A 59,495-nucleotide genomic window follows, 5' to 3' on the forward strand; every position below is an offset into this window, starting at 1 on the left:
AAACAGAAAGGAAATATCTTTCATGTAGAAACACCAAGTGTAGGCCGGGCGCGGTGGCTCAAGCCTGTAATCCTAGCACTTTGGGAGGACGAGACGGGCGGATCACGAGGTCAGGAGATCGAGACCATCCTGGCTAACACGGTGAAACCCCGTCTCTACTAAAAACTACAAAAAACTAGCCGGGCGAGGTGGCGGCGCCTGTAGTCCCAGCTACCTGGGAGGCTGAGGCAGGAGAATGGCGTGAACCCGGGAGGCGGAGCTTGCAGTGAGCTGAGATCCGGCCACAGCACTCCAGCCTGGGTGACAGAGCGAGACTCCGTCTCAAAAAAAAAAAGAAACACCAAGTGTAACGCCTCTCACTTAGCAGCACTTGAACAATCTGGGATGTTTTCTAACAAACGCAATATACAGTCCTCTTTTTGTCCTGGCCACTAGGGGGAGAGTGGAATGTCAAAGAATTGAAATCTCTTCCACAGATTCACAATAGTTGATAACTGGTTTTAGTTCTTTCCCTATACCAGAATATAAAAGTTCTTTTGTATTTTTTACTTGTGAGAGATAATTTCAGATAAATTTATTAAGCATCCATAAACATTTTTCTCTAGTTTCTTTTTAGAAATAAATGGATTATGCTGAGGGAAAGAAGGAGACAAGAAATCTATACTGTATGATTCCATTTATATGAAATGTCCAGAAAAGACAAATCTATGAAGACAAAAAAAGATTAGTAATTGTCTAGGGTAGGGGTTCAAGAGAACAGGGGTTCACAGTAAATGTGTATGAGGGATCTTATTGAGTGACGAAGATACTCTAAACTGACATAATGATGGCTGCACATGTAAAATAGAATAAATGTACTAAAAATTACTGAATTGTACACTTGAAACAGTGCATTATAAAATACGTAAAATAAGCCTCAACAAAGTTGTTAAAAAACAAGAAACGTGGCCGGGCGTGGTGGCTCAAGCCTGTAATCCCAGCACTTTGGGAGACCGAGACGGGTGGCTCACGAGGTCAGGAGATCGAGACTATCCTGGCTAACCCAGTGAAACCCCCCCCCCCCCCGTCTCTACTAAAAAATACAAAAAACTAGCCGGACAAGGTGGCGGGGGCCTGTAGTCCCAGCTACTCGGGAGGCTGAGGCAGGAGAATGGCGTAAACCTGGGAGGCGTAGCTTGCAGTGAGCCGAGATCACACCACAGCACTCCAGCCTGGGTGACAGAGCAAGACTCCGTCTCAAAAACAAACAAACAAACAAACAAACAAACAAAAAACTAGCTGGGCGAGGTGGCGGGCGCCTGTAGTCCCAGCTACTCAGGAGGCTGAGGCAGGAGAATGGCGTAAACCTGGGAGGCGGAGCTTGCAGTAAACTGAGATCCGGCCACTGCACTCCAGCCTGGGCGACAGAGTGAGACTCTGTCTCAAAAAAACAAACAAACAAAAAACAAGAAACGTAATTATTTTTTGAGTCAAACAAAAACCTATTTATTCAAAAAGTTTGAAAATATGTTTAATAGGGCCGGGCAAGGTGGCTCACACCTGTAATCCTAGCACTTTGGGAGGACAAGGCAGGTGGATCACGAGGTCAGGGGTTGGAGACCAGCCTGACCAACATGGTGAAAACCCATCTCTACTAAAAACACAAAAATTAGCTGGGCATGGTGGTGGGCGCCTGTAATCCCAGCTACCCAGGAGGCTGAGGCAGGAGAATTGCTTGAACCCGGGAGGCGGAGGTTGCAGTGAGCCGAGATCGTGCCACGGCACTCCAGTCTGGGCGACAGAGCGAGACTCCATCTCAAAAAAAAAAAAAAAAAAAAGGAAAAGAAAAAGAAAATATGTTTAATAGATACATAAAACTGTCTAGAGGGATAACAGTGTTTCACTCAGAAATGCTGTTGTGGGGGAAATTGGGAAACTTTTTATACTATGTACCTTTCCATATGATTATTTTGGTGATAATGAAAAATTAAAAATGTAATAAAAAACTAATTTTTCATAGATAGGAAGTTAAGATGTGTAAAATGCAATGAGATTTATAAGTATTACCTTTGGATGGTAGAATATGGCTTATATTTTTTGTCTTTCTAGGTTTCTTTCTTTTCCAATTTTATGGGGTTTTTTTACTTTTAAAATTTTTAAATTGACACATAATATTTAACATACTTATGGGATACATAGTGATGTTGTGACACATATATGTGATCAGATCAGTGTATTTAGCATATCCATCATCTCAAACACTTATCATTTCTCTGTGTTGGAACATTCAATACCCTCCAGCTAGCTACTTGAAACTATAATATATAACTGTTAACTATAGTCATCCTACAGTGCTACAGCAAAATACGGAAGGCTTCACAAATTTGCATGTCATTCATGATAATTTTCTCTGTATCATTCCGATTTTAGTGTTTGTGCTGCTGAAGTGAGTACCTTTGCCAATTTAAAAATGATTATATATTACTTTTCCAACAAAAACTGAATGGGTTTAATTTAAAATAAAAGGCCAGGAAACATCTGAAAAGGTTTTGGTTTTGTTTTTTGATCGAAACATTCTCGCTCTGTCGCCCAAGCTGGAGTGCAGTGGCGCAATCATGGCTCACTCCAGCCTCGACTTTCCAGGCTCAAGCAATCCTCCCAGCTTAGCCTCCCCAGTAGCTGGGATTACAGGTGCCCACCAAAAAGCTTAGTTAATTTTTGTATTTTTTGTAAAGACGGGTTTTTATCATGTTGCCCAGGCTGGTCTCGAACTCTTAGGCTTAAATGATCTGCCTACCTTGACCTCCCAAAGTATTGGGATTATAGGCATCAGCTATCACACCCGGCCTTGAATCTTTTTTTGTTTTGTTTTTTGAGACAGAGTCTTGCCTTGTATCATTTTTATTTATTTTTTATTCTTGAGATGGAGTCTTTGTTGCCAGGCTGGAAAGAAGTGGCATGATCTCGGCTCACTACAACCTCCGACTCCCTGGTTCAAGTGATTCTCCTGCCTCAGCCTCCTGAGTAGCTGGGATTACAGGCACATGCCACCAAGCCCAGCTAATTTTTTTGTATTTTTACAAAATACAAAAACAGGATGAAGCAGGGTTTTGCCATGTTGGCCAGGACGGTCTAGACCTCCTGACCTCGTGATCTGCCCACCTCGGCCTCCCAAAGTGCTAGGATTACAGGCGTGAGCCACCGCGCCCAGCATTGTATCATTTTTAAAAAGTCAACTGTAGCACAATATTTATGGTATTTCATAGATAACAGAATTTTTTTGTTTTTGTTTTTGAGGGAGAGTCTCGATCTGTCACCCAGGCTGGAGTGCAGTGGTACAATCTCGGCTCACTGCAACCTCCACCTCCCGGGTTCAAGCGATTCTTGTGCCTCAGCCTCCAGAGTAGCTGGGATTACAGGCATGCACCACCACACATGGCTAATTTTTGTATTTTTAGTAGAAACTGGGTTTCACCATGTTGCCCAGGCTGGTCTCGAATTCTTGAGCTCAAAGGGATCACCCTGCCTGGGCCTCACAGGTGTGAGCCACCTCCCCAGCCAACAACAGGACCTTTTTTTTTTTAGCTGAAGAAAGATCCGTGACTTAGACACTTAAACAAAAAGAAGTAACATCTACTGGCCTTTATTTTATTTTATTTTTATTTTTATTTTTTTTCTTTTTTTGAGACGGAGTCTTGCTCTGTCACCCAGGCTGGAGTGCAGTGGCTGTGATCTCGGCTCACTGCAAGCTCCGCCTGCTGGGTTCATGCCATTCTCCTGTCTCAGCCTCCCAAGTAGCTGGGACTACAGGCGCCCGCCACCACGCCCGGCTAATTTTTTGCATTTTCTTTTTTTAGTAGAGACGGGGTTTCACCATGTTAGCCAGGATGGTCTCGGTCTCCTGACCTCGTGATCCGCCCACCTCGGCCTCCCAAAGTGCTGGGATTACAGGCATGAGCCACTGCGCCCGGCCTACTGGCCTTTAATCTTGAATGCTGTCTAGTGAAGTTGGATGGTATTTCTTTCTTTCTTTTTCTGAGACAGGATCTCACGTTGTTGCCCAAGCTGGAGTGCAGTGGTCTGATCACAGCTCACTGTAGCCTCAACCTCCTGAGCTCAAGCGATCCTCCCACCTCAGCTTCTGGAGTAACTGGGACTACAGGTGCGTGCCAAAACACCCAGTTAAGTTTTTGCATTTCTTGTAGAGATGGGGTTCCGCTATATTGCTCAGGCTGGTCTGGGACTCCTGGGCTCAAGTGATTCACCCACCTGGGCCTTTCCTAGTGCTGGGATTGCAGGTGTGAGCCACTGCACCCGGCCAGGTATTTCTTTTCTCATTTTCATTTGCATCTACAAATTTATATAGGATGGGAGGGAAAAAATTCATGAGATTACAAATTGGGATCTTTCTTTTAAGATTCAAGTTCATTAGCACATATCTGATGACAAATGTGACCATAGAGAGCCTGGTAGGAACAAGACAGTTAAAATGATAATGGGAGTGGAGTAGGGGTGAAATATCCAACAGGAAATTTACTATAAGGGAGGAGCTATCTCAATGGATGACCCAGACCTTTCTGCAGGACCTGAATCATTGAAGGCAGATGTTACCTTGAGGTGCAATGTGTAGTTGAACTAGAAATTTCTTCCTACTTAGATACTGTACAGTGTCTTAAAGGAAATGTCTGTATTTGATGAGTTTGAAGTGCTTACTGAGAAAACCACTTCTAAGAGTGACACTGGAGCAAGTACCTGGAAGAAACGCTGAGCCCCGGCTGCACTGGCAGAGACCTGTTTGAGTTGCCTTTGGAACAAAGAGCAGGGCACCAGTATTAAGGAAGGAGAGTGTCCAGGTTCTTGGCCTCTTGAACAAAGAAGTGGGCAAAATGCACAAAACAAGGAAGAAATGAAGGATTTATTGGAAATGAAAGTACACTACACAGTGTGGGATGGCCCCATTACAGAATTTTTGGGAGTTGAAATACCCTCTACTTGGGGAACACACTATGTAAATAGAGATGATGAAGTAAAGTTACAAAGTCATTTACTTGGCTTACGCCCTATGGAGAGGATAGTTCCTGTAATAGCTGAAGTGAGAATGGGCCTTATGTTCCCTGCCTCCAGGCTCTGTTTTCCTGCCTCATCTCCCCACCAAGAGACGTGATCCTCATAAATCTTTTTGGGAAGCAGAGGGACAGGTGGTCTTTTTTCTGTACATGCTTCATGCTGACTCAGGGCATAGTCCTTACCTATTGGGGATCACAGAACTCTCGCCCTGTTCTGTCTAGTGAAGGCAGGGTAGCTTTTTGATGACCAGGGGGTGTCTTCACCTGGAACTAGCTGGAACCTTTGTTGCATGATCATCTGGAGCTTGATGGTCTCTAGGCAAGAGGGAATGAATTTGGTTAAAAGATTTAATGGGAACCTCAAAGGGTAGATACCCATGCTGTCAAGAATGTTTGTCATAGAGATTTGCAGAAGAAAAAGCAAAACCTGATCTGTTCTAGGATTCATGTGTTTCCTTAAAGTCTTAGCACAACCGACTTTCTTTTGGTTTGGTTTGGTTTGGTCTGTTGGGGCCTAGTGCATGAGCTTAGTCGAAAACGATGGGCTCCCAGAATTTTGTTTACAAAAATTCCCCCTTCTTACCTAAGTGAAGAACGCGACCAAAAGTTAAGGCCTTAGTGCCACTCTCAGTTACCATCATTTTGTATATCCGGTTGCAGCACGTCATTTGTAGGTTACAGTGTCCTCATGGTTGCACATTTCTTTCAGCTCCAATTATTCCAGTTGAAGAGAGACCATATGACATTTTAGAGACAGCTTCATGCAAGCATTTAAAACCTTTGAGAGAAAACAGCACACCAGGGAGACTATGATTATGACTATTGGGAGGATAACAGCAAGAGTTTGGAGTATGCTCCTGACCCAAGGTCCCCCAAAAACCAAACCTCCTAAAATCAAATAGATCAAAGAATGAGCTAAAGAGTTTACTTATTTAACTAGACAGTCTCTTTGTTAATCCCCTACCACTGAATTTTTATAATCTTTATGTGATGTATTTCTCCATAGGCCAAAAGTGCCAGCAGCTGCAGATATTTCCTTGTTCAGCCAATTCTGTCATAACTTTCACAAAAGAATTTAAAGTTTGTTGTGTAACTGTAGCCTTTACAGTAGAGTTTGCTACAGAGCCTATCATGAGGGATACATTTCTTTTCTTTTCTTTTCTTTTCAAGACAGAGTCTCACTCAGGCTGGAGTGCAATGGCACAATAGTCTCGGCTCACTGCAACCTCTGCCTCGCCGGTTCAAGTGATTCTCCTGCCTCAGCCTCCTGAGTAGCTGGGATTACAGGCACCCACCATCACGCTCAGCTAATTTTTGTATTTTTAGTAGAGACGGGGTTTCACCATATTGGCCAGACTGGTCTTTAACTCCGGACCTCAGGTGATCTGCCCGCCTTGGCCTCGCAAAGTGCTGGGATTACAGGCATGAGCCACCCCACCTGGCCTGAGGGATATATTTCTAATCGTTGCTTCTTTTACTTTAAACCACGGAAAAAGAACCTAACAAATGATGCCCTTTTAGAAGAGTGAAGGCCTCCTGGCAGTGTTTTCTTTAACCTATGATGTGGGTTAAGAGGAATGAACAAATGTTTTGTTTTTGACTGATTATGAGGCAACGTATGTACCATAAAATTTCTTACCTACATTGGGCCTTCATCTTTTATCAGTCAAAGTACAAGGGTATCCATGTATAAGGCTGGCTGCAAACTCCTTCACAATAAAAGTATACCACATTAATGCACATAACAGACCCTTTTCCCACTTCTATTGTTCATAGGAGCATAAGAAAAAATATTCAGGCCGGGCGCGGTGGCTCAAGCCTGTAATCCCAGCACTTTGGGAGGCCGAGACGGGCGGATCACGAGGTCAGGAGATCGAGACCATCCTGGCTAACATGGTGAAACCCCGTCTCTACTAAAAATACAAAAAACTAGCCGGGCGAGGTGGCGGCGCCTGTAGTCCCAGCTACTCGGGAGGCTGAGGCAGGAGAATGGCGTGAACCTGGGAGACGGAGCTTGCAGTGAGCTGAGATCTGGCCACTGCACTCCAGCCTGGGTGACAGAGCGAGACTCCGTCTCAAAAAAAAAAAAAAAAAAAAAAAAAAAAGAAAGAAAGAAAGAAAGAAAGAAAGAAAAAATATTCAAAGATAAGAGTTTCATGACAGTAGAAGTCTTAACCTGTGAATTAGGGAAAAACTGTTCATATCAAGGATGCCATCTGCTTCTTGGGAGACATTTCCCTGGTCGGCTTTACCTCAAGGGTTCCAATGGATGCACAGTTCCAACAGTGTGGAGGGACCCGGGACCCTTCTCAGTTGTGAAATCATAAACCCAAAGCCCAAGTTTCTGAAGTTTTGTTGTAGTGTGGATGACAAGGACAGTCTTTCTCTGATGTTTTCAGAAGATCCAAACCACAAAAAAAGCTTTTTTTTTCACTTGGTGAAAATACACTGTAGCATAATAGTCTACTGTTATAACATCAGCCCTCTTGCATGGGAAAGCTTTTATACAACCAGAAAACATACATTGAAAATAACAATTGAATGAAATCCCTTTATAAAATGTTTAAATGGTCCACCAGGTGAACAAATGTATGTGAAACTTTGTCTTCCCGGGAATATAGAACCAAGCTTTGGTTATAATGTTTTAAACAATTTCAGTATCAGCTGTTTTTTTTTTTGTTGTTTGTTTTTTTCTTTTATGAGATGGGCACTGTGTCGCCCAGGCTGGAGTGCAATGACACAATCTTGCCTCATTTCAACCTCCACCTCCTGGGTTCAAGCAATTCTCCTGCCTCACCCTCCCAAGTAGCTGGGACTACAGGCATGTGCCACCATGCCTGGCTTTTATTGTATTTTTAGTAGAGACGGGGTTTCACCATGTTGGTCAGGCTGGTCTTGAACTCCTGACCTCATGATCCACCTGCCTCGGCCTCCCAAAGTGCTGGGATTATAGGCATGAGCCACTGTGCCCGGCCTATCAGCTGGTTTAATATGAAAATCTGACAGTATTTTCTTGGTATTTAATTAATTTTTGTTCTACTCAGATTAGTAGCTTTATACAAGGAAATCTGGTTATTTCTGTGGTTTACAATAATAATTTAATAACTGTAATTATAATTGATAGCACATACTACTTTAGAAATCCCATACAATTTTGGAACATATATTAGTACTATTCACAAAAATATAACCTAAAGAAGACTGAACATCATTTTGGCAATCCCATGTACCTAACGTGTCAGAAAATCCTGTTTACCTCTTTTCTGAATGTTTTCAGGGCTCTCTTTTGTTTTTTTTTGAGACAGAGTCTCGCTCTGTCACCCAGGCTGGAGTGCAGTGGCGCAATCTTAGCTCACTGCAAGCTCTGCCTCCCAGGTTCACGCCATTCTCCTGCCTCAGTCTCCCGAGTAGCTGGGACTACAGGCGCCCGCCACCATGCCCGGCTAATTTTTTTTGTATTTTTAGTAGAGACGGGGTTTCACCGTGTTAGCCACAATCTCCTGACCTCGTGATCCACCCTCCTCGGCCCCCCAAAGTGCTGGGATTACAGGCGTGAGCCACCATGCCCGGCCTCAGGGCTCTCTTATCCATCCAAAACGTCAAGGATTAGGAAAGACAACTTTGAAACCAAAGTTTGATTTTAGAATTCCAGATTACCATAAATTATTTATTTTGCCAAAATGACTCAGAAATTTTAAACTAGTAAAAACCTTTTATAACCTTTTACAAAAAAATAAAAATAAAAAACACATTCGACTGTTCTTACACACCTTGCATGTAAAACTGTTTCTAGTAGTCTTAATTGCATGTTACAGTGGCAACTCGTAGCAATTTTAACTTTAATGTAAAACCTGATAAGTTCTGTCCTGATAAGGTTTGACTATTTCCAGCATAGCTAGGAGTGTGGCCAACTCCACACATCCCCAGGCCTTACCTAGCTGGAAAGCAGGCAAATTAAACAATTTTCAAAAGCCAAAGAAGCACTTTATGACCTTAAAGCATTTAGCAAACCTAATATTTGAACAGAGACCACATGTTTACATTTTGAAGATATTGTATTTTACCAATCTTTAAAACCATCTTTATTTCCCAAAGATTGCTAAAGTCATGTGAACTAAAAGGCATTACACTTTCTAGTTTTCTGACAAAATATTTGATTTAAGCTCTTATTATTAAACCAATTAATTTAAAACTTTACACAGGAGATAAACAGTGACTTTCACTTTATATTTAACCAGTTTGCACAGAGAGAAAGAGACCAGAGACTGGTAAGAAATTCTTACCTTTTTGCCGGCATGCCAGGTTTCTGGGTTCTCCGCCCTGAGCAGCCCTCGTGACCCTGCTTCACCATATGCAAAGAGACATATTGCTATGAATTAAGAATATTCATAGATAGTTTACAAATTTTGGAGAAACTAGGAAGAAAGAGAAATATGATTCAAATTCTATTTGCGAGAGTATACTCAACAACTTAAAGTATCAGGAAGCCTAAAATCCAAGAAGTTCGTTTAAGGATAGAAAGCTGGTGTGCTCCATTAATTCCTGCAGGCTGGACAAAGGTAGCTTGGGAATTCCAGATAAATGCAATTAATGATGACTTGCTAGAAATGCATGGGAAACAAAATAACTATTCACAGAACCAAATGAAAGCCTTCCACTGTAAACTAAAAAGTATCATGGTTTTGTATATATTGATACACAATCAGTCAGAGGCAAATAAACAGCAAACAAATGAAAACTGGAAATAAGGCTGGGTGTGGTGGCTCATGCCTGTAATCCCAGCACTTTGGGAGGCTGAGACGGGTGGATCACGAGGTCGGGAGTTTGAGACCAGCCTGGCCAACATGGTGAAACCCCATCTCTACTAAAAATACAAAAAATTAGGTGGGCACAGTGGCATGCAACTGTAATCCTAGCTACTCAGGAGGCTGAGGCAGGAGAATCACTTGAACCTGGGAGGCGGAGGTTGCAGTGAGCCGAGATCAAGCCACCGCACTCCAGCCTGGGTGACAGAGTGAAACTCGGTCTCAAAAAAAAAAACTAGAAGTAAAAACAAACAGGCTGGGCGCCCTGGCTCATGCCTGTAATCCTAGCACTTTGGGAGGCTGAGGCAGGCAGATCATGAGGTCAGGAGTTTGAGATGAGCCTGGGCAACATAGTGAAACCCCGTCTCTACTAAAAATACAAAAAAATTTAACTGGGCATGGTGGCGGGCACCTGTAATCCCAGCTACTTGGGAGGCTGAGGCAGGAGAATTGCTTGAATCTGGGAAGCAGAGGTTGCAATGAGCCAAGATCGCGCCACTGTACTCCAGCCCAGGCGACAGTGCAAGACTCTGTCTGGAAAAAAAAAAAAAAAAAAAGAGTTAAAATCAAACAGGAAACCAACCCTAAATTCTCCTACTCAATTTACCTTAGAGGTTACAGTTACCCTAGGGCCCAAAAAAACCCACATAATCAATATTTTGTTCCTGATACACAATTCAATCTCCCTACGTTCACCAATATCATTATACATTGTGTGCAATCAAGAAATCCACTTTAGGCACATGACCAATATGTACTCTAGGCACTATCCACACAAAACAGTAAACATAGTGTGAAGCAGTGCAAGCATGTGTGTGAAATTTGGCTTTACACTAAATCCAGCTTCATGCTTAACTATATTAAAAAAAGAATTGCCGGCTGGGCATGGTGGCTCACGCCTGTAATCCCAGCACTTTGAGAGGCAGAGACGGGCGATTCACCTTAGGTCAGGAGTTCGAGACCAGCCTGGCTAACATGGTGAAACCCTGTTTCTACTAAAAACACAAAAAATTAGCTGGGTGTGGTAGTGAGCACCTGTAATCCTAGCTCCTCAGGAGGCAGAGGCTGAGCCAGGGGAATCGCTTGAACCTGGGAGGCAGAGGTTGCAGTGAGCTGAGATCGCCCCATTGCACTCCAGCTTGGGCAACAAGAGCAGAACTCTGTCTCAAACAAAAGAAGAAAAAAAAAGAATTGCCAAACTGCCAATGCCAATGCATTTTTTTACAATACTTCTTATTTTACTTTAATCAAGACTAAGAGCTTTAACCATAAAAATGTTAATTAGCCAAATATCTCTAATTCTTTATCAAGTTTTAAAGAATATTTTATTATTTGAACATTTTTCACATCTTTCTCCCCTACTTAATGGCTCCTTACTATATTGTTTCATAAATAACCTTTGCAAATCTGTAATTTGAACTAACTTTTACATAACTTCTGAACCAGACAAAAGACAAATTATTCTTTTTACCAGTAATAACCGATTCTGGCACATTTTGTATACAGAATTACGTGTTAATTGTAATTTTTATCCTTAGTAACCTAAAACTTTAGTGAAACCCTAAAAAGCAAGAAATCCTGAACTATCAGATATGGACATTTATAGATAAGAACAATTCCACAATTTCAGAAACATATTCCTATATTACAACCCTTTCTTAATTGGAAATGACTCAGATATTAAATGAGCATTGTTAGAAATACCAAATTTGTTAGAAATAGATAATCAGTGCCACAAAGAAAAGTCAGCATGGAGACAAACGATCTCTCAGCAAGGCAATCTTTACTTTCTGCAGAAAGGGTGAGAACACACATGAACAAAGGAAAAGCAGACACATTTATCCCGTACACATTTGGGTCAACCTTACTGCTGTGCCCTGCATCCATTGGCTGGAGCGGGACCTCACACTCTTAAACTGATACCCGATTTGCTAATAGCTAAAACTTTTCTAAATAGGTAAGTGCAGGGAAGAACAAAGAAGTTGCTTATGAAAGGTTTAAGGAAGCAATAACATTTCCAAATAAGGAAGGGGCATAGGCAGTGAGCTGGAACGTGACTGTGAGCATGTCCAACAGTCACATAGGATAGGGCTTAACAAAGAGCTATTAGCACAAAGCAAGGAGGCTTGAAAAAAGTCTTTAAAAGAAATTATTATTTCTAACACTTACGACTTATTATTTAACAAGAAGGGGAACTTTGAAGAGGAATCTTTTTACTTTCTACAAGCATTAAAAATAACTTTAAGATTTTAATTTATGGGCTGGGTGCAGTGGCTCACTCCTGTAATCCCAGCATCATGGGAGGCCGAGGCGGGCCGATCACGAGGTCAGGAGATCATGACCATCCTGGCCAACATGGTGAAATCCTGTCTCTACTAAAAATACAAAAATTAACCGGGCATGGGGGTGTGTGCCTGTAATCCCAGTTACTCGGGAGGCTGAGACAGAATCACTTGAACCAGGGAGTTGGAGTTTGCGGTGAGCGGAGATCATGACACTGCACTCCAGCCTGGCGACAGAGTGAGACTCCATCTCAAAAAAAAAAGATTTTAATTTACACAAAAAGTCTACCTGAAATATTTATCCCATTCACTGTACGTTATTTTTTACTTTTAACAGGGGATACATGAGACGTCAATCAACGTACGTAAAATGAACCTTGGTTTGGAGGTGAGGAGGGAGCTTGGGGGTTTTCAGATCACAGGTAGGTGGGAGGCAAACAGTTGCATTCTTTTGATTTCCTGATTAGCCATTCCCAAGGAAGCAATCAGATATGCATTTATCTCAGTGAGACTTTGAATAGAATGGGAAGCAGGCTCGCCCCAAGCAGCTCCCAGCTTGAATTAACACTGACATTTAAAAATATCTAGCAAAGACAAACCAACGTAAAATTCAGACAAAATGTATGCTGACAATTCCGAAGGCATTTCTATCTTTATTCCACCAATAATTTTAAAGCTAGCTTGTTTATTAAAGTTATACTTTAAATAATGTGAACTTGAGAATTGCTTAGACCTATTTACTTAATTTATAAGTGCTTTTTTACTTATAAGCTAATTTTGGTAGAGACAACATATAACAGTAAGTGTACATACAAATAAACACATCTAGACATGCATACACACACATAAATGAAGATCCTGTAGCTTGGAACCTTAGCTATGAGATAGCAATACAAGCTTGCCCCAGTAGATACTCCAGTGAAGGCTGTGAACCAAAATTTCCGTTAAAGAAGTTTCCATGGCAGTTTGATTTTTAAAGACCAAATCTCCCCAGACTCCAAAGAGTACTGGGGCCAAACCATACCAAAGGAGGGTGTCACACATTAACCAGGCTCCCTGCTTAGAACAACAGCACAAAAGCCTAGATACATGCAATGCCATTCCACTTTCCCTTTAGACAGTAAACTCCAAATTCCAAACAATGTTGGGGCCAGACAGCATTGCAATTGTGACAGAAAATTCTAAGGAGGGGGGCCGGGACCGGTGGCTCACGCCTGTAATCCCAGCACTTTGGGAGGCTGAGGTGGGTGGATCACAAGGTCAGCAGTTCAAGACCAGCCTGACCAACATGGTGAAACCCCGTGTCTACTAAAAATACAAAAGAATTAGCTGGGCGTGGTGGCGGGCGCCTGTAATCCCAGCGACTTGGGAGGCTGAGGCAGGAGACTCGCTTGAAACCAGAAGGCGGAGGTTGCAGTGAGCCGAGATTGCGCCACTGCACTCTAGCCTGGGCATTAAGAGCAAAACTCCGTCTCAAAAGAAAAGAAAAGAAAATTCTAAGGAGGATTTAGTACTAGACCTCAGAGCCTCTGCCAAGAGCGTCCCCTTTGGACAGGTTGAGGTCCACAGGACCCAGGGAGCATCCTCCGGTTGGGTCCAATCTTAGAGTGTTAGATGTCTTAGACCTTACGTGGGCACCAGTACCACGTGCAGGTTTTCCCCTCCAAGGCCTACCTCCTCGCATGAGCCTTATAAGAATAGCCATGAACTCTAATGAGATTAGGATGCCAGGTGGGCTTTCTGTACTTAGCCTGTTGAGTACTTAAGGGAAGAACTTAGCATAAGAAAAGAAAGTTTGGCCGGGCGCGGTGGCTCAAGCCTGTAATCCCAGCACTTTGGGAGGCCGAGACGGGCGGATCACGAGGTCAGGAGATCGAGACCATCCCGGCTAGTATGGTGAAACCCCGTCTCTACTAAAAATACAAAAAACTAGCCGGGCGAGGTGGCGGGCGCCTTTAGTCCCAGCTACTGGGGAGGCTGAGGCAGGAGAATGGCGTAAACCCAGGAGGCGGAGCTTGCAGTGAGCTGAGATCCGGCCACAGCACTCCAGCCTGGGTGACAGAGCGAGACTCCATCTCAATAAAAAAAAAAAAAAGAAAAGAAAAGAAAAGACAGTTTAAGTCTCCTGAAACACGTGGGAGTTTGCTCTGAGCTGCAGGGATGGGCACGGCCTGAATCCCCTTCCCCCTTCTGGGCAGGACAATTATAAATAGCCGTTGAAAGACTGAAAAGAAAGGAAAAAAGAAAGAAAGAAAGAAAAAGACCCAGATTCCTTAAGCGAGCTGTGAAAAGACCCTGTTCCATTAAGCCAATCATGCGATGGGCAGTTAGGCGCCTCAACATGGAAACCCCTCAGTTTCACTGACCGCCGGAAACCTGCAGCTGGCTCCATGCTTAGGCGTGGCCCACCAAGCGCTGCCTAGTTGGAAAGGAAAAGAGAGAGAGCGCCCCTGTATGGAGCGGAAAGGAAAGGGAGTAAAATGAATCCCAAACTTTCGCCTTACCTCTTTCTTCCTCCTGCCTGATTCGCCAAAATGTTAATGGTGGAGGGTGTCCCAGTTCTTGGCTTCTTGAACAAAGAATTGGACAAAACCCACAAAGAAAGGAAGGAATGAAGGGTTTTATTGAAAATGAAAGTACACTCCATGGTGTGGGAGCGGGCCTGAGCATAGGTTCTCAAAGCCTGTTGCAGAATTTTTGAGAGTTGAAATACCCTCTACTTGGGGTACGCGCTATGTAAATGGAGAGGATGAAGTACAGTTACAAAGTCATTTACTTGGCCTACACCCTAAGGAGAGGATATTTCCTGTCATAGGTGAAGTGAGAATGGGCTTTACGTTCCTTGCCTCTAGACCCTATTTTCCTGCCTTACCAGGGCCAATGGAAATGTACCCTAGAATAGAAGAAGACTGTTGAAAACTAAGATTTTAGTCTCTTTTGGTGTCTGCTTAGAATAGTGCCTGACATGTAGAAGGCACTCAATAAATACTTGTGGAATGATGAATGAGTGAGAGGATGAAGGTATGAGTGGGAATCCAGCCAAGCCTTTGACCTGTGATTTTCTCTGGGTTTCAGCACCCCAGCAGCTCTCCTGGTAGGGAGGCAGAGACCCTGGGGGCCACAGGGCAGGGCAGGCAAGATCTTCAAGTCAGTGCTCAATAAGACTAGAATGAGTTACCCATAAAAGGAAAACTTTTCACTAACTCATCTAGAAAGTCAAGAGTGAGGGTGTTCTGTCACCCCACTGAACACCAGGAGTGACTTCACTGATCCTTCTGCTCCATGTGTGCCAATCTAGAGCCGTGACTCCTGTCCAAGAGAGCGACCTTTCCACATACAAATAGAGAGTGTTCTAGACAGACCATATGCTGAGTTTCAGAAACAGAAATAATCACTTTGTGTGGTCTAGAAACACAGCTGTAATCCTGCTTAGAGTTGCTTTTTTTCTTTGTTTGCTTGTTTTGTTTTTTTGGGGGACAGGTGTCAGGAAATAGCCTTTATAATAATGACATTAAAAATTTTCTTCTCTTAGGGCCAGGCTTGGTGGCTCATGCCTGTAATCTCAGCACTTTGGGAGGCCAAGGTGGGTGGATCACAAAGTCAGGCGTTCAAGACTGGCCTGGCCAACATAGTGAAACCCCATCTCTACTAAAAGTAACAAAAATTAGCCAGGCATGGTGGCGTGTGCCTGTAGTCCCAGCTACTCGGGAGGCTGAGGCAGGAGAATCACTTGAACCCGGGAGGCGAAGGTTGCAATGAGCCGAGATCGCACCACTGCATTCCAGCCTGGTGACAGAGAGAGATTCCATCTCAAAAAAAAAAAAAAAAAAAGGGAACTTTCCATGATCGAAAAGTAGTACAATGCAATCCAGATGGGCTAACTGAGACTAAGAGTAGTCAATAAAATACTTGATTAATGGCATAAGAGTTGCCTCCAGGTACTGGTGTTCTGATTATATAATATCTACATTAAAAGAAAAAAATCTAGTTCATGTGAAAGCGTGGACATGCTTTAGGCATTAGGCGACAGTAACTGTAATAGGACCAGTAAGACAATGGCCCAGTCCAAACATGTCCATACGCTGTGATTCATTACGGTTATGTTCGAAAGGGCTAGAGCTCTAGGTAGCACTGAAACTTAACCAGCAGAAACTCTCCAGTAACCAGAAACTCTAATTTTTTATTTGTTTTTTTAGATATGGGTCTCACTCTCACCCAGGCTAGAGTGCAGTGACTCACTGCAGCCTCAAATTCCAGGCAGTCCTCCAGGCTCCGGGCAATCCTCCTGCCTTAGCTTCTCAAACTGCTGGGATTTCAGGTCTGAGCCACTGCCCTCAGCCATGCAACTCCGATTAAAATAGTAGGCCAGGCACAGAGGCTCATGCTTTTAATCCTAACACCTTGGGAGGTGAAGGCAGGAGGATTATTTGGGCCCAGGAGTTCAAGACCAGCCTGGGAAACATCATAAGACCCTGTCTCTACAAAAAGTAAAATTAGCTGGGTGAGGTGGCACTCACCTTCAGTCTTGTGAAGCTAAGGGTAGGAGGATCGCTTGAGCACAGGAGAGCAAGGTTGAGGTGAGCCATTACGCCACTGCACTGCAGCCTGGGTGACAGAGTGAGCCTTTGTCTCAAATAAAATAAAATAAATAATTTTAGTAGTGTCCACAAGAATCACCTGCAGACCCCGAAGATCTTAGATTTTGAATGTTCACCCTGACTGCTCCCTTTGCCTAGAATGCCCACTGATCTTAGACCAGTCTAAGTCCCCGCCTCTCCATTTGGCTACCCCTCCTCAGCCTTCAAAACTCAGGTAAGATTTTCTCCTTAGCCAGGAGCCTTCTTTGAGCATAATTCACTTCCCCACTTCTCCCATAGCCCCGACAGCATCTTTCAAATTTCTGTGTAGTTAACACATTACATAGCATATTTTGTTTGTCTTTCCCTCTGCCCAGAAGGTAAGCTTCTCAGTCTATTCATACACCTAGTAAAATGCAGTTACCATAGTACGCAGCTCAACAAATGCACGCTAAGAAATGTTATTCAGCCTTGAAAAGTAGTGAACTGGCTGGCATATTGGCTCATGCCTGTAATCCCAGCACTTTGGGAGGCTGAGGCAGGCAGATCACCTGAGGTCAGGAGTTTGAAACCAGCCTAACAAACACGATGAAACCCCATCTCTACTAAAAATACAAAATTAGCTGGGTGTTGTGGCAGGCACCTGTAATCCCAGCTACTCGGGAGGCTGAGGCAGGAGAATCGCTTGAACCCAGGAGGCAGAGTTTGCAGTGAGCCTAGATCGCTCCATTGTACTCCAGCCTGGGCAACAAGAGCGAAACTCTGTCTCAAAAAGAAAAGAAAAATAGTGAATTAATTTGATCAAATAAAAGGCACTTAGAGAGCTCTATCTACAATAAGCTTTGATGCTACAAAATTTTCCAGTGATCTTTAAGAGGAAAAAACTGAGAAGCAGTGTCCCCTTTTCTTTCAGTTTCTTCTTTTCAGGAGGATACTAAGAAGTAATGATGCCTCTCTTTTTATGCTCAGAAAAATCTCAGATGAGGACAATCACCTTTTATTTCTATTTTCAGCATGAGTTCTTGCTGTGAAAATGACTGACAGAAATTATATCCAGGTACCGACTGCTCTGTACTTTTTCTTTCTCTTCCAGGTTCGGGATGGCACATTCCTAATTCCCTCTTGACCACAAAATGTGAGGATCTAGCCTCAAATCTGCAACGCTTGTATCTAAGAAACAAATTGTTTTTAAATTTCCATTTAGCAGAAATACAGATGCAGAGCCATGTAATCATCAGTCTTTGATCGCTCAGCAAATCACAGAACAAGGAACAAATCCTAGAGGGGATGACAGGGAAGTTTTTGATCCTATGGTCCAGCAACCTCAACACGGAGCTGGAACTCTTTCCCACATTAATAGCAAGGCCAGCAAGTGATAGATTTTTACTTTTTAGTCTAATCTTTTTTAATCAATTATGAGAGATGACAAACATATACCTCTCTTGGGATACTTTAGATAGGGCCCTATATCAGTATTATGTGTCCTAAAGTCAGGCAGATCTTTCTTTATCCCCATCACATATTTTACATTTCTGAAAGTAAAACAGGAAATTACTTGAAGAAAATGCCTGGAAGAAAATCAAATATTTTCAAACTATTCAGAAGGATGGAAATTTTCAAAAATTAAAACTTGCCAAAGGGAGCCAGGCATGGTGGGTCACACCTGGAACCTCAGTACTTTGAGAGGCTGAGACAGGAGGATCACTTGAGGCCAGCAGTTTGAGACCAGCCTGGGCAATACAGTGAGACCCTGTCTCTATAAAAAATAAAAAAATTAGCCGGGACTGGTGGTGCATGCCTGCCGTCACAGCCACTCCAAAGACTGAGGTGGGAGGATCACTTGAGCCCAGCAGTTTGAGGCTGAAGTGAGCTGTAATCACACCACTGCACTCCAACCTGGGCAAGAGAGCAAGATCATCTCTTAACCAAAGGGAAAATAAAATAAAATAAAATAAACTTTTCAAAGGGGAAAAAAGCAAGTAATGTCTAATTATTTAAAGCCCAAAAAGAGAAAAAAATAGCTATTATCCCACTATTATGCTATCATATTTGGCGGCCCCTTTCATTGGGTTATTATTATTGGTATCTGGGAACATACCCAGACCTTCTCTGATCTCCTGTGTCCCAACAGTCCAAAGGAGGGGGATAGCCAGCTACTTCTCCTTGTCTCATTGTCTGGCCATGGGGAATGCTTTGGCTGTCACTTGCAGCTCAGCTTCTGAGTCTGTAGTGACTGGGGCAGTGCCTAGCTGGTTTTATCTTTTCTAGATGCAGAGGATGCAACAGGGAACCAGAAATGCCTTCCTGAAAATGTCATTTATTTGTATTTTCTGAGTCTCTTACAGAATCTCTGGGACTCATGCAGAAGCAGAAAAGGATAGTCTCTATCTTCCTATGACTTTTATTAAATCCTGAGATTTTAAAATGTAGTAACTGGGACTCATTCTGATCTTAGTTGAATGAATTCTCATTACTGTGTTTCTTTTCCATGTTAAAGAAATATAATATTTGTGCTCCCTTAAAACTAAAATTACAACTGAAATCAGGGTAGCGAATGGTTCACTTAGAGTGGAAAGTTTAAAGCACTAGTAGAGTTTATATTTAATAAAATTACTCACTTGGCCCGGTGCAGTGGCTCACGCCTGTAATCCCAGCACTTTGGGAAGCCAAAGCAGGTGGATCACCTAAGGTCAGGAGTTCGAGACCAGCCTGGGCAATGTGGTGAAACCCTGTCTCTACCAAAAATACAAAAAAATTAGCCAGGCCTGGTGGCAGGTGCCTGTAATCCTAGCTACTCAGGAGGCTGAGGCAGGAGAATCACTTGAACCCAGGAGGCAGAGGCTGCAGTGAGCTGAGATTGCACCATTGCACTTCAGCCTGGGTGACAGAGCAAGACTCCTTCTCCAGAAAAAAAAAAAAAAAAAAAATTACTTAACAAATCTGTAATTGCCTCCTCCTCCTACTTGGTTTTACATTTTTCTATATCCATTTTCACAGAGTGTGAATGTGATTTATTGCAAGTTACTGCCAACAGCTTTTGAAGTCCATATGGGTAAATATTACAAGTAAATAACTAATAAATTTTTTTTTTTTTTTTTTTTTTTTTAGAGATGGGGTCTCTCTCTGTTACCCAGGCTGGAGTACAGTGGTGTGATTACAGCTTATGGCAGCTTCAACCTCCTGGGCTCAAACAATCTTCCTTCTTTAGGCTCCCAAGTAGCTGAGACCACAGGCATATTCCACCATGCCAGGCTAATTTTTTTTTTTTTTTTTTTTTTTTTTTTTTTTAGAAATAGGGTCTCACTATGTTGCCCAGGCTGGTCTCGAGCTCATGGGCTAAGTGATCCTCTTGCTTCAGCCTCCCAAAGTGCTGGGATTACATGCATTAGCCACAATGCCTGGCCTAAAACATTTTCTTAATCATCACTATGTGCTTATGTGTTCTGGCACTGTTCTGTATGCTATGGAGAAATGCTAATAAGATATTTTGGGTCCTTTACTTATTTATTTTTTATGCTGAAGCCAATTGTTCGGAATATTTTGGATCCTTACGTAGACTGTAACCCAGAGACTCAGATAAGGAGTGATACCTTATTTGTACTATTTATCCACCAGTCAGGCATTACCTTTGAAATGTTTTTCTAGTAGTGCTAATGAGCTTGTGCTGCACCAACCACTTACTCCTTAGTGGCCTCTTCTTTGACTCATGCATACATTTTCTAGAAGTCTTATAGTAGGGACTGTGGGTTTTGTTCTTGAAACAAAAGAGAGATAACTAGAATACACAGGTTTCTAATTCCCAAGCCTGGCCTGATTTCTATCATCCTCTAACCTGCTAATCACATCTCCACGAAGAAGGGAGCCAAGTGCAGAGAGGAACATGTTTCCCAATTTTAATTGCAACAATTATGTAACAGCATGTGACACCAAGCTCTAATAAACTGGCAAAGATCAAATCAACAAATACATAGCATGATATATGATGATAAATGATAAATATATAATGTAAGTTTATTTTATTTCTCTTGGGATAATGCTGAAAGGAAGAACAGAGATAATTAAAGGGAGAAAGTAATTTGTTTGCAAATATTCGGAACATCTTCTGAAAAGGCCAAGAGGCAGAAAGGAAACAGAGACTGTGGAAATGATTTATGAAAAATAAGGAAACAAGAGTAACTGATGGACTTATAGACTGTATATCAGCAAACACATGATGGGTAATGAAGGCCATTAAGACAGAACTAACTGGTGGAAAGTGCTGGAGCCTGCAGTCAATATCTTTAACTTTATTTAGAAGGGTGCTATAGAATTTTTGAGGCCTAATAGACCATAGAAGTGGCATTTGAGAGAAAGATTTTAAGATCCTTAAGAAAATAAACCATTTAGAATCAGCCAGATTGATAAGGAAGGGTAATGTTCTGTTTATAGCAGAAGAGCTATGAGAAGTTCAGAGAAAAAAAACAACAGTATAATTTAGTTATTAACTACAGGGGCAGGGGGCAGAAAATAAGACTCAGCATTCCTAAAAGATGAAGTTCATGATCTGCCTTACTCTTTGGTAGGATTTATAGGCATTGCAGCGTTACAGTTTTTACATCACAGGCAGTGCCTGCCTTCACGGCGAACATGGGTTTCTAAGCCTCCTGGCAGCTGTTTAGCCCCAGAATAGGTCTGTTAATGACAGCACAGTTTCTTTCTTCCATCCATTCTCACAGGTACAGTGGTAATCTCAACTTTTTCGAGTCGGAAGGAAACTCAGCAGACATTCTAGTTCAACTTTCTCACTTTACAGGTTAGAGAGGATATATGATTTGTTCAAGGCCATACAGTTAGTTTAGTGCTGAAGGAGAGTAAAACCCAGGCTTACAGGTTCTCAATAGTGTTGCCAAATGTATTTGTTTCTATTTCAAATATGCCAAGTGTATGTTTATTCTATTTTAAAAGGACCAGTTAGCCAATTATTCCTCTAGGTTTTGAAAAAATGATAAAGTGCCATGATAAATATAAAACAGTGAAGTTATACCACTTTTTAAAAACAATTTTAAAAAATAGAGGTCGGGCATGGTGACTTATGCCTATAATCCCAGCACTTAGGGAGCACCAGGTGGGTGAATACAACAAAAATGTTGTATTTTTTAGTAGAGATGGGGTTTCACCATGTTGGGCCCGTGGCAGGCACCTGTGATCCCAGCTACTTGGGAGGCTAAGGCAGGAGAATCACTTGAACCTGGGGAACAGAAGTTGCAGTGAGCCGAGGTCACACCACTGCACTACAGCCTGGGCAAAACAGTGGGACTTGGCTCAAAAAAAAAAAAAAAAAGTGAGATGGGGCTCACTCTGTTGTCCAGGCTGGTCTTGAACTCCTGGGCTCAGGCTATCCACCTGCCTCGGCCTCCCAAAATTCTGGGATTATAGGCGTGAGCCACTGCATTCCTGCCTTTTTCTTTTCTTTTCTTTTCTTTTTTCTTTCTCTTTTTGTTTTTTTCTGAGACAGAGTCTCATTCCCTTGCCTAGGATAGAGTGTGGTGGCATGATTACAGGTGTGAACCATCGTACCCAGCTTTATCTCACTTCTTTTTTTCTTTTTGAGACAAAGTTTCACTCTTGTCACCCAGGCTGGAGTGCAGTGGCGCATTCTCGGCTCACTGCAACCTCCGCCTCTCGGGTTCAAGCAATTCTCCTGCCTCAGCCTCCTGAGTAGCCGGGATTGGTGCCACCATGCCTGGCTAATTTTGTATTTTTAGTAGAGATAGGGTTTCCCCATGTTGGCCAGGCTGGTCTCAAACTCCTGACCTCAGGTGATCCACTTGCCTCAGCCTCCCAAAGTGCTGGGATTACAGGCATGAGCCACCATGCCCGGTCTACCTTACTTTTATCTAACATTTTTATTTCAAAATATTTCAGACATACAGAAAAAGATATAGTATAATAAATACACATGTAGGAGTGGCCAACGTCCTGCAGAGCAACATGCCCAAGTTTTATTGTGACTACTGCGATACATACCTCACCCATGACTCTCCATCTGTGAGAAAGACACACTGCAGTGGAAGGAAACACAAAGAGAATGTGAAAGACTATTATCAGAAATGGATGGAAGAGCAGGCTCAGAGCCTGATTGACAAAACAACGGCTGCATTTCAACAAGGAAAGATACCTCCTACTCCATTCTCTGCTCCTCCTCCTGCAGGGGCGATGATACCACCTCCCCCCAGCCTTCCGGGTCCTCCTCGCCCTGGTATGATGCCAGCACCCCATATGGGGGGCCCTCCCATGATGCCAATGATGGGCCCTCCTCCTCCTGGGATGATGCCAGTGGGACCTGCTCCTGGAATGAGGCCGCCCATGGGAGGCCACATGCCAATGATGCCTGGGCCCCCAATGATGAGACCTCCTGCCCGTCCCATGATGGTGCCCACTCGGCCCGGAATGACTCGACCAGACAGATAAGGATAGAGGGGAGGCCTCATTGTATCAGTTTTATATTACCTGTTCTGCTTCACCAGGAGATCATGCTGCTGTAATACTGAGTTTTCTAAACAGCATAGGGAAGACTTGCTCCCCTGTCCTATCAGAGAATAGTTTTGGAGGGGAGAAGTAGGACAAAAAAGATGCAGTTTTCATTTATATTGGGAAATGTGAAAATAAAATTGTCAACTCTTAAAAAAAAAAAAATAAATAGGCCGGGCGCGGTGGCTCAAGCCTGTAATCCCAGCACTTTGGGAGGCCGAGACGGGCGGATCACGAGGTCAGGAGATCGAGACCATCCTGGCTAACACGGTGAAACCCCGTCTCTACTAAAAATACAAAAAAACTAGCCGGGCGAGGTGGCGGGCGCCTGTAGTCCCAGCTACTCCGGAGGCTGAGGCAGGAGAATGGCGTAAACCCGGGAGGCGGAGCTTGCAGTGAGCTGAGATCCGGCCACTGCACTCCAGCCTGGGTGACAGAGCAAGACTCCGTCTCAAAAAAAAAAAAATAAAAATAAAAAAAAATAAAAAAAATAAAAAAAATAAAAAAAAAAATAAATAAATAAATAAATAAATACACATGTATATACGACCTTGCTTGAAAATATCCTAACATTTTGCCATTTTTTTGCTTCACATCCTTCAAAATAAATAATACAATAAGAATACAGGTGGCCGGGCGCGGTGGCTCAAGCCTGTAATCCCAGCACTTTGGGAGGCCGAGATGGGCGGATCATGAGGTCAGGAGATCGAGACCATCCTGGCTAACATGGTGAAACCCCGTCTCTACTAAAAAATACAAAAAACTAGCCGGGCGTGGTGGCGGATGCCTGTAGTCCCAGCTACTTGGGAGGCTGAGGCAGGGAAATGGCGTGAACCCGGGAGGCGGAGCTTGCAGTGAGCTGAGATCCGGCCACTGCACTCCAGCCTGGGCGACAGAGCAAGACTCCATCTCAGAAAAAAAAAAAAAAAAAAGAATACAGGTAAAGTTTCTCTGTATTCCTCCCCATCTCATTCCCCTCTCTCCCTTCCTCCTCAGAGGTAACCACTATCCTAAAATACATATCATCTCCCTTCATATTTTTACACTTTTATAATACACATAGGTATCTACAAACAACAGATAACATTTTTCTTATTTTTAAGTCTATGGCATCATACTCTACATATCCTTTTACAATTTGCTTTTTCCATTCAACATTACATTTTTGAGATTTATCCATGTTTTTTTTTTTTTTTTTTTTTTTTTTTTTTTTTTTTTTTTGAGACGGAGTCTCGCTCTGTCGCCCGGGCTGGAGTGCAGTGGCCGGATCTCAGCTCACTGCAAGCTCCGCCTCCCGGGTTTACGCCATTCTCCTGCCTCAGCCTCCCGAGTAGCTGGGACTACAGGCGCCCGCCACCTCACCCGGCTAGTTTTTTTTTTGTATTTTTTAGTAGAGACGGGGTTTCACCATGTTAGCCAGGATGGTCTCGATCTTCTGACCTCGTGATCCGCCCGTCTCGGCCTCCCAAAGCGCTGGGATTACAGGCTTGAGCCACCGCGCCCGGCCGAGATTTATCCATGTTGATACATGTAGTTCTATTTCTTCTGTTTTCACTGATATATAGTATTCCCATTCTTTCTTTTTTTCTATTGATTTTCTGCTTACAAAAATAAAAATATATAAACCTCCAATTTTTTGATTCATTATTATTATAATCAGTAAGTAGCAGTCTAAGTCACTCTGACATGAAGAGTCAGGTTTAAATGCTTGGGAAATAAGGAGGTGGAGGTTGCAGTGAGCCAAGATCATGCCACTGCACTCCAGCCTGGGTCACAGAGGGAGACTACATCTCAAAAAAAAAAAAAAAGAAGAGATAAAAAAATAAATACCTGGGAAATAATTTTTCGGAAACAGTGAAGCTAAAGCAAAACTGAAATTGTAGGTCCTACATTTCAATGACACCATGAAAAATGTTAAGAAGCCATTGAAATGAAATTTTTAGAGTGTCAAACACAAGATTAACATTATCTTTTGTTTACAGAAAAGGCAAGGCTGAATATTATATTTGCATAACAGTTACCACAAAATTTAAGTGAAATCTATATGGTTATTCTATCTGAGCAATAGGAAATGGCTTTTCTAAGCCTATTTATTAAAAACAGCAAAAAACAAATTTTCTGTAACCTCAAAAATTTTATTTTAGTAGCTTCAACAAGAATAATTTTTTATTACAGGTAATTACATTGGTTATAATGATTGCTATAGAAAGTTTGTTGACTCTAAGTTTAAATTATAAACTGTGTGTCAGCACTGTCATGGGTACGAGAAGAAAAAAAAAGTAGAAAAAAATTATAGACTATGTTTGATCTAGGAGGTTGATTTTTCTTAGTAATGTTATAATTAAACCAAAAGTTTAGTATAAAACATCAAACTTTTTCTTGTTAATTTAGATGTATAACTAATATAAAACACTTATATAATATATAAGGGTATTCTTTTTAAGTAAATTCCCCCCTAGAAAAATAAATAAATGATTTAAACAGATTAAAATTCATGTAGAATCTGACTTTTCCAGGACACAGTTGTAGCAACAAACCGTAAGTTATTTCTCCATTTTCTATTAATATTAATTTAGGTCTTATTTTATTTTATTTTATTTTTTTTTTTGAGATGGAGTTTCACTCTTGTTGCCCAGGTTGGAGTGCAACGGTACGATCTCGGCTCACCACAAACTCCGCCTCCTGGGTTCAAGCAGTTCTCCTACCTCAGTCTCCCTAGTAGCTGGGATTACATGCGCTTGCCATCATTCCCAGCTAATTTTGTATTTTTAGTGGAGACGGGGTTTCTCCATGCTGGTCAGGCTGGTCTCGAACTCCCGATCTCAGGTGATCCGCTTGCCTCGGCCTCACAAAGTGCTGGGATTACAGGCGTGAGCCACCGCGCCCGGTCTAATTTACGTCATTTCTAATTTTTTGCTATTACAATGTTTTTGGTACTATTCTGGTACTTACCGTCTTGAGCACATGTCAGAGTTTCTATAGGGTACATACCTAAAAATGAAATGTTAGGTCATGGGTTTGGGTATCTTCATCTTTACTAGATATTGTCAAATTCCTTTTCAAATCAGCTCTACCATAAGCACTATATATACAAATGCATTGCTTGGCATTGTTAGATTTTTGAAATTTTTGTAAAGATGATGGGTATAAAATGTTTACATATTAATTGTTTTTCGTTTGCATTGCCCTGGTTACCAGTAAAGTTGAAGATCTTTTCTTATATATGTATTAGTTATTCAGCATTCTTCTTCTATGAATTCTTATTCTTTGTGAATTTCTATTTAGAGTGTTTCTCTTTTTCTTGTCCATTGGTAGAAATTGTTCAAATATTCTGAATCTTATTCCTAGTCCTTCCTGGTTTTATGTCTTGCATATATCTTCTACCTATGGCTTATTTTTTCACTTTCATTATGGTGACTTTTGTTGTATAAAAGTTGTTTACCTGTAATCCTAGAACTTTGGGAGGCCAAGGCAAGCGGATCACCTGAGATCGGGAGTTCGAGACCAGCCTGACCAACATGGAGAAACCCTGTCTCTACTAAAAATACAAAATTAACTGGGTGTGGTGGCATGTGCCTGTAATCTCAGCTACCTGGGAGACTGAGGCAGGAGAATCACTTGAACCCAGGAGGCGGAGGTTGCGGTGAGCCGAGATCATGCCATTGCACTCCAGCCTGGGCAACAAGAGCGAAACTCAGTCTCAAAAAAAAAAAAAAAAATTGTTCATATTCGTATACTCCAGTTGATCAATTGGTTCCTTCTGTGTTGTAATTTTATGCTTTAAGGTATCCCTCCTTATCTGAAGTCACAAAAGTATTTTCTTTAAAAAATTTTGGAATTTTTCTTTTCATTTTTTGTTAATTCATTTGCAATTTTTTCTGCTTATATTATGAGGTGAGAGGCTAACTTTATTTTATTTTTCCATATGGGTACCCAGTAATTTCCACATCACTTACCGAAAAGCCCATCATTTCCTCTCTGGTTTGTGACCAGTCATATACTAATTTACATATATGTATGAGCATTTATCTCAGTTCCATGTTCTTTTCTATTAGCTATTTGTCCTCTACCAACTATCTTAATTCTTAATAGCTTTATAAGTCTTTATATTCAGTAGAGTAAGTCACCGCCCCACACACACACCCTTTCCTTCAGTTTTTTGTTTGTTTGTTTGTTTTGAGATGGAGTTTTGCTCTTGTGGCCCAGGCTCTAGTGCAATGGCACGACCTCAGCTCACCGCAACCTCCGTCTCCCGGGTTCAAGTGATTCTCCTGCCTCAGCCTCCCGAGTAACTGGGATTACAGGTGCCTGCCACCACGCCCCACTAATTTTGTATTTTTAGTAAAGACAGGGTTTCTCCATGTTGGTCAGGCTGGTCTTGAACTCGTGACCTCAGGTGATCCGCCCACCTCGGCCTCCCAAAGTTCTGGGATTACGGGCATGAGCCATCATCCCTGGCTCCTTCATTTTTTAATGGTATATTTTTTAGCCCTATATTTATATTAGACTTCAAACTATGGGAACTTGACTAGACAAAAAATTCATTCATGCGAAGAAATTGCAGACAGTCCAGATGATGGCCAACTGTGTGTGCTGACAAAAATATGAGAAACTCTGCCTCCAATTAGTACTGAGTTGTGAGGAAACAGGAAATTGAACTGTAGGGAGAAGCAGGAAATGTTACTGCAACCAAATAGCCAACAGGTAAAAGGGAGTTAAGATGGTCCTGGGACCCTGCTTCACTACTGTTGTTTTCCTGAATAAGTCTTTTGAAATGAGATATGATTGGATAAGAAAAGTCTTTGCAAGAACCTGTATTAGCTCTTGTATCAACTTTATTCATTTATTTTATTTTATTTTTATTATTTTAGAGAGAAAAGTTTATTGCAAGATGGCTGAGCAAGGAAACAGAAGATGGGCTCAAATCTGCCTCCTCTCCTCAGCTCACAAGCAGTGTATTTAAGGACAGTGGTTTTAGGAGCTCTCATATCAACTTTATTATACTGACTTGATTCCTGAGCAGGTTTAAAGGAATAATATGAGGATATTGAGTATTTGTCAACTTTCAGCTTGGGAGAAAGTTAGTCACTCTTATATGAAGAGTCAGGTTTGAATACTTGGGAAACAATCTCTTCAGGAACAATGAAGCTAAAATAATGTGAGGTGGCACATGTAATTGCACTGGAATCTGCCTGCAGCTACAGTTCTCATGTAAATTGATTAATGTGATGATGCTTGTTCCAAAGCTCAAAAGGCTTCCCAGAGCGCTGCTGAACCCCAGTCCTACATTTGGCCTCTTTAGTTTGTTAACAAAGATTTGAAGGACAACAGTCTAGATGGAAACCTGAGCAAGATATCAATAAATAGAATGCTCCTTCCTCACCTCCCTGCCAACACCCCCAGCAAAAAAAAAAAAAAAAAAAGTACAAATGGAATGAACATTCCATTCAGCATAACAACTGGGCTTTGTACTGAGAAAAGAAACAATAGGCATATATATGTATATATACATATACACACACATATATGCATATATACATATACACACATATGCATATATACATATACACACATATATGTATATATATGCCTATTGTGCATATATGTAGTATATGTATATACTACATATATATGCATATTGTGTATGTGTGTGTGTATATATTTGTGTGTGTGTGTGTGTATATATATACACACACACATACACTTGCTCTGTCACCCAGGCTGGAGTGCAGTGGTGTGATCTCAGCTTACTGCAACCTCTGCCTACCCAATTCAAGCAATTCTCCTGCCTCAGCCTCCCCAGTAGCCGGGATCACAGGCTCCCACCACCTTATATTTTTAGTAGAGACGTGGCTTCACCATGTTGGCCAGGCTGGTCTCAAACTCCTGACCTCATGTAATCCACCCACCTTGGCTTCCCAAAGTGCTGGGATTACAGGCGTGAGCCACCGCACCTGGCCAAGATTTACCTTTTGGAATATAGTTAGGTTGAACCCTATGAAATGGCTGTTTTGGTAGGTCAGAAATGGCCAAATACCAGCAGATTCATAGGGTTCAGCTCTATAAAACAGGCCACAGTTCCACAAACCTCACGATTTCCTTCAGCAAACATTTATTGAAGGCCCTAATGTAGTCTTTGTTTTCAGGCAACTTTCATTCTAGTGAGGGATTCTAAAATATAAACAAATAATTGCAAATCAGAATGATGAATGCACTAGTAAAGGCACAGGATAGCACAAAGGAAGGTGTCATCGGGTCAACTCAGTCAGGCAAGGAAAGACTTTACAAAGCAGGTAATGTTTAGTTGAGTAATTAGAAAGGAGTTGGGTTGATTGAGGGATGGACAGTGTCTCTTTAGATGGAGTGAACTACCTGTGTAAGATCTTTGGGGCACAACACAGGATGGCAAGTTCAAGGAATAATGCTGTTAAATCATTTAGGATGTCTGGATCTATAGGGGAAGGAAGGTAGCTGAAGGCTGCAGAAAAATAGGAGTAAGGACAGAAAATAAGTGTGGAGAGAGACTAAACAGGTATGGATTGTGGAATGAACAAGTATAGGTTGCCTTCAATGTCATAAAATAAGAATTTTGACTGTAAAGACACAACAAATTTTTTTTTTTAGACAGAGATTTGCTCTTGTTGCCCAAGCTAGAGTGCAATGGCGCAAACTCGGCTCACTGCAACCTCCGCCTCCCAGGTTCAAGTGATTCTCCTGCCTCAGCCTCCTGAGTAGCTGGGATTACAAGCATGAACCACCATGTCCGGCTAATTTTTGTATTTTTAGTAGAGACAGGGTTTCACTACGTTGGGGCCAGGCTGGTCTCAGACTCCTGACCTCAGGGATCTGCCTGCCTCGGCCTCCCAAAGTGCTGGAATTACAAGTGTGAGCCACCGTGCCTGGCAGGATATAACAAATTAAATGTCTGCAATCAGATTATGGTAGGCTAGTGAAGTTTTAGTGGGAGTTAACACGATTGACTTACCATTTTAGAAGGTAAGTAATTCTGTGAACTTAACAGTAGGGAGATTTGCTTAGAGTTTACAGGTATGAAAAAGTGAACTAAGGTAACAATCTGGAGATGCAGAGAATGGGAAGGAGTGAGAGATATGGTAGAAGTAAAATGGAAAGGGCTCAGAATACTTTGCTAGTCCTTGAGTTCTCTTGAAATATGTGACATATTTTCTTTATTGAAAGTTCTATATGACTAAAATATCTGCATTGTGACTTTATAACAACTATTATTCTGGACATCTTAATAAAATCACTGCATAGTGAATTTAATTAATTACCAGCTAATCTTAAAATGAATTTTAAAACTCGGGTTAATTTTTCATTCTATTTGTTTTCTATTTGAGACATTATAGATATAACCACAATCTTCATAGAATCTTCTGCTGCAAAGGAATATTCCTTTTCCTAGTTCTGAATGAAAGCATTTCTGATATGTGAGGAATTCTCATTCCTAAAGGGGAAGCAGTAATGCCCACAATCTTCTCATCATCATGCCACTTGATAAAGGAAAAAGCTAATTTAATTCTTTTTAAATTTATTTCAAAAAACAGAACTCTTCACGAATTTGTATGTCAGCCTCCTGCAGGGACCAGGCTAATCTTCTTTTTATCATTCCAATTTTAGTATATGTGCTGCCGAAGTGAGCTGCTAATATACTCTTAATCCATTTTTTCCCCTGGAAATCACTATCCATAAGAAATAATGTCAGAAAATGAGTTTTTTATTAGTTTAATTATTAAATTGAGCAATGATTATTTGAAATTATATATCCATGTGTGAAAATCAAATAACAATATTTAACTTTCATAATTCTTCCAACTTGTTCACTAAAATCTTACCCTAAAAACTAAACAAAATAATTTTTTTCTAGAAATTTTTTTAGTGATTCTATTCATTGCGGAAAAACATTATATAATGTGTTTTATTATACTGGACAGTGTTATTTCTAGTCAATGAATGCTATCTGACAGGACAAATAGTTGGCACCAAAACCACTAACACATTCAGAATCTAATCTCCCCTGAATCCAGCTTGAATTCTCAAAAACTGGCTGTGGCGTATACTGTACTTTGTAATAGAAAGTTCACACTTTAAAAAGTGGACAAAAATGGTTACCTCAGCTCTATTGTTAAAGACTGCTCCATACATTTTTTTCACAATTAAGATAATATTTATTTATTTATCTATTTATTTGAGATAGGGTCTTGCTCCATTGCCCAGGCCAGAGTGAAGTGGTGTGATCGACTCTCTGTAGACTTGAATCTCCAGGTTCAAGTGATCCTCCTGACTCAGACTCCTGAGTAGCTGGGCCTGTAGGCATGTGCCACCACACTTGGCAATTTTTTTTTTTTTTTTTTTTTTGGTAAAGACGGGGTTTTTCTTCGTTGCCCACGCTGATCTTGAACTCCTGGCTTCAAGCAATTTTCCCACCTCAGCCTTCCAAAGCACTAGTATTACAGGCACTAGCCATCATGCCCAGCCATTAATACATTAATATTTAAATTTTATGGTCATGTCAGTGTTTGGAAAATGTGTTAGATTTTCTAATTTAGGCTTCCTTTATATCTCTTGTCTACATCAAAGAGAAGTAACTGAACTATTTGATTCTGTGCCTATTTTTAAATCAATTAATTAATTTTTCATTTTTTAATTTTTTTGAGATGGAGTCTCACTCTGTTGCCTAGGCTGGAGTGCAGGGGCATAATCCCGGCTCACTGCAACCTCTGCCTCCCGGGTTCAAGCAATTCTCCTGTCTCAACCTCCTGAGTAGCTATGGGGTTTCACCGTGTTGGCCAGGCTGGTCTCTAACTCCTGACCTCAAGTGATTCACTCACCTCGGCTTCCCAAAATGCTGGGATTACAGGGGTGAGCCACCACACCCAGCCTTCTGTGCCAATTTTTACCTTTTGCAATCATTTCATATTCTATACCTCACACTCTATCTCACTTTGACTTCTTCAATATGTAGTACATTTTTATTGTATTAAGATCAGTCAGGCCGGGCACTGTGGCTCATGCCCGTAATCCCAGCACTTTGGGAGGCTTAGGCAAGAGAAATCACTTAAGTCCGGGAGGCGGAGGTTGCAGTGAGCCAAGATCATGCTGCTGCACTCTAATCTGAGCGACAGAACCAGACTCTATCTCAAAAAAAAAAAAAAAAAAAATCAGTCAATGGTATAACAGTAAAAATGCTTTTTATGGAATACTGTTGTTAAACCTTCATTATACTCAAAAAAGATCAATAAAACATAGTGCTTTTGGATTTGATAGCTGCTGTTTCAAAGCGTCATTTTATTTTATCTTATTTTATTTTGAGACAGGGTCTTGCTCTAATGCCCAGGCTGAGTGCATTGGTGCTACCATAGGTCACTGCAGCCTCAGACTCCTGGGCTCAAGTGATCCTCCCACCTCAGCCCTCTGAGTAGCTGGAACTACAGGCACATGCCATCATGCCTAGCTAATTTTTTAATTTTTTGTAGAGATGAGGTCTTACTGTGTTGCCCAGGCTGGTCTTGAACTCCTGGCCTTGAGTGATCCTCCTGCCTCAGCATTTTAAATAATACTGAACTTTAAAATGAAAAAAATAAATTCTTCTGTATGCAGTCACATTTCAGCATTTAGCAACTCTGAAAAGAATTTAGAAAAGGTACCAATTGGCCACAAGGCTAAGCCCAACAGAATCTGTTTCTGCTAGGCACAGCTAGTTCTTTCTTCATTCCCATTGAGGAATGTGAAAAGCAATGATACTAAATCTAAAAAAAAAAAAGTGTGTCAAATTCAAGTATTTGTGTTTCTTTTTCTTTTCTTTTCTTTTTTTTTTTTTTGAGACAGAATTTCGCTCTTGTCACCCAGGCTGGAATTCAGTGGTGTGATCTGGGCTCACTGCAACCTCCACCTCTCAGGTTCACGTGATTCTCCTGCCTTAGCCTCCTGAGTAGCTGGGATTACAGGTGCCCACCACCACGCCCAGCTAATTTTTATATTTTTAGTAGAGACAGGGTTTTGCCGTGTTGGCCAGGCTGGTCTCGAGCTCCTGACCTCAGGTGATCCACCTGCCTCAGCCTCCTAAAGTGCTGGGATTACAGGTGTGAGCCACTGAGTCTGGCCTATTTCCTAAGTATTTTAACTACATATTGCTACTTAACAAACTACCCCAACTTCATGGCTTAGAACATAACCATCTTATTTGCTCACAATTTAACGGGTCATCAATTTGGTCTGTGTTCAGCTGGGTTGTTCTTTTCTGGTCTCTCCTGGGGTCGTTCATATAACTGAAGTCATGTGGCAACGTGGCTGGAGCTGGATGATCTGGGATGGCCTCCTTTACACATCTAGGGTTACTGTTAGCTATAGATGGAGCACCTCTCTCCCTGTGATCTCTCATTCTCGTGGAGGGTAGCTCAGGCTTCTTCGCATGGTAGTCTCAGGATTTCAAGAGGGTGAGAGCTCAGAAAGTCACTTCCATAACATTCTATTGGTCAAAACAAAGTACAAGTCCAGCCCAAATTCAAGCGAATGAAGAAACAGTCTCTATCTTTTGATGGGAAGAGATGTAAAACCACATTTCTTTTTTATTTAAAAAAATTTTTTAAGTAAAAAAAAAAAAAAAAATTTAAGTAGAGACAGGGTCTTGCTATATTGCCCAGCCTGGTCTCAATTTCCTGGACTCAAGTGATTCTCCTGCCTTGGCCTCCCAAAGTGCAGTAACTGCAGGTGTGAGCCACCATGCCTGGCCTAAAGTCACACTTAACAGGAGTGTATACAAAAAGGTGGGAAGAATTTGTGACTATATTTTTTCAATCTACCATGTTAACATTGGCTCAAAATTCAGAAACAATACATAAAAATATTGAATTTGATTACATTGAAATAAAAAAATCTTATACTACAAAAATACCATCAGTAAAATAAAAAGTTAAATCACAAACTTGGAAGAATATTTGTAATTTATAGCACAGACTAAAGTTTAATGTCCCTAGCATATAAAGAGCTTCTAAAAAACAGAAGAAGGAAGGACTGACACCCTACGGGAAAATGCACTAGAGATATAAACAGACAGATTGCAGAAAAAGAAATGCATAGAGTCCTTAACCATTAAAAAAAAAAAAAATGTTCTTATGGTCCTTAACCATAAAAAAAGTCCAGGTGTGATAGTTCATGCCTGTAATCCCAGCACTTTGGGGGGCTGAGGCGGGAGAATCTCTTGAGGCCAGGAGTTTAAGACCAGTCTGGGGAACATAGTCACAACCTGTAGCTACAAAAAAAGTATACTAAAAAAATTTTTTTGGTGGGGTGTGGTGGCTCACACCTGTAATCCCAGCACTTTGGGGAGCCGAGGCAGGTGCATCACAAGGTCAGGAGATCAAGACCATTCTGGGTAACATGGTGAAACCCTGTCTCTACTAAAAATACAAAAAATTAGCTGAGTGTGGTGGCACGCACCTGTAGTCCCAGCTACTTGGGAGGCTGAGGCAGGAGAATCGCTTGAACCTGGGGTTGCAGTGAGCCAAGATCACGCCACTGCACTCTAGCCCGGGTGACAGAGCGAGACTCCGTCTCAAAAAAAAAAAAAAAAAAAATTTTAATGTCCAACCTCACTCTTTTTTTTTTTTTTTTTTTGAGACAAGAACTCATTCTGTCACTCAGGCTGGAGTGCAGTGGTGTAATCATGACTCACTGAAGCCTTGACCTCCCAGGCTTAAGCAATCCTCCCACCTCAGCCTCCTGAGTAGCTGGGACTACAGGCGCACACCATCATACCCCACTAATGTTTTGTAATTTTTGTAGAGACAGGGTTTCACCCATGTTGCCCAGGCTGATCTCCAACTTCTGTGCTCAAGTGATCTGCAGCCTCAGCCTCCCAGAGTTCTGGGATTACAGGCGTGAGCCACCGGGCCCAGCCCGACCTCACTCTTAATAAGGGAAATGCAAATTTAAACTGCACTGAGACATTTTTCGCCTGTCACGTGAGCAAAAACCCAAATGTTAGGGCACTCACATATGTTGCTGTTTCTGCATGTAAAACAGGAAACAGGCACTCACATACATTGTTGTTTTTGGGATGTAAAATGGTAGCCCTGCTATGAAAGGACTTTTGTAATAGCAGCAAAATTACATATGTATTCGGCTTAGTAATCCCTCTCTCAGAAGTCTATCCCAATGATACAGTGGCAAAAATACATATGCATGAAGTTATACATTGCAGCACTATTTGTTATAGCAAATTCTAGAAATAAGTCAAATGTCCATCAGAAGGAGATTGGTTGAATAAACAATCCATGGTGCCCATACAATGTAGTTCTATGTAACCACGAAAAACAATGAGAAATATTACTATCTACAGTTTAGAGTAATCTCCAGGTGCATAGTTGAATGCAAAAAGCAAGGTAGAAAAATGTATGTGTATAGTAAACTACCTCTTATCTAGAAAAAATTTTAATATATAAATAAAATTTATATAAATTTTATACATATTATAAATATATAATTATACATATATTATACATATAGGTATATATGTATGTATAATTATATATATGATTATATATTAAGAAATATGTATATATGTATGTATAATACACGTATAATACATATATAATGTATATATAATACACACATATATACATGTATTACATATAAACATATACATATATACATATTATATATACATATAATACACATATAATGTATATATGCATATATGCATGTATAATTATACATATATGTATAATTATATATATAATTTCTTAAGCTCTCTGTGTGTATATATATAGCCAAGAAAGAAGCATTTTGGCTTATCCTTTCCATTTTTTCTTTGTATAAGCTATATATATGCTATATATAACATATATTATATATGTTATATATATGCTATATGGTATATAGATACATATATATAGCTTATATAAAAAAAGAAAAGAACGATAAGCCAAAATGATTCTATATTGGGAAGTGGAAGGAACAGATGGAAAGAATATAGAGAAAGGGTATCACTATTTAACAACTCCTAATAAAACAATGAATCAAATGGCTTCTAACATCATGAAGAGAAAAGCACCAAATATTATACACCTCCTTATGGATGTATGAACATGACCTACAGATAATTCGTGCCACAGCCAGGCACAGTGGCTCTCCCCTGTAATCCCAGCACTTTGAGAGGCTGAGGTGGGAGGACCACTTGAGACCAGGAGTTCAAGACCAGCCTGGGCAACATAGAGAGACCTTGTCTCGGCCGGGCGCGGTGGCTCAAGCCTGTAATCCCAGCACTTTGGGAGGCCGAGACGGGCGGATCACGAGGTCAGGAGATCGAGACCATCCTGGCTAATACAGTGAAACCCTGTCTCTACTTAAAAATACAAAAAACTAGCCGGGCGACGAGGCGGGCGCCTGTAGTCCCAGCTACTGGGGAGGCTGAGGCAGGAGAATGGCGTAAACCCGGGAGGCGGAGCTTGCAGTGAGCTGAGATCCGGCCACTGCACTCCAGCCTGGGTGGCAGAGCAAGACTCCGTCTCAAAAAAAAAAAAAAAAAGAAAAGAAAAGAGAGACCTTGTCTCTATAAAAAAATTTTTAAAAATTAGCATGTGCTTGTAGTCCCAACCACTTGGGAGGCTGAGGTTGGAGGATTGCTTTGCTTGAGCCCAGGAGTAGGAGGCTGCAGTGAGCTATGATAGCGCCACTGCACTCTGGCCTGGGCAACAGAGGGAGACCTTGCCCTTAAAATAAATAAATAAATAGGAATGATTGAACCTCTAAATCTAAATACCAATTTATAGGCAATATGGGGGAAAGGAACATGTTAAAAAAAAGACAAACACATTTGGTTACAATAAGCAAAATCCAGAGTGAAAAATTCTACAGATCAAATGAGTCACTTTATTGAAACCATAAATTGCAAAGAAAAGTAGAAGAGAGATGGAGGAGCAATCTATAGAAAAAGAGACTTAAGGCCGGGCGCGGTGGCTCAAGCCTGTAATCCCAGCACTTTGGGAGGCCGAGACGGGCGGATCACGAGGTCAGGAGATCGAGACCATCCTGGTCTACACGGTGAAACCCCGTCTCTACTAAAAAATACAAAAAACTAGCCGGGCGAGATGGCGGGCGCATGTAGTCCCAGCTACTCGGGAGGCTGAGGCAGGAGAATGGCGTAAACCCGGGAAGGCGGAGCTTGCAGTGAGCCGAGATCGCGCCACTGCACTCCAGCCTGGGCGACAGAGCTAGACTCCGTCTCAAAAAAAAAAAAAAAAAAAAAGAAAAAGAAAAAGAGACTTAAAGATGTATTTACCATTTGTGGACTTTTTTTCTTTTTTGAGATGGAGTCTTACTCTGTCGTCCAGGCTGGAGTGCAATGGCGTGATTTAGGCTCACTGCAACCTCTGCCTCCCAAGTTCAAGCAATTCTCCCGCCTCAGCCTCCCAAACACCTGGAATTACAGGCACATGCCATCACATCTGGCTAATTTTTGTATTTTTGTAGAGATAGGGTTTCTCCATGTTGGCCAGGCTGGTTTTGAACTCCTGACCTCAGGTGATCTGCCTGCTTCGGCTTCCCAAAGTGTTGAGATTACAAATGTGAGCCGTCGCACCTGGCCACCCATTTGTGGACTTTAATTGGATTCTGACTTAAGAAACAAACTGAAGGGAGAGGGAACTCCTTTATGAAGCAGTTGAGGAAAATTTGATCATTGATCATTGACTAGATAATTAACAATAGTAAACAATTATTATTTTACAGAGATATATCCAGTATCATAGATTTGACTTTATAACCTTATTCATATGTCTCAAATTAGTGTTAGCTGTAGGTGGGCCCTCAGTTGTGGTGGTCAAAGACAATGGATAGGAATATGAATACAAGATTTGCCATGAGTTGATAATTGGTAAATCCGGGTGGAGTGCACATAAGGATTCATTATACTATTCTCTCTACTTGTGTTTGAAATTTTATACAATAAAACATTAGAATAAAAAAAGTATGAAGTTTTTTTAAGATGAGGAAACTCTTTTTTTTTTTTTTTTTTGCTTTTTTGAGATGAGTCTTGCTCTGTCACCAGGCTAGAGTGCAGTGGTGCAATCTTGGCTCACTGCAATCTCTGCTTCCCAGGTTCAAGCGATTCCCCTGCCTCCGTCCCTTCCAGAGTAGCCGGGACTACAGGTGTGCACAACCACACCCAGTTAATTTTTTGTATTTTACCAGAGACGGGGTTTCACCATGTTGGCCAGGATGGTCTTGATCTCCTGACCTCAGGTGATCTGCCCACCTTGGCCTCCCAAAGTGCTGGGATTACAGGCGTGAGCCACCTTGCCTGGCCTGTTTTTTTTTAATTTTTTATTTTTTTGAAACACTTCTAGTAGACTCTGTAAAATACCTAGAATTGTGGTGATTCATCCTATGATTATGAGAAGGATGAAGCCAAAACATTCTTTTTTTATTGACACAGAGTCTTGCTCTATCGCCTAGGCTGGAGTACAGTGGCATGAACATGACTCACTGCAACCCTGACTTCCTGGGATCAAGTGATCCTCCTGCCTCAGCTTCCTATGTAGCTGGGACTACAGGCATTCGCCACCACACTTGGCTAATTTTTTGGTTTTTTTGTAGAGACAAGGCTGCTCAGGCTGGTCTCAAACTCCTGGGTTCAAGTGATCCTCCCGCCTTGGCCTCTCAAAGTGCTGGGAATACAGGTGTGAGCCACTGTGCCTTGCCCAAAACATTCTTGATAGAGCAGGACAACAGATACAACCAGGGTCTTGATGACTGAGCCATGAAGTAAGCCAACCCTGGATATCTAGTTATATAATAACAATCTATCTAGTTATGTAATAACGATCTCTGTCATTTAATCCCTCTTGAGTATGTTTCTGTTATTTTTAGTAGAAAATGGAGGAAAATGCATTTGTATGTGTGTGCAAGGTCTCGTTGCCCTCTAGCTGAAGAGTGATACAACTCCAGAATCCTATTCTTAGAGCCTGCTTCCTAGGATCACTTCCAGTACCAATGATCTAAAGTGACGTTCCCTAGAAACAGGAATTCTTCGGCCAGTCTTTTATGAGAGGAGTATTCCCCAGAGAATAGAGGGAGGAAAGCAGAAAAGGGCAGGGGGAAGAGCTAAGCAGGGAAGTCATCTCGGCTGGAGATCAGCTTCAGTCTGCCCCTTGGGGTGGGCTGGAGCATGAACTATTCAATTGTACTGCAGAGTCGGTGTCACCTTTTGTAATACTATGGCAGTCATTGGTTGTGAACTGCCTATGGTGAGGGTGGAGCGTGGGGTGTAACACCCTTAGCAGCTGGGGATAAATGTACTCAGTTAAGGAGCCCAATTAAGGGGATCTAGGCAGAGCATCGGCAGTGTCCACTACAATTTCCCAACTTACCCCATAGCTGAAACCTTACATGACCCTGCACGATCTAGCCCACCCCACCTCCCCACTCCCTTTGTCTCTGAGACCATCTCTGGCTACTCTCCCTCTTTTTCACTCCACTTTAGCCACACTGGCCACCTCGCAATTTCTCAAATTCCCAGCATGATCCTGTTTTAGATCCTTTGCCCTTTTCTGTTCCCTTACCTGGCAGATCCCCCTAACTCCTACCATTGGATGGTCCCTTATATATCTTGCAGGTTTCTACGCAAAAGACACCTTCCTAGTAAGGCCTCTTTTAGCCATCCTATCTAAAATTACAACTTCCACCTCGAACTAACACAATCCTTTTATTTTCATTACTTTTATCCTTAGCACTTATCAGTATCTAACATACTATATAATTTTCTCATTTGTCTTGTTACCTGGTTCCACTCTAGAATATAAACTGGGAGCACTTAAAACAATGCCTATTATGTTGTAAGTGCTCAGCTAATATTTGTTGAACACATGAATGAATGAATGATTCCTGGCACAAAGTGTTAATCCTCAATAAATACTGTTTGAACTGAACTGAAACAGAAAGTATCTACATAGTCCCCTACGTAAGTACTATAGATGGGAGAGGGCATACATATTGTTATATGCAGGGTTCTCCATAGACTATATGCTCTTTCTTCAATAATATTACGAAAGCCTGCATTTCTCATGTGATGTTATGTATGTGCATGTTAATATAATTTGTACATGCAAATATTAGTGAAAAAAGTAGAAGCACCAAAGCTTTTCTAATTTTATTTGACTCAAACTCTATTTTAGACCTACATACCATACAATAAAGTAAGCTAAAAGCATAGCAAAATTAAAGTAAATACAGGTTGTATGTATAGCTCAATTTCTCTCATATAAAATGTCAATTCAGAGATGACAGTGATAAAAGAAAAATGTCTAGAAAAAAAAAAGCCAAAGATGAAACTATTTAAGCTCTTTACTGCAATGTCATATTCTGATCTCAGACAGTAGAAGAGTAATAAGAAATGTACAATCTCAAGTCTCTCAGTCCTAAAATCTATCAGTGGATGCCAAAAATCTTCAAGACATATTAACATTTTCTAGAAAATGTCTTTTTTTTTTTTTTTTTAAACTAAGTGTACTAAAAACACAAAAGCACTTATCAGACACTCTACGGCATTTGTTGCTGAAATGTCTACCAGCTGGAGATTAGCCTTGAGCGGAAGCAGCCTCAGAGCCAACACTGGCTTCCTCCTGTAAATCATCTCCAGCAGAGGACTCTGACTCAGCTGGAGAATTTTCTTCTTCTAGTTCAGCATATTCATCAGAGCTTTCGTTCTCTGTTGTATCTTTATCATTATCGATGGTGACAGCTTCATCCAGGATAGCATTTGTAACCTCTGGGGTTGTTTCAGGGTTTACTTCTACGGTTTCCCTTGCTGCTGCATCTGTCACCTCTGGCCCAGTTTCAGCACTGACTGCTGGGGTCTCCGGAGCAGCCTCCACGTGACCTGGACAGGCAGATGCCTCTTTTATGACCACAACTGTAGCACCGCAACTTTCTTCAGCATCTACCGCCTCCGCTTCCACTACAAGTACTTCTGGGGCTTCTGAACTTGCTTTCTCAGTTTCCGCAACATTCTCCTTTTCACCTTTAAGAATGAGTCATTAAGCAAGGTATTAATTTAAAGATCGCGGGAAGGCAACGAAACACTGTGGTCATTTAAACACGTAAGACAGAGCTACATGCACCGATGTGTAACAGTCTTCAAGGTAGACTCTCAAGTGAAATAGCAAAAAAAGAACAACGTATACAGTCTGCTACTACTGTTAGGGCAAAATGGGAGGGGAGCCGGAGGGGGGTTAAGTTGTATGCCTACATAATTGTATTTGCAAAAACTCTCCAGGAGGATTCAAATAAACTGGTTTTATTGGTTGCCTCTTGGAGGGAAAATGGGGGTTCTGCTTTTCTGTAAACTCTTTGAACTTAAAAAAATACACTTGAATATATTACTTAGGCAAAGATGAAGAATACAAAAATAAGTAGCTACCCTATTCACCTTTCATATGAGATAGCATGGAAGAGTAGCCAAGTTCCCAGCTGGTGACTCAGAAATCACTAATCCTCTCTCAATCTCATTTTTGTCATCTGTAAAACAGGGTATTCATAATATCTACTGCACAGGGCTATTGTAAAGATTAATTACAATATTGTATATGAAAAGGGGATTAAAATAAAAAGTTCTATGCAAATGCTTATTTTATTAGTATTATAAACAACCACATGATTAATTCAATAATATGTATCGATGATATTCTGTTTCTTATTATTGTCATGACAGGTGAAAACTGGTTCATAAGCCCCTAATATCTCTATCCCTAAATAGTGCTCATAGTAACTGATAATAATAGCTTGGAAAAAAGTATGGTTTAAAGCAAAGGGGCTAGGCATAGTGGCTTATGCCTGTAATCCCAGCACTTTGGGAGGCTGAGGCAGGAGGGGATCACAGGAGGCCAGGAGATCAAGATGACCAGCCTGGGCAACATAGTGACACCTTGTCTCTGCAAAACATAAAAAATAAACTTGCTGGGCATAGCAGTGCATGCTTGTAGTTCTAGTTGCTTGAGAGGCTGTGATGGGAGGATTGCTGGAGCCCAGGAGTTCAAGGCTGCAGTAGGCTATGATTGCACCACTGCACTCTAGCCTGGTTGACAGAGGGAGAACCCGTGGAGGGAAGTGGGAAGGGAAGGGGGAAGGGAAGGCAGGAAAGGAAGGAAAGGAGGGAGGGAGGGAGGGAGGGAGGGAGGGAGGGAGGGAGGGAGGGAAGGAAGGAAGGAAGGAAGGGAGGGAGGGAGGGAGGGAGAAAGAAGTAGGAAGGAAGGAACGAAAGAGTGAAAATGTAAAGTTTCTGTTCCCATGGTCACCATTTTATCAAATGAAGGACTCAATATACACAACTGATCCTATTATGTCAAATGGACCTTGTTTGCACAAAGGCACACAGGTGGTCTTAGCCCAAACTGAAAGATAATTAGTTATATTATTATTTTAAATAATGAGGAAAATGAAAGCTCATGCCTGCATGGGTGGATGCCTGAGCAGCAGAAAGTAATATTATCACAAGAAGTCAAAAGTCACTGGTCAGCAATATAACTGTAAAACGTTCATTTGTCAAATGCATTCATCCAAAAGGTGTAACAGTGTTCTCCAGGTTTCAGTTGAGTTTTTTCTTTCTAAATGAACTTATACCCAGAGTCATTCTGGATTAAGCTAGGAAAGAAACCAAAAGCAAATAGTGTTCATTGCTAGCCTAAGTGAATGGAAATTAGTGCCTCAAAAAATAATTAAAAATAAAAAATTAAGAAATTCATTTACCTTGAAATGGATGTATCTCTGCTTTTGTTTTTTCTTTCAAATTTGTTATATGTTCTGTGTGTTTGGCTTGGTCTGATGTGACGGTCTTGTAAGCCTGAAAGTAAATGTATGCTTAGGTTTATTTCTTGAGCTTTAAGATTTGTCATGCCACATCCCAAGGTACACTCAAGTCTCCCTGTAATCACCATTAGAAGTTTAAACCATAATCACAATGTAGCAAAGAAGAGAAACCAGTGCACACCACTTACTCTTTTACTTCCCTTTTGGAAACCTTTGTTATTAAATTGAATGCTTTAAAAAGGAAGAAAGGTGAGACGGGGGTGAGAAGAGAAAAACTACCTGTTGAGTATCATACTTACTACCTGGGTGACAAAACAATCTGCACATCAAACCACCATGGCACACAACTCACCTATTAACAAACCTGCACACGTACCCCATAACCTAAAATAAATTTTTTTATAAAGGAAAGGAAATAAATGCACTACCTTAGCCAAAGATAACTAAAAACAAGGAAAAAAAGGAAATTATGCTACAACCAGAATATCCTGACAGGCAAATACAAATATTCTCTAACATTTATCCTTGAGAAATGGAAATCTAGGTTCACATGAAAACCTGTACACAGATGTTCATGGTACCTTTATTTGTAATAGTCAAAAACTGGAATCAGGCCGGGCGCGGTGGCTCATGCCTGTAATCCCAGCACTTTGGGAGGCCGAGGCAGGTGGATCACCTGAGGACAGGAGTTTGAGACCAGTCTGGCCAAGATGGTGAAACCCCATCTCTACTAAAAATACAAAAACACCCAGGTGCGGTGGCGCACACCTGTAGCCCTAGCTATTCAGAAGGCTGAGGTGGGAGAATTGCTTGAACCCAAGAGGTGGAGGTTGCAGTGAGCCGAGATAGCGCCATTGCACTCCAGCCTGGGCAACAGAGCAAGACTCCATCAAAGAGAGAGAGAGAGAGAGAGAAAGAAAGAAAGAAGGGAGGAAGGGAGAGTATTGGGAAGAAAGCTATTTTAATTATAGATGAAATGTGCAGGCTTACTTTCATTTTGTATTTAAGTAGTCTTCTTTGGCCTGTGTTCATATTGGAAAATGATATTAAAAAATGAAAATCTGGCCGGGCGCGGTGGCTCAAGCCTGTAATCCCAGCACTTTGGGAGGCCGAGACGGGCGGATCACGAGGTCAGGAGATCGAGACCATCCTGGCTAACACGGTGAAACCCCGTCTCTACTAAAAATACAAAAAATCAGCCGGGCTTGGTAGCGGGCGCCTGTAGTTTCTGCTACTCGGGAGGCTGAGGCCGGAGAATGGCGTGAACCCGGGAGGTGGAGCTTGCACCTCCACCTCCGGAGCTTGCACCGGGAGGTGGAGAACGCACCACTGCACTCCAGCCTGGGCGAGAGGGAGACTCCGTCTCAAAAACAAACAGATAAATAAATAAATAAATAAATAATAAGTTTCTGAGGATTAGAATATGTATTTTGGTTTGGTTTGGCCATCTTACATAGTCCTATGAAACTGCTTCTAGTTATGACTAAACATCCCTTTATTCATATTTCTTTCTTTTTTTTTTTTTTTTTGAGACGGAGTCTCGCTCTGTCGCCCGGGCTGGAGTGCAGTGGCCAGATCTCAGCTCACTGCAAGCTCCGCCTCCCGGGTTTACGCCATTCTCCTGCCTCAGCCTCCCAAGTAGCTGGGACTACAGGCGCCCGCCACCTCGCCCGGCTAGTTTTTTGTATTTTTTAGTAGAGACGGGGTTTCACCATGTTAGCCAGGATGGTCTCGATCTCCTGACCTCGTGATCCGCCCGTCTCGGCCTCCCAAAGTGCTGGGATTACAGGCTTGAGCCACCGCGCCCGGCCTCTTTTTTTTTTTTGAGACAGAGTCTCACTCTGTCACGCAGGCTGGAGTGCAGTGATGCAGTCTTGGCTCACTGCAACCTCCACCACCCAGTTTGAAGAAAACCTCTGCCTCAGCCTCCAGAGTAGCTGGGATTACAGATGCCCGCCACCAAGCCCGGCTAATTTTTGTATTTTTAGTAGAAATGGGGTTTCATCATTTCTTGGCCAGGCTGGTCTTGAACTCCTGACCTCTTGATCCTGCCTTGGCCTCCCAAAGTTCTGGGTTTACAGGTGTGAGCCATCGTGCCCAGCCCGCATTTATTCATATTGTTGTAGGACCAAACCAAAATATAGTGACTGTGTACTCACAGTTTAGAAAGAATTTCTGCTTATTCTATTTTTATTCTTTCTTAACATTTTTTGTAGAGATGGGGTCTCGCTATGTTGGCCAGGCTGGTCTCAAACTCCTGACCTCAAGCAATTCTCCTGCCTTAGCCTCCAAAGTGCTGGGATTACAGGCATGAGCCACCACTCCAGGCTCTACTTTTATTCTTTTTCTTTTTTTCTTTTTTAAGACAGGGTCTTGTTCTGTTGCCCAGGCTTGAGTGCAGTAGTGCAATCTCAGCTCACTGCAACCTTAACTTCCCTTAACTTCTTAAGCAATCCTCCCATCACAGCCTCCTAAGTACCTAGGACCATAGGCGCACACCACCACGCTGGGCTAATTTTTCAATTTTTTTGTAGAAATGAGGTCTCACTATATTGCCCAGGCTGGACTCAAACTCCTGGACTCAAGCCTCCCAAAGTGCTGGGATTACAGGCATGAGCCACTGCACTACTTTTATTCTTTTTTTTTTTTTTTTTTTTTTGAGACAGAGTCTGGCTGTCTCGCCCAGGCTGGAGTGCAGTGGCACGATCTCGGCTCACTGCAAACTCCACCTCCTGGGTTCAAGTGATTCTCCTGTCTCAATCAGCCTCTGGAGTAGCTGAGATTGCAGGTGTCTGCCACCACGCCTGGCTAATTTTTGTGTTTTAGTAGAGATGAGGTTTCACCATGTTGGCCAGGCTAGTCTTGAACTCCTGACCTCAGGTGATCCACCAACCTTGACCTCCCAAAGTGCTGAGATTACAGGCATGAGCCACCATGCCTGGCCTACTTTTATTGTTAATACAGATTATATTTTGATTTAGAAAGTTTATGACAAAATGGTGAATGACTCAACAGGCTTATCTTACTTAACTAAAAAATGTCTGTTATTTTAGTCCCAAAATCTCACTATTAAAACTTTTGTCTTACAGTGGTTACCTGGAGGGAATGAACATGGGGACTGGGAAGGAAAATATACTTTTCATTTTATATATATCTATGTTACATTTTTTAAAAACTTATGAACAAATATGAATTTTTCAAATAATAAAACTGTGTGAAAATTTAAAACTAACAAAAATTATGGAGACAGTAAAAAGATTGGGAGGAGAGAGGGAGAAATGAGTAGGTGGAGTAGAGGGATTTTTAGGGTGATGAAACTACTCTGTATGATACTGTAATTTATTCTGTATGATATTGTAACATATTTATAAAGACAGAACATACAACGTAAAGAGTGGATCCTCATGTAAACCCTGGACTTTAGTTAATAATAATATATCAATATTGGCTTGTCAGTTTTAACAAATATTCCACATCAATGCAAGTTTTAATATGGGAAAGGAGGAGGGGGTGTGAGGGGGTATATGGACGTTTCTGTACTTTCTGCTCATTATTTTGTAAACCTAAAACTGCTCTAAAAAAGGCTATTAATTTTTTAAATAGTTACATTAATTTTTTTTTTTTTTTTTTTGGGAAACGGAGCCTTACTCTGTCATCCAGGCCGGAGTGCCATGGTGTGATCTCAGCTCACTGCAACCTCAGCCTCCTAAGTTCAAGAGATTCTCCTGTCTCAGCCTCCCAAGTAGCTGGGATTACAGGCATGCACCACCACGCTGGCTAATTTTTGTATTTTTAGTAGAGATGGGGTTTCACCATGTTGGCCAGGCTGGCCTCAAACTCCTGACCTCAGGTAATCCACCTGCCTCAGCCTCCCAAAGTGCTGGGATTACAGGCGTGAGCCACTGCGCCCAGGTCCTATATTAATTTTTTTTTTTTTTTTTTGAGACGGAGACTCGCTCTGTCGCCCAGGCTGGAGTGCAGTGGCCGGATCTCAGCTCACTGCAACCTCTGCCTCCCAGGTTCACACCATTCTCCTGCCTCAGCCTCCTGAGTGGCTGGGACTACAGGCGCCCGCCACCTCACCCGACTAGTTTTTTGTATTTTTTAGTAGTGACGGGGTTTCACCGTGTTCGCCAGGATGATCTCGATCTCCTGACCTCGTGATCCGCCCTTCTCGGCCTCCCAAAGTGCTGGGATTACAGGCTTGAGCCACCGCGCCCGGCCTCAAAATAGTTATTTAAAAATGTTAATAATAGTGCCTACCTTATAGAATTGTTCTAATTATTAAATGATCCAGGAGTCTGGCATATGATAAACACTCAAGTATCAGCTATCATTATTAGCATTTATAATAACATAATTTTTACTGAAAATCATCCATATTAATGATATTAAGAAATGTTGACTTTACACATACAAAAATCTTCATAATTTAGAAAGCTGAGGTTCAAATGAAATAAAATTTAAAAATAAACAAAAAAGAAAAACCTTCATAATAGTCTAGTTAATACATTCTTAGGAAAACCCTGTATTTCTAATGATTGCAAGGTATTTTTCAGATGTATATGCTTAATGACACTTAAATCTATTGCTATGTTGTATATTTAATTAATCCCATGTCCTGATCTTGACATTGCTTTGAGCTTTACCATGAGTTGTAAAATACGTGAATTCTTGAGCACTGCGGTTATATAATCACTTACATAATATCCACCAGCACTGACTGTGACGCCTACAACCAGATAATAAATCATATTTGATCCAGATGATCCAGGGAATCTGTGAGATGACATCCAGCGCAGAGATGCTAGGAAAACAACATTTAAACACAGTTAGCTCTACTACTTGAGCAAAACTATTTTAAATAATTATATCTTTTAAAATTTTTCTCCTCAGTGAACCTAGAATCATTAACATCAAGTGATTTTAGCTTAAGGGAATACGGTATTACAAGGCTGGGTAATAATTCCACTTGACATTCTCCCAATCTAATTTGATAAACACTCATGAAACCTGTCATCTTGATGCTGAGCATCATGCCTTCTTGGAAGGGGTGCGGGTGTGGGTAAGGAGAGATGACAAAAGCACTAAACAATTTTAACAGCCAAATGAAGTGTACATTAGCAAAAGAAAGCCATGTACTATATATGTATTCCACTACAGGATTAAATGAAAATGATTTTTTTTAAATGAATTCAGTATGTTTATACCTAAAATGTAATACAATTTGTATTTATATGTTAAATCAAGCATTTATGTTGAAATCCATCATATTTCTATAAATCTGTAATACAAATGTAGATATAGAAAGAATTCTCAATTTTTCTCTTATAAAGCAAAGATGGGCATATAAAGGTTTTTAAGCCAAATGTTGCAACAAGGTTGTATCTGAAATAGAAGTACTATTCTGTATAAACTAACAGAAACAGATAAAAGTACTATATTATTATATTTAGACATATTCATTTTGTAGTACTAACATTTGCATATCCTATAATGCCCTGGAATTGAAATTTTTACAATAAACTCAAAGTTGGAAGGAGCTTAAAGTATATACAACTCAAATTCTTTATTTTTTTTATTTATTTTTTTATTTTTTGAGACGGAGTCTCGCTCTGTCACCCAGGCTGGAGTGCTGTGGCCGGATCTCAGCTCACTGCAAGCTCCGCCTCCTGGGTTCACGCCATTCTCCTGTCTCAGCCTCCCGAGTAGCTGGGACTACAGGCGCCGCCACGTCGCCCGGCTAGTTTTTTGTAGTTTTTAGTAGAGACGGGGTTTCACCGTGTTAGCCAGGATGGTCTCGATCTCCTGACCTCGTGATCCACCCGTCTCGGCCTCCCAAAGTGCTGGGATTACAGGCTTGAGCCACCGCGCCCGGCCTCAAATTCTTTATTTTAAAGATAAAGATGTAAAGACATTTATGTATTCTTTCAACTAACACAACTGAGCATCTACTATGTATTTGGAACTGTTAGAAGCATTAAGAATACAACTGTGAACAAGACAGACAAGGTCCCTAGTCTCAAGTCATTCATAGTCTAGAAGGAGGATATGAACATACAGACAAATAATTGGTGATATAGTATGGCAAATGTAATAAGTGCTAAGTCAAGCTACATGCAGAGAAAAAACTCAGTTAGTTGGCCAAGGTAACTGTCATAATAGAAGAGACCTGAGTTTTGAAGGAAAATAAGAGTTTGTCAGATAAATAAGGGAAAGAAGAATGGCACTGGAGGCAGAAGGTGTAACGTGTATAAGAGTTTCGTGACCCAGAAGGTACAAAGTACAGGATGAATATCCCTTATCTAAAATGCTAGCAGTGGGTGCAGTGGCTAATGCCCGTAATCCCAACATTTTGGGAGGCAGGGGTGGGAGGATCACTTGAGCCCAGGATTTCAAGACCAGCCTGGGCAATGTAGTGAACCCCATCTCTACAAAAAAATTTTATAATATTAGCTGAGAGTGGTGGTATGTGTCTGTAGTCCAAGCCCCTTCGGGAGGCTGAGGCAGGAGGATCACTTGAGTCCTGCAGTGAGCTGTGATTGTACCACTGCACTCCAGCCTGGGCAACAGAGTCAGATTCTGTCCCAAAAAAATAATTAAAATAAAATAAAATGCTTGGGACCAGAAGTGTTTTGGGTTTTGGATATTTTTTATTTTGGAATATATGCATACACATAATGAGATATCTTGGGGATGGGACTGAAGTCTAAACACAACATTCATTTGTGTTTCATATACACCTTACACACATAGCCTGAAGGTAATTTTATATAATATTTTGAATAATTTTGTGCAAAGTTTGTGTTAAGTACTTACATGTAAAATTTTCTACTTGTGACATCATGTCAGTGCTCAGAAAGTTTCTAATTTTGGAGCATTTTGGGTTTTAGATTTTCAGATTAAGCATGTCCAACCTGCAATTTGATGTGGCCTAACATAAAGTATAGGGGTGCAGAGACTAGTGGAAGACTATGATTTGCACAGGGCAAATCTTAAGACATTTGCACTGCTTACAAACCTTCATAGTAGCAAAATCACAATGATTTCCTGTTTATGTTCTTAGTTTGGATATAAATGGCCATTTCTTGGAAAAATATTTTTTTCCTTCAAATGTGCCCCAAAGGCTATGAGAAGAGGTTATGGCTTTGACTTGTGGTGGGACATCTTATGGCTTAAAAGTACATCTGTGATCAAACAGGGAATATACAGCCTTCATATTTCTCAAACGGACAAAAATATCAGAAATATTTTTTAAATAGAACTAAAATCATCAGAGATTTAAGTAGACTTAAATACAAATATAATGATGGACAAGTTACTTAAAAAGACAATGAAATGAGAAATTTTCAATAAGGATTAATTAGATAAATGTAAGCACATTCATACAATGTGAAACAAATAGACATAACTTGCAGAACAATATTTACTTACGTGAGAAAATATTTACAATGTATTAGGTGAAAAGTCATAGCAAAATACTCTGTATGGGACTATCCCAGATTTGTGGAAATAATGTGCATAAGGAAGGAATGAGGGAAAAAAAAAAAACGGTCTGGAAACCTAAATATATTAAATGTAACTAGTTGTGTTCACTGAGTGGTAGGATTACAGGTGAATTCCATTTCCTATTTTACCTGTTTTTCCCCCAATTATCTATTATAAACTTATTTATTCATTAAAAAGTTACCCTTTTAAGGTTGGGGTCAGTGGCTCACACCTGTAATCCCAGAACTTTGGGGGGCCAAGGCGGGTGGATCACCTGAGGTCGGGAGTTCAAGACCAGCCTGACCAACATGGTGAAACCCCGTCTGTACTAAAAATACAAAATTAGCCGGGCATGGTGGCGCATGCCTGTAATCCCAGGTACTTGGGAGGCTGAGGCAGGAGAACCACTTGGACTTGGGAGGCGGAGGTTGTGGTGAGCCGAGATCACGCCATTGCACTGCTGCCTGGGCAAAAAGAGTGAAAATCCATCTCAAAAAAAAAAAAAAAAAAGTTACCCTTTTAAAAGCAAAAAAGAGGCCGGGCACGGTGGCTCAAGCCTGTAATCCCAGCACTTTGGGAGGCCGAGACGGGTGGATCACGAGGTCAGGAGATCGAGACCATACTGGCTAACACGGTGAAACCTCGTCTCTACTAAAAATACAAAAACTAGCCGGGTGAGGTGGCGGGCGCCTGTAGTCCCAGCTACTGGGGAGGCTGAGGCAGGAGAATGGCGTAAACCCGGGAGGCGGAGCTTGCAGTGAGCTGAGATCTGGCCACTGCACTCCAGCCCTGGCGACAGAGCGAGACTCCGCTTCAAAAAAAAAATAAATAAATAAAAGCAAAAAGGAGAGAACAAAATGTGATGAGACACAGTTAAAAATTTTTTCTTCAATGAAACTGAAAAAAATTTATTTTTCATCAAAGGAGAAAGTATCAACAAAAGATTAATTAATGTCCACGACAGAAGACAACTTTGTTTCCAGTCAATAATAGTTCTTATATTTTAAGTGCTGCAAAAATAGTAGTTACACGAAAATTAGAGAAAGACCAGTGCCTTTGTAAGCAGCATTGCTAGATACGTATTTAAAAATTTTAAACTACTTCTATTTTGCCGCATATTGGGAAGAAAATTATTCGGAATTTCTGCAGCTACAAAAAAAGGTGCGTGTGTGTGTGTTTGTGTGTGCGTGCAGGCGCGCATGTTGTCAGTGGGGGAACGCAGACAGATGAAACGAAAGGCCACGGTCAGAGGACTAATCTTTCTCCCCATTCCCTACAGAGCAGTCCCGTTATAGTACGAAGTTTAAAATAAATGGCTTCTCCTACTTCATCAGGGTATATATATATATATATATATATTTAAAAGCTCTATATTATTTGGTGTAAAGGTCTAGAAAAACAAAGACAATAAAGATCTAGGAAAACGAAGACATCTTATTTCTGATACTTGAGGGGTAACTTCCTCCCACCAGCATTTTAAAAGAAAAATAAAGCGAGTTGGTTAGACCTCGTCCTTCTCTCCCACCACTACCAACAGAGGCCTAATCAACGTGAAAAAAATCGGCCCATTCTCCGCGCACGTCTTTTTCTCGGGCCGGAATCCACCCTCTGGGCTCAAATTACCTCGGAAGCCTCAGAAAGTGAGGGGAAGCGAAGACAGCATCAAGAACGCTTCACTATGTTGTCTAAGAACCGTCCCCCAATCGGGAGTGGAAGAGAGAGGGGTGACGGATGGGGACTAGGGAAAAGCGGCTGGGGCAGAACCGCCCCGGAGCGCAAGCCTGGTCCCAGAGCCGCAGGCTGCTGGGAAGAAAAACAATCTTCCTTGCTCACACCTGCTAAGCACCTACTATGTTCCAGGCACTATACGAGGCGCTTTCCTACATGTCCATTTTTATTTAATAAGCTTCCAGTTCACACTGCAACTCCCCCTTTAGTTAATTTCTGAGTATCCTGCTTTTTCTCGCGCATCCCCAGATCCAAAGGTGTCGATATTTGGACAGAGCCAAGCAGCTGCAGGACGACCTGCAACCTCAAAGGAAAGTGCCCCGAAGGCTGCTTCCTTTTTGGGGGTTGTGGATCTCAGAACCAGGCGCTCGCGGGGTTCAGGCTGCTGAGACCCTGCCAAGGGTTAGGTTTATTTACCCCACGAACATTCGCCCAGTGTCCACTGAGCGGGCCCTGCTTCTCTGCCTCCCAGTGCTTAACAGGGCCGGCTCGTTGATCGGCGTCCGGCTTCCCACCCTTCCTCTACTTCCTCAGGAGGCTGGAGAGCGAATGGTGCCTCTAACAATAAAAGTGATATGCTACAACTTTGTCAGCCAGGCACTTTTCTAAGTGCTTTTAACCATACATTAACTCATTAAAAAGCAAAACCATTATCGCCCTCATTTTATAGATGAGGACACAGGTTAAGTCATTTATCCAAGATCAGGATGCGAACCCAGCTAATCTGGACTCAGAGGCACACCGGAAAGTTCCCTACTTCCAAAGCCTGCAGAAGCTTCGGGACGTCTTCCCGGGAGTCTCCTCCATTCTCCTCGACCTCCAATCCAGGCTTCTGCTGCTCTGGGTCGGGTTTGGCCAACTGGGTGCCGGCCGGTACCCGGGTACGGGCAAAATCTGCACCAGAGGCGCCCGTCCTCCTCTCCGGGCTAGACCTCCTTACTCACCGTCCTTCCCGAGCGGTGCGGGGTTGGGGGGCGCCCTCAGCGGCAGCGCCAGGGTCTTGGAGACCGCCCTGCGGAGATACATCGCGCCCGCTGTCCGCCGCGCAGCAGGCTCCGTACCCAGGCGCAGGCTGCCCTTCCACAGAGAGGCTGAGAGCCTGGCAGCGCCCCGCCCGGAGAAGGCACGTCGACCTTCATCCAGCCCCGCCTCCGCGGCCTCCGGGAGGTGAGGAGACCTTTGTAGTCCTCACCATCCTCCCCTAACCCATCTCCAGCTCTGTTGCTTTCCCTGAGGTCTCGAGAGCTGACCGCGGCATCTCAGAAAAGGGATGGGGAACCTATAAGTCGCCGTCGCCCGCCTGACTCGTTCTGTACCACTGAATGTATCTCCTCACAGCACGCTGGAAATGTTTTGAGAATTGGACGAGATTAAGACAAGGACACAGTTTATCATGCTGGTTGTAATCTGAACCCACTTTATCTCACGCATTCCGTTAGCTTTCCTAGGAGAGGGAAGGAGAGCGGGAAGTTTCTTACAAATGCAAGGAGCGAAGGGGTAGCCTCAGCCTTCCATTAGCGCACTGCGTGATGCTCAGAATCGTAAGAAAATCTCCAGACAATGCTTGAATTTCTAGACAGTTCACCGTTACAACGACTTTAATTTATAAACTCCAAAAACACTGTATATTCCTCTGTGGGATGTGAAATTAATATTTCCACATCAGCAGCCTGGCGCAGTGGCTCACGTCTATAATCCCAGCACTTTGGGAGGCCAAGGCAGGCGGATCACTTGAGGTGAGGAGTTGGAGACCAGCCTGGGCAACATGGCGAAACCCCGTTTCTACTAAAAATACAAAAAGTTAGCCAGGCATGGTGGCGCGCGCCTGTAATCCCAGCTACGCTGAGGCAGGAGAATCGCTTGAACCTGGGAGGCGTAGGTAGCAGTGAGCCAGAGATCATTCCACTACATTCAAGCCTGGGTGACAGAGCAAGACCCTGTCTTAAAAACAAAACACCCCAAAACAAAAACAAAACAAAACAAAACACATCAACTAAAAATATTACATTATTAGTTTCTTCCGTCTCACCGTGGCTACAAGAACTTGTCATGGTTTGAATATGGAAACCAATAATTTATTAAGTTTATAACATTGTCTAAATGATTACTCTTTGGAAGACACCATTTCCTACTACAATAATCCCTTATGTGTGTTTGGCACTTGAAACATTATAAAACACTTTCACATCTATTATCTCTTTTAATTTTCACTGCAACCCTCTGAGGGAGGTGTTAATTATTCCCTTTAGCAAATGACACCACCAGGTGGTGGGTGGGAATGTCCAAGGATTTACTGGTGGTCATAAATTAAAAAAACAAAAAGGACGTGAACATAATACTTCTAGCTTAAAGTTCTGTTGACATGTAACAGGCACAATATTTGTTCATTTGCTATGTAAATAAACATTTCTCAGAAGTTATAGTCTTGAACCCAATTATAATTATATTTAACATATTCTCATATGAAGAGTACAAGCCAATGATCAGATTGGTTTTTTGATACTCAGAAAGAGAGTTAACTAGTTGAATCACTAGGGTGACAAAGTGAGACTCCGTTTAAAAAAAAAAAGTTTACAACATAGATGAGTGTGGTGGTGCATGCCTGTAGTCCCAGCTACTCCGGAGGCTGAGGTGGGAGAACTGCTTGAGCCCAGGAGGTCAAGACTGCAGTGAGCTGAGATCTTGCCAGTGCACTCCAGCCTGGGTGACAGAGTGAGACCCTGTCTCAAAAACAAAAACCGAAACAAAACAAAAGCCACACACAGTGGCTCACACCTGTAATCCCAGCACTTTGGGAGGCGGAGGCAGAAGGATTGCCTTGAGCTCAGGAGTTCAGGACCAGCCTGGCAAACATGGCAAAATCTTGTGTGTTTCTGGAAAGAAAGAAAGAAAGAAAGAAAGAAAGAAAGAAAGAAAGAAAGAAAGAAAGAAAGAAAGAAAGAAAGAAAGAAGAAGGAAGGAAGGAAGGAAGGAAGGAAGGAAGGAAGGAAGGAAGGAAGGAAGGAAGGAAGGAAGGAAGGAAGGAAAGAGAAAGGAAGGAAGGAAAGAAAGAAAGAAAGAAAGAGAGAAGGGAGGGATGGAGGGAGGAAGGAAGGAAGGAAGGAAGGAAGGAAGGAAGGAAGGAAGGACATTAGATATGAAATGTAAAAAATAAAGTAAAAAAAAGAAAAAGGATATAAAATGTGCTCAGCTAGTTGGAGGAGGCAGTGCTAGATTCTGACTTCCAACCTAAGGTGAAGCTCAAGGCTCTCCTGCTGCCCTCTGCTGCCTTTCAGTGTGGCACATGGCGGGATTCATTGTATCCTACCATCTCTTATTAGATGGTAAGGTCCAGGGGGAGCTTATCACGCTCTCTAGGTTGCATGTGGCCATACCAGCTGGGATATAAAAGAACTGTGAGATAAATAGTGCCGTTTCTCCAGATTATTTTCCTTAGTTAAAAGCTCATGCCTTTCAAATTGAAGGGAATTTCTATCTAGTCAGCTGCTCCTGTGGCTTTCCATTTTGATGGCAAATTCTTTTCAAATCTTGATGAAATATTTTCCAAGAGAGGACATGCCCTCGAGTTGTCAAATTCACTCCATAGCAGACTATTTCTTCCAAACCCCAGATAAATTTAACATATTTTTGCTATGGAAGACTCTGTAAGGCTCAGCCAATAGTTTCCTAACTATTAATCATACTGCTCATAATGCTGCCCTTGAGCACATCCTTGAAATTTTTCTTCGTTTGGTTGGAAAAACAAGAATTTAGGGACAGAGATAACTCGGCTTACCTTAGATGACTTCCATCTAACTGTGATTATTGACAAAGATTATATTAGTCTTGAAAACATTATTATAAAGGTCCTCTACTGGCAACATTAAGTATACTTTCAAGGTTTAAGTGCTATATAAATAAAATAAATTTTCAAAGACTGAGTGGTTTCCTGCATTTCACAGAAAAATCAGCTAAGTTTTTCTGAGCACTCAATTCTTAGGCTATTACCTATACGTTTTGAGAGATAAATACTGACACACATTTAAACAATTTAGAGGAGCAACTAGGAGGACAAATTGGTAAGCAGTTAAGAAAGTCCTCATATGTGTATTTTTCACGGTTTAAACTACTTAAAGTGAGGGAGAAAAGATAATCAAGGTGGTCAATTCTCAGGCTATTTTTTTTTTTTTTTTTTTGAGATGGAGTCTTGCTCTGTCTCCCAGGCTGGTGTGCAGTGGTACAATCTCGGCTCACTGCAACCTCCACCTCCCAGTTCAAGCAATTCTCCTGCTTCAGCCTCCCTGGTAACTGGGACTACAGGCGTGTGCCACCACACCTGGATAATTTTTGTATTTTTAGTAGAGATGGTGTTTCATCATGTTGGCCAGACTGGTCTCGTACTCCTGACTTTGTGATCCACCTGCCTCAGCCTCTTAAAGTGCTGGGATTACAAGCATGAGCCACTGTGCCCGGCCTGACTGTTCTTGAAAGTCACTCAGTACTATCCCCATCTATTTTTTTTTTTTTTTTTTTTTTTGAGACGGAGTCTTGCTCTGTCGCCCGGGCTGGAGTGCAGTGGCCGGATCTCAGCTCACTGCAAGCTCCGCCTCCCGGGTTTATGCCATTCTCCTGCCTCAGCCTCCGGAGTAGCTGGGACTACAGGCACCCGCCACCTCGCCCGGCTAGGTTTTTGTATTTTTAGTAGAGACAGGGTTTCACCGTGTTAGCCAGGATGGTTTCGATCTCCTGACCTCGTGATCCGCCCATCTCGGCCTCCCAAAGTGCTAGGATTACAGGCTTGAGCCACCGCGCCCGGCCCTATCCCCATCTATTAACTATCTCTTCTGTAACAAAATAAACATCAGATTTCCTAAGACTTCTGTATTATTTTCCTAAGGATACAAACTTGGATGGTTTAAAACAATTTATTCTCTAATAGTTTTCTGGAGGATAGAAGTCCGAAATGAAGATGTTGGCAGGGCCATTCCCTCTCTGAAACCTATAGGGGATGTAAATTAAAATTAAATCCTGAGCTCCCTGCGAACTAAATAGACCTCCTCTTGGCCAAGGGGACCCCAGAAAAATCTTAAAAACCGAGTTCCTGGCCCTGAGGGGATGGGAGGTCAGACAACTCTTGTTATACCCGCTCCCTTTTGCACTTCAGATACAATAACTGGCCAGCGTAAATGTTCAAATAGAGATCCTAAAACTGATGGAATAGACTTTGTGGCAATAAGATACCAAATTATAAATGGGAGTTAAGGCCATGCTAGGCAAGGGTTAAGTCACTCACTCCTACACTTAAAGAATAAACAATTTCTAACTGCCATAGGTTTTTCTTTTTCTCTAGCAGCTAAACAAGCACTGGCCTCCAGATAAGGAATACTAAAACAATTATAGCTCATCACTAGACACTAACTGGACCCGTTCCACAAGCTATAGCTACAGCTTTGGATGAGAGACTGATTTCAGTAACTTTCTCCTGATAAGACCACCAGGCTGGTGTGGTGGCTCATGCTTGTAATCACAGCACTTTGGGAGGCCAAGGAAGGAGGATCACTTGAGCTCAAGAGTTCAAGCCCAGCCTGGGCAAGATGTTGAGACTCCGTTTCTATTAAAACAAAAAGAAAAGAAAAGAAAATTGGCTGGGTGCGGTAGCACCCACCTGTAGTGGGATACCTTGAGTCCACGAGTTCAAGGATGCAATGACTTGATTGTGCCACTGAACTGCAAGGCCATGTTTCTTTGGCGGGGAAAAGAGACCACCTACCAGGGACTGGCTCTGGCCTGTTTACAGTTGCTGAGCACTTGAGTCCTTCATATTCTAAAAAGATCTTTTGATATACAGGGCCTAATTATAATACATTTAAATATTAAGCCTCCACTCCAAAGCGAACATAAGTTGTATATTACATGCATGTTTGGCCAATATGCATGCATCAGGACTACTGATATCATTTGGCTCTGTGTTCTCACCCAAATCTCATGTTGAATTGTTATTTCCAGTGCTGGGGAAGGGACCTGGTGGGAGGTGATCAGATCATGGGGGTGGGTTCCCCCTCGCTGTTCTCATGATAGTGAGTTCTCACAAGATCTGGATGTTTGAAAGTGTGTAGAATTTTTCCCTTCGCTCATCCTCTCTCTCTCCTGCTGGCCATGTGAATAAGTGCTTGCTTCCCCTTTGCCTTCCACCATAATTGTTAAGTTTTCTGAGGCCTCTCTGAAGCAGAAGCCTGTACAGCCTGCAAAACCATGAGCAGATTAAACCTCTTTCCTTTATAAATCACCATCACAGGGAGCTCTTTTTTTTTTTTTTAAGATGGAATTTCACTCTTGTTACCCAGGCTGAAGTGCAATGGCATGATCTTGGCTCACTGCAACCTCTGCTTCCTGGGTTCAAGTAATTCTCCTGCCTTAGCCTCCCGAATAGTTGGGATTACAGGAATGCTTCACCATGACTGGCTAATTCTGTATTGTTAGTGGAGAAACTTGGTCAGGCTGGTCTTGAACTCCCAACCTCAGGTGATCCACCTGCCTCGGCCTCCCAAAGTGCTGGGATTGTAGGTGTGAGCCACCGTGCTTGACCAACAGGTAGCTCTTTACAGCAATGTGAGAACAGACTAAAACAAGTACCTCTGTGAATATTCATAGCTCCTCCTGTAACCTTTTGAATATGAATGCTTACCCAACCGTTCAGCATAAAGCTCCTACCCCAATCCCTTCTCCTCCAAAGTGCCTGTCTCTGGGCTCTGCTGGAGGTTATACTTTCCAGTCTGCAGGATGGCCACCTTGTAGGCTGTAACCCTTTACAAGAAATGAAGTTTCCATTTCCAAACTTGTAGATCTTGTGATTTTTAAGTTAATGGAGAATCCTTCTTTGACTTTTCTAGCTTCTGTTGTTTGCCGGCAACCCCTGGCTGTAGATTCATCCAATCTCTGCCTCTGTCATCACATGGCCATTTTCTCCCATGTGTTTCTTCTCTTAAATATACTAGTCATACTGGATCAGGGTCCACTCTACTCAGTATGAACTCATCTTAACTAATTACATCTGCAATGAACCTATTTTCAATTAAGTCCACTTTTTGAGGTACTAGGGGTTGGGATCTTAACATACCTTTTTTTGGGGAAACAATTCAACCCACAACGTCTTGTATCAGAAACTTAGTTTACGCAGCCTGTTTTTTCCAAGGCAACTTAATAATTTCAAGTGTGACTACCTAAATCTTGAAGAAAGGTCTACCCGATGTTGATCTATTA

At 41.8% G+C, this 59,495-nt stretch overlaps 2 protein-coding genes, 1 non-coding gene and 1 pseudogene across 3 annotated transcripts; 1 reads left to right on the forward strand and 3 right to left on the reverse strand.

Annotated features, from left to right (window-relative positions):
- Positions 1-2,339: 2,339 nt before the first annotated feature.
- Positions 2,340-2,433, reverse strand: LOC115896116 (annotated as a pseudogene).
- A 20,219-nt stretch (positions 2,434-22,652) lies between these two features.
- Positions 22,653-23,388, forward strand: LOC104654342 (U1 small nuclear ribonucleoprotein C). Its single transcript, XM_010353484.2, has one exon. It carries the CDS (start codon positions 22,680-22,682, stop codon positions 23,157-23,159), a length of 480 nt encoding a protein of 159 aa, XP_010351786.1. The 5' UTR covers positions 22,653-22,679; the 3' UTR covers positions 23,160-23,388.
- A 7,386-nt stretch (positions 23,389-30,774) lies between these two features.
- Positions 30,775-30,879, reverse strand: LOC115895948. The gene has a single exon (XR_004056004.1). It is a non-coding gene; the product is annotated as a U6 spliceosomal RNA (small nuclear RNA).
- Positions 30,880-40,371: 9,492 nt separating this feature from the next.
- On the reverse strand, positions 40,372-53,462 carry MGARP (mitochondria localized glutamic acid rich protein). The gene is made up of 4 exons (XM_030917148.1): positions 53,201-53,462; positions 47,744-47,847; positions 42,981-43,074; positions 40,372-41,256 (listed from the first exon to the last, which is right to left on the reverse strand). Exons 1-4 carry the CDS (start codon positions 53,280-53,282, stop codon positions 40,814-40,816), a joined length of 723 nt encoding a protein of 240 aa, XP_030773008.1. The 5' UTR covers positions 53,283-53,462; the 3' UTR covers positions 40,372-40,813.
- Between the last annotated feature and the right edge of the window lie 6,033 nt (positions 53,463-59,495).

Source organism: Rhinopithecus roxellana, chromosome 2 (assembly GCF_007565055.1).
Source record: "Rhinopithecus roxellana isolate Shanxi Qingling chromosome 2, ASM756505v1, whole genome shotgun sequence".
Classification (NCBI taxonomy): domain Eukaryota; kingdom Metazoa; phylum Chordata; class Mammalia; order Primates; family Cercopithecidae; genus Rhinopithecus; species Rhinopithecus roxellana.

Bases quoted from the DNA above. Each gene is read 5' to 3' on its own strand.
- MGARP (XM_030917148.1), bottom strand. From the start codon at position 53,282: ATGTATCTCCGCAGGGCGGTCTCCAAGACCCTGGCGCTGCCGCTGAGG. The intron at 47,848-53,200 runs GTGAGTAAGGAG...TTGTTTTCCTAG, and splicing joins CGCACCGCTCGGGAAGGACG to CATCTCTGCGCTGGATGTCA. The intron at 41,257-42,980 runs GTAAATGAATTT...TCATTCTTAAAG, and splicing joins AGAGATACATCCATTTCAAG to GTGAAAAGGAGAATGTTGCG.
- LOC104654342 (XM_010353484.2), top strand. From the start codon at position 22,680: ATGCCCAAGTTTTATTGTGACTACTGCGATACATACCTCACCCATGAC.